Source organism: Setaria italica, chromosome IV (genome assembly GCF_000263155.2).
Source record: "Setaria italica strain Yugu1 chromosome IV, Setaria_italica_v2.0, whole genome shotgun sequence".
Taxonomy (NCBI): domain Eukaryota; kingdom Viridiplantae; phylum Streptophyta; class Magnoliopsida; order Poales; family Poaceae; genus Setaria; species Setaria italica.
In genome coordinates this window covers 24934950-25006271 of record NC_028453.1, presented here as the reverse complement: position 1 = coordinate 25006271, position 71322 = coordinate 24934950, and the positions used below count along the sequence as shown (strand labels likewise).

The 71322-nt window shown below is 49.6% G+C and overlaps 2 protein-coding genes across 2 annotated transcripts; both read left to right on the top strand.

Annotated features, from left to right (window-relative positions):
* The first annotated feature begins 29737 nt into the window (after positions 1–29737).
* LOC101786203 (aluminum-activated malate transporter 10) lies at positions 29738–32151 on the top strand. Its single transcript, XM_022826206.1, has 3 exons — positions 29738–30214; positions 30316–30456; positions 30570–32151. Exons 1-3 carry the CDS (start codon positions 29779–29781, stop codon positions 32033–32035), a joined length of 2043 nt encoding a protein of 680 aa, XP_022681941.1. The 5' UTR covers positions 29738–29778; the 3' UTR covers positions 32036–32151.
* Positions 32152–36516: 4365 nt separating this feature from the next.
* On the top strand, positions 36517–47593 carry LOC101777993 (1-phosphatidylinositol-3-phosphate 5-kinase FAB1B-like). The gene is given in 13 exon segments (XM_022825880.1): positions 36517–36723; positions 37602–38256; positions 38490–38605; positions 38608–39211; positions 40012–40165; positions 40241–40585; positions 40884–41858; positions 41941–42272; positions 42596–42719; positions 42882–43037; positions 43712–45196; positions 45791–46051; positions 46777–47593. Coding segments are annotated over 12 exon segments (5466 nt in total). The 5' UTR covers positions 36517–36723; positions 37602–37669; the 3' UTR covers positions 47104–47593.
* Positions 47594–71322: the final 23729 nt, after the last annotated feature.

The following is a 71322-nucleotide window of genomic DNA, read 5'->3' as shown; positions in this document are numbered from 1 at the left end:
AGAAAGTAATAAAAAGGAGAGATGAAAGAGACAGAAAAGAAGAAAGAAGAGGAAAAAAGGGGAAAGAAAAAAGAAGGAGGAGAAAAAAGGGAGAAAAAAAAAAAAGAAAAAAAAAGAGAAAAGAGGAAAAAGAAAGGAAAAAAAGGAAGAAGAGGAAACAAAGAAAGGAAGGGAAGAAAGGAAGGAAGGGAAAGAAAAGAAAAAAAGAGAAGGAGAAAGAGAAAAGAAAAGGAAAGAAAGAAAGGAAAAGAAAAAGAAAAAAAAAGAAAGAATCACCCATACCCTACCCTCCCCATTTCTAATAGGTATATAATTTCTACCTATGCCCTCCGTATTTAAAGTGAGTGTGGATTTGAGGAGTGGGGATGGATACCCCTCCCCACGTTAAATCTAGAACACACAAAGAATGACTTACAAACATGTTTGTGGCTGGAATCATTTCCTTTAGTTTGATAAGTTACGCTTGTTAGTTGGAAACTTGGAATAGGTACATTGTTTGGTTGATTGGACTCCTTTTAATGAAATTTGTCAATAGTAGCTGGTAAGAGTCCCTGTGTCAACACTGGTGCTCGTATTTATAACGGTTTATTCTCCAACCAATAGATGTGTTCTATCAACAGTGCAATAAATGACTGTTAATTTCAAGAAATACCACCGTAATGGAGGTGCTCGGGTAGCATGCGTGACGTGCATGCATCTATAGTGGGTTTGTAGGCATATGAGTGTCTGAATGTGAATTATTGTGATGTTGGTCGGCGTCAGCAAGACAAAAGAGTTAGCAAATAAGCTTTCGATGACTTTATTATTGAGTCGTTTGGGATGTTTGGATACGAGGTGCTAAACTTTAGGAGAATCACATCGGATGTTCAGACGCTAATTAGGAGGACTAAATATGAGCTAATTATAAAACTAACTGCAGAACCCCTATACTAATTCGCGAGATGAATCTATTAAGCCTAATTAATCCACCATTAGTGTCGTTGTCAAGATCAGCGGATCAAGACTTAGACTAGTAAATTTCTTTTATGCGTGTAAGCCTCAGGTGGTTGCGCGGGAGACACGGATTTAGACTGGTTCGGGCAAAGGAAGCCCTACGTCCAGTATCGGGGATGTTCGTGTTGCCCACGCGGGGTTCTGTAGTAGGGGGTTACAGATTGACGAGAGAGGGACTGGTCCCAAGTCTCTTTGGTGCTTGCGCTCTCAGGGAGAGTTGTTGTGTACTATGGCTTGCGGGAGAAGAAGCCGATCCCCTATCCGGCCTCGGGTTCCTCCTTTTATATCGCAAGGGGGTGGCCGGAGTTACAATTGGGATCGGGTAAAAAAGGACTGTAAAGAGTAAAGCGTAGAATGGTAAAAGGTACGGCAGGAAGGAGGAGCAAGATCCTAGGCGTCCGATGCCTCTGCCGGCCCCTGACGAGCGCCGGCGCGCATGCCGGAGGGGGAGGTTGCCGTGTGCCAAGTGTTGTTGCTCCCTGCATATAGCTACTTCGATGCTCGTAGGTATCAGATCATGATGAGGGCGTTCCGTCGTTACCCCAGCGTCCATTTGGGGAGGACGGTGGATGCTGCTGCTCAGGCGACGGATGCTGAGAGGGAGAGCGTCGCATCCGTGCTGCTGGGCACGCGGGACCCGAGGGTGTGCGGGGCCCGAGGATAGGCCGCTCTCTTCTTTGCTCCGGCCGGCGCAGGCCATGAGTACCCTGCGGCGAATGGGAGCCGGCCGCCGGCACTGTAGCCTGCACAGAGCGGTCGTGCACGGGTACTTGCGTCGGGTTGCGTGAGGGGCGTGGTCGCCCTGCCCTCCGTCAGTCCTGCGGCGCATTTATGGCGAGGCCGACGGGGGGACCCACAGGATTTTGTCTGTCTTGCCCGTCTGGACCGTATCCGAGGGGGGTACCTCCCCCGGGGGCCCCAGTGCGCCCGACCCCTTCGCTTGGGGTCGGACGAGGCGGAACTCCGTGGCGAGGGGTTGGGCGCCCCCGACCCCGGGGTCGCGGTCAGGCGAGGCGGAAACTTTGCGGAGGGGGGTCGGGCGCTCCCGATCCTGGCGCCTTGGTCGGGCGAGGCGGAGCTTTGATTACGCTTAGGTGGGCCCGGGCCTCCGTGTCCGTATCTTTAAGTGGTGTCTTAGGGGAGCGTTAATATTTCCCCCCAACAGTAGCCCCCGAGCCTGTGGTGGAGCAGAAGTGCTCCTCCGGAGGCTTCTTTCACTGTTTCGCCGCGGGCTCTGTGTCTATGGCATGCTTGCTTTATCCCAGCCGGGCTGAGGGAACCTGCAATTTGTGACCACACGCGTGGTAGTTGGTTGCGAGACTAGCCCCCGAGCTCCTGCTCGTTGCAGGAAACCGATCGGGAGGCTAGGTCGTCTTTTTTGATCGTTGCCCCTCAAGCGTCCGTTCGCTGGGACGGAGGGGTTGAGCCGGGCCACGTTATTCGCGTTGGACGAACCGTGGTGCTCGCTTGAGCTGCAAATGGGTAAGTTCGAGTGGAGTCCCGGTCCTCGTTCGGGGGGGTCCGGCTCGGGCCAAGCTGGTGGCGTACTCCAATTTCCCGCCGGCCAGTTCATATAGTTCCCGGACCCGTTCGACCGGATCCGGGGGCTCGTTGCCTTTCCCCGTGGAAAAACCATGAACTTTATACCGGGCGAGACTCAAACGTGAGGTTGGGGCGCCCTTGGCTTTCGCTCGCCTGGGTATTGGCCGCTAGCGGACCCGTCCCTTCTCACCCCTTGCTCGGGGGATGTCCTGAGGCAGCTGTCGAACCCGTGTAGGGCCAGCTTTCGAACCTCTCGACCGTAATGGGCCGTAGGAGCGTTTTCAGCCCCGTATCCCTTTCTTACCTCCCTGTGGGCCTTGGGCCGGAGCGGAGCGGTTGTTACGCCTGGGCCGAACGTGGGGGGCGTCGTGGGCGCGTTACCCGGGAAGTGGAGTTATGGAAGCGCCGTCCCGCGAATCGAAGAAGATAGGATGTTTTCGTGGCCGATCGTGCGCGCGGTTTTCGAAAAGGAAACGGGCGTGGCAGGGGCGTACCTGGCGCCGCATTTATGGCGGCCGGGGCGTCAATTTGGCTTCCCCGGTACCTTTCTTATAAAAGCAGGAGCCCGCCGCGCCGGTTCCTCTCTCCTTTCGCATTCGAGCCTTCTTGCCTTCTACTTAGTTCATCCGCGCTCGCCTCGTTTCCTTCGCTCCAAGCCGCGCGCTCTTCTTCCATCTCCGTCGATCTCCTCCTTCCTCCTGCGATGGCTTCCTGGGGTGTTTCTCACTTCACCTCCTCTCGCGCCGAGGGCCTGGTGCGGAAGGGGCTCCTCTGCGAGAGGACGGAGGCGGGCGAGTGGGAGCTGCCGGGGCCAGAGCAGGTTCCGGCGCCTCCGGCCGGCTACGTCGTCTCCTTCGCTCACTTCCATGAGCGGGGATTCGCTTCTCCCCCAAGCCGCTTCTTCCGCGGGCTCCTCCACCACTACGGGCTCGAGCTCCAGCATCTCAACCCCAACGGGATCCAGCACATCACGGCGTTCATCGCGTTGTGCGAGGGATTCCTGGGCATTGAGCCCCACTTCGCGCTGTGGAAGTACTTCTTCACAGTGAGCCTGTACCAGAAGACGGGGAAGGCCGGGAGCCAGCAGCGGTCACCTCCGGTGCCGATCAGGTGCGTCGGGATCCATCTCCGTCACACTCGCTCCAAGGAGTACATGACGGTGAAGACCTCGGTGTCCCACAAGGGGTGGCACAATCAGTGGTTCTACGTGAAGAACTACCCGGACTCCCCCCTGCCGGTTTTCACCGGCCGCACCATCGATGCGACGCCCGAGGTATGGGCGTACGGGCCGGTGGAGAAGGAGAAGAAGCGGTTCTCCGACCTGCTGCAGGCCATCGAGCAGCTGAAGCGGAGCGGGCTCACCGGCGCCGGGGTCATCGGCGCGTACCACGCCAGGCGGGTGGCGCCGCTGATGCTCCGGGCCCGGCCGCTCGGCGCCATGACCCCCGACGCGCCGCCCGAGGGCACCGCCCTGGCGACGGGTGCGCTCGCCGCCTCCAAGATCCGGCAATGGCTCCGGGAGGCGCTGGAGGACAGGGACGTCGGCTACCCGATCCCCGGGCATCCGCCGATGCGCCCGGAGCCGGGCTTCGTAGATCTGGTAGGGAGTCGGGACATCGTTTCCTTTTTCTTTGTGTCTTGCTATTTGCTGTTCTGATGCGGAGCCGTTTGGCGCTTGCAGGGCTCGCTAACCCGGGTCGCGGACTCCCTCCCGCCGGTGCCGGAAGATGCCGAGCGGAGGGCTCGCAACCATCTCCATGCCGAGGCGCAGAAGCGCCGCAAGGACAAGGAGACGGCGAGGAAGCGGAAGAAGGCCGCCAAGGAGCTCCAGCGGCGGCGGAGGGGGGCTGTCGTGTCAGACGACGACGACGACGACGATGAAGCTGAAGAGGATGAAGATGAGGAAGAGGAAGAGGAGGAAGAGTTGGTTCCCCCCTGATCGGGGGCTCTGGTGATTCGTGATGCGCCCCCGCAGACGGCCGCGGGGGGTGGAGCGGCGGAAGCGTCAGCCCGGGCTTCGGCTCCCCCGGGCCCTGGGGCTGTGCCTCAGGGGCCGACACAGCGCGCGCCCCAGGAGCTGGCGCGGACCGCCCCTCAGGGGTCGGCGCAGGGCGTCCCCCGCGAGCAGGTGCGGGACGCCACCCGGAGGTCGGCGCAGGGCGTCCCCCAGGAACGGGCGCGGGGTGCCCCCCCGGGGTCGGCTCAAGGCATCCCCCAAGAGCGGGCGCGAGCCGCTCCCCCGGGGTCGGCACAGGGCGTCCCCCAGGAGCGGGCGCGGGACGCTCCCCCGGGGTCGGCAAGGGATGCCCCCCCCGGTGTCGACACGGAGCGCCCCTCGGGGGTCTTCAGAGCCTGCCCCCGCCGCCGCCTTGGGTCCGGCGCGGAGCGCTCCCCAAGAGTCCACTCGGGGTGCTCCTCGGGGATCCGTGGAGCCTGCCTCCACGACCGTGCCCGCCGGCGGAGAGCGACGAGGCGGCGACAAGCGGCCGCTGCCAGATGCCCCGGGGTCGACGTCTGGCTCCGAGTCGAAGCGCGCGCGCCGCCCCTGCGCTTTGAGGGCGTAAGTTGGCTTTTCCTATGTGTCATTCTTCTCCTCTTTTTCCGTTTGTTTCTGCTGACGCCTGGCTGTCGATGTGCAGCACTTCTCCCCGTGGCCTCACTCTGCAGCTGGCGCCCAAGAAGGCGCTGCGGACGTCGTCCTCCTCCGGGGGGCAGGCCGGGGCCCCGCCAGCGGCGATCGGCGGGGTTCCTGGTGTGGCCGCAGGTCCCCCCGCGGAGGTGGCCCCTGCGGAGGCGGCTGGCGGAGCAGCGGCGGCTTCAGCCGCGGGAGGGGGAGCGGACTCCACTCCGCCTTTGACCCTACCGATCGCCCCTTCGGCTCCGGGTGTGATCCCCCCGGGCCCTCAGGCCGGGGAGGTGATCGACCTCGACGCCGATGAGGCGGAGGAGGAGGTGGCGACGGGAGGTAGGGCGGATACCCCCGCTGCCGTGGAGGGGTCAGAGGCGGAGGGGGCGCCTGCTCCCGGAGGCGCGGCGGCGGCAGAGGCAGCAGTGACGGTGGCAGGGGCCTCCGCCCCGGTCACCCTCGCAGGAGTGACGCTGGCGGCTGAGGTGGAGGTGCCCACCGGGGTACCGTTGGCGGCCTCGGCGGCAATGAGTGTGCAGGCGCCGGGGCCGTCGGCGGATCCAGTGGCCTCTGGCGTCGTGGTGCCGTCCCCGACGGTGGCGTCAGGGTCGGCCCCTGCTTCAACCTCGGCTTCCTCCGTCCCGAGGGCGTGGAGAGGGTCCGTCCTTCGCTGGTCATCCCGTGATGACCCGCCGAGGCACCTCTTCGCGCTGGCCGCCGCCGCCGAGTGGCATAGGTGGCAGGCGATGCATGGCGGCGTCGCCCAGGTTCAGGCGGCTCTGACTTCGGCGCTGGGAGTTCTGGCCAACACCGTGGTCCCTGGTGGCCAGGTATGTTATCCCTACCGCTTGGTGATGAATACCTCCTCTTTGCTTTTTTGCTTTAACGGCATGTTGCTTTGCAGGCTCTCCAGGAGGGTAGCTGGGGGAAATCTGATTTCCTCCGGCGGCAGCAGGGTCTCTAGGAGCGCTTCAACACCGAAAGGGAGCGCACCAGGGACCTGTCTCTGCAGCTTGGCGCCGCCCAGGGGGCCGTCCGCGACCTGGAGGGGCGTGAGCAGGCGGCGTTAGAGGAGGCGCGGCGTGCGGAGGCTAGGCTCCAGGCCGTCGCCCAGAAGGCCCGCCTCGACCTCGAGGAGTTCCAGGCCGTTGTGGAAAGGGCCCGCCGCGATGCCGAGGGGCTCAAAGCCGCTGCTGCTGAGAGGGCCCGCCGCGACGCCAAGGAGCTGGCGCGGCTGAGGGGGGAGGGTGGAGCCCTCCGCACGGAGAACGATCAACTCCGTTTGCAAGTGCAGGGGCTTCAGTCCGCCTTGTCCCGCAGCGCCGACCGGGAGCGCGAGCTGAAGGCCCAGGGCGACGGTGAGGTTCTTTCCGTTCCTGCGTTCTTGTGTCATTTGAGTTCTGCTCTTTTGACTCGGTGGGATTTTTTGGGTGGCTCCTGCAGGCGAGATCGCCAATTTGCGGGCTCTGCTCGACGAGGAGCGTGGCGAGCACGGTGCGCTGCGAGATGCAGTCCGCGTCGTCTACGAGGACTTCGGTGTGGCTCCGGAGGAGGGATCGAGCTCTCTGCCGGCTCGTGTCCTCGAGGTGCACCGTCATCGTCGCGAGATCGCCGTGGACGCACTTCGCCTTGGCGTGCGGCGAGCCTTCGGGGTCTTCGGCTCTCACTATTCCGGCATTAACTTTGCCGGGATGAGTGAAGGGTACTGCACCGGCTACACCGAAGCCGAGCTGGACGAGATTGACGCCGGGGTGACCGCGCCGGCGAAGGCCCTCGCAAAGCTCCTGGAGGATGAAGCCATCCCTCCTGCCGACCCTGAGGCTGGCCCTTCTGCCGACCCTGAAGCCGCCGCTCCTGCCGACCCTGAAGCCGCCGCTCCTGCCGACCCTGAAGCCGCCGCTCCTGCCGACCCTTCTGCGAATTAGCTGTACCGGGCTCGCGCCCAAAAAGTTTGTACTTATGTCAGTCCTTTTGAACTTGTTTGCATTGGCCATACGGGCCTGTTCTTATGACTCTTTGTTTGCACAAAAGAACCCGATTCCCTTTGTTATTCCTTTTGGGCTCGAAAGCTTAGGATGCATTGTCGGGTACGTCAGTAAGTTTTGATGAGCGAAGGTGCCGTAGCCGCTGGGGCGTAGGTTTTTTCGCGGTCCGATCACAACTTGCCTGAGCACCGTTCACGCATCCTTATCTTTTTTGCATCCAAAGGTTTTCGAAAGGGAGGTTCGGTTTGAAAAAGAAAAAGCGTTTTCTTTTTAGATGGCGCCCAGCGGCTGGGGTCGGGACCCCTGATAGCCCCCGAGGGGTATGCAGTCCTGGAGCAAGGCCAGGGTCGGATACCCCTGAGCTTAGAGGAAAAGGAAGAACAAAACTGGTAGCCCCCGAGGGGTATGCGGCCCTGGGACGAGGCTAGGGTCGGATGCCCCTGAGCTTAAAGGAAAAGGCCTGAGCCCAGGTGGCTCAGGCTCAGGATTTCTTTTTTCGCAGAAGAACAAAACTGATAGCCCCCGAGGGGTATGCGACCCTGGGACGAGGCCAGGGTCGGATGCCCCTGAGCTTAAACGAAAGAACGGAAAAGACGGCAAGATTATGCATAACTTGGAAACGAAAGCTATGGGTAGAAGCGCCTTAGCTGTTCTATGTTCTAGGCGTTGCTGAAGATTTGCCCGTTGGGAGTTGCCAACTTGTGGGTGCCTGGCCGTAGCACTTGTACGACGATGAACGGGCCTTCCCATGGGGGAGTCAACTTGTGCCGACCCCTGTTATCTTGGACGAGGCGGAGCACTAAATCTCCGACATTGAAGGCGCGGCCTTGTATCCTGCGGCTGTGGTAATGCCGTAGGGCCTGCTGGTATTTAGCTGAGTGTAGTAGGGCTACATCTCGCGCCTCGTCGAGCTGATCTTGTGCGTCCTTGAGTGACGCCTGGTTTCCCTGTTCGTCGTATGCTTTGACCCTCGGCAACCCGTACTCTAGGTCGGTGGGCAAGATGGCCTCTCACCCGTAGACCATGAAGAACGAGGTGAATGTTGGAGGTATGCCCTAGAGGCAATCATAGAGATGATGATATTCCATTTGTATCCATGATTTGTATATTGTGTTCATTGAATATCCATTAAAGGCTACTTGAATTGATTTGCAATTATGTGAATTGTATGTGAAACTCTTTACTTGTATGGTTATTCTAAAGTTGTCCCTAGTCGGAGTTCATGTGAGGACACACATGAATATTAGACCAGCACATGTATTAGTTGATGACTATGTTTCACAAGTCATGGACATGAAGATGTTGAACTAATAATGTGGACACATGTGGAGACATGTGTTAGGACTGACCCAACACGAGAAGTAGTTCTCTCTTTAAAAAAACATATACGCTTTGTCCTTAGACCTGAGATTGTCGCATGTATTCTAGATGTGGATCGACCTACTTAGGGGCTATCAAACGCTACGCCGTAACAGGGTAGTTATAAAGGTAGCTTTCGGGTTTGTCAAGAAGCATGCTATGAGACATGGTCAATCAAGATGGGATTTGCCCCTCTCTGATTGAGAGTGATATCTCTGGGCCCCTCGAGTGATCGGATCCGAAAATGCATGGCCATGCTACGTACGGTTAAGAGTTAACCTACAAAGGGATTCCGAATCACAGGATCGAGAAAGAGTGGTCGGCTTGAAGCTAGACCAAATATCGTGAGGCAAAGGGAATAGCATGTATATTATGTTGTGATGGTTCGTCTGATATGATCTTCGTGTGCGTATAGGAGTTGGCACGTCTTGCTAGAGGCCGCTACCGACTATTGGGCCGAGTAGGAGTACTCGGGCCATGTCTATACGTATCCGAACCCATAGGGTCACACACTTAAGGGGTTGGAAGCCCAATTCGGATCTGATCCGAGTTGGATTAGGTTTAGGAGTACTAATGGGCCTCAGATCCAGAGGCCCATCAGGAACCTCTATAAATAGAGGGGTGGGGGCGCCCTAGGGTTGACACCTTTTTGGCGAAACACACTTGCCGCGCCTCTCACGCCCTCGCCTGTTGCAACTCGCGGATCTAGCAATCCGGCTTGCGATGTTTCCTCCCTGCACGTGTGGATACCTTGGAGGTGTTGCGCCTGCAGCACTTGGACGAGCCATCGACGAGCCGCCGACGAGCCAAGACGAGCCGACGACGAGCCGCGGTACCGGAGGCGATCTTGCTGTGCACGTGGACGAGCTGCTGAGGAGCTGCTGGACATGATCGACTACGTACGACTACGTTGATCGACTACGTACGACTACGTGATCGTCTTCACTGCATCGACGCATATCTACATCTTCCGCACCAGTAGTGCGTCGAGTGGTAATCCCGTGATCCTTATACGGCAGTTCTTCCTGGTTATACGCGGTAGAAATTTTGATTTGCGCTAGCGTAGCCTACCTCGTATCCCAACAGTGAACCCTGTCGCCCGGCTGGGGGTCATCCTCAAGCTCCAGAGGACTGCTGGGAGCTCCGCATCCCACCGTCCGCCGAACTTTTTGAGGCGGTCGAAGATCCGTGGCTTGAGACCCTGGAGTATCATGCTGTTGGCTCGCTCGACTTGCCCGTTCGTGCGGGGGTGCGCTACTGCCGCCCAATCCACTCGAATGTGATGGTCGTCGCAGAACTGGAGAAATCTCTTCCCGGTGAACTGCGTGCCGTTGTCGGTGATGATGGAATTTGGGATCCCGAAGCGGTGGATGATGTCGGTGAAGAACTGTACCGCTTGCTCGGACCTGATTTGCGCCACTGGCCTTGCTTCGATCCATTTGGAAAACTTGTCGATAGCGACGAGCAGATGGGTGAAGCCCCCGGGCGCCCTTTTGAAGGGTCCGACGAGATCCAGCCCCCAGACCGCGAACGGCCACGTGATGGGGATGGTTTGCAACGCCTGCGCGGGCAGGTGAGTTTGGCGGGCAAAGAACTAGCATCTTTCACAGGTGCGGACTACCTGGGTAGCATCCGCGACCGCGGTTGGCCAGTAAAAACCTTGTCGGAAGGCGTTGCCAACAAGCGTCCTTGGCGCAGCGTGATGACCACAAGCCCCGGCGTGGATGTCCTGGATCCGCGCCTTTCCCTGCTCGATCAGGATGCAGCGCTGGAGGATCCCAGTGTGACTTCTCTTGTAGAGCTCTTGGTCGATGATGGTGAAGGATTTCGCATGGCGCGCGATCCTGCGGGCTTCTGTTTTGTCTGCCGGGAGCGTGTCACGGACAAGGTAGTCGAGGTACGGGGCTCTCCAGTCGGTCGGGGGGTCGGCCCCCACCGCGGGGCCCGCCGCGATTTCCATAACCACGGGGTCGGATGGCTTGGCTTCCAGGGCCGGGTTGGGCAAGGCAGCGTTGATTTCCTCGGGACCGGTGCTTGAGTCCGAGACAGGTGGCGCGCTGCCGACCTCCCCCGGCTCGGGTCCCGACCCCAGGGCTGGGCATGCCTCGCCGACCCCTACTGGCTCCTGATAACGGATTGAAGGCTTCAGCTGGTCGCTAATGAAAACGCCGTCGGGGGCGGGCATCCGGCCGGACGCCGCCTTCGCCAGCTCGTCAGCGGCCTCGTTGAAGCGCCTTGCGACGTGGTTGAGCTCCAACCCATCGAACTTGTCCTCGAGCTTACGGACCTCGTTGCAGTAAGCCGCCATTTTAGGGTCGTGGCAGCTCCACTCCTTCATGACTTGCTCGACGACCAACTAGGAATCGCCCCGGACGTCTAGCTGACGGATGCCCAGCTCGATGGCGATGCGGAGCCCGTTGAGCAGGGCTTCATACTCAACGACATTATTGGATGCAAGAAAATGGAGGCAGATCATGTACCTGATGCGTACGCCTAACGGAGAGACGAAGACGAGGCCTGCTCCGGCGCGGGCCCTCATCAGTGACCCGTCGAAGTACATCGTCCAGTACTCCTGCTCCTCTGTCACCGACAGTGCTTGTACCTCTGTCCACTCGGCCACGAAATCGGCAAGTACCTGGGACTTGATGGCGGTGCGGGGGACGTAGGTGATACCCTGATCCATAAGCTCAAGCGCCCACTTCGCAATCCTTCCGGGTGGGAGGTGAAGTAGTGACGCAGCTTCCTCTTCGTGATGAGGACGGCGTAGACGAGCTTCTAGATCTGCGGATATCGTGCCTTGGACTCGGACAAGACTTCGCTGATGAAGTACACCGGGCGTTTACCATAAGGGCGTGCCCCTCCTCCTCCCGCTCCACTACTAGGGTCGCGCTGACCACCTGGGTGGTCGCCGCGACGTAGAGCAGAAGGGTCTCGCTGTCGGCGGGCGGAACTAGAATTGGGGCCTTCGTCAGGAGGTCCTTGAGTCGGTCAAGTGCCTCCTGTGCCTCGCTGGTCCACTCGAAGCGGTCGGATTTCTTCAGGAGCCGATAGAGAGGAAGTCCTCGCTCGCCGAGGCGCGAGATGAAGCGGCTTAGGGATGCTAAGCACCCCATGACGCGCTGTACTCCCTTTATGTTCCGGATCGGCCATATGTCGCTGATGGCCGCTATCTTTTCCGGGTTCGCCTCGATGCCGCGCACGGAGACGATGAAGCCTAACAGCATGCCCCTCGGGACACCGAACACACATTTCTCGGGATTGAGCTTGATTCGCTTATCCCTCAGCCTTTCGAAGGCTAGTTCCAGGTCGGGAACGAGCTGGTCGCCCTTCCTGGATTTAACAACGATGTCGTCGACGTAGGCCTCAACGGTCCGCCCGATGAGATCTCCGAAGCACTTCAGCATGCATCGCTGGAAGGTAGCCCCCGCGTTTTTGAGGCCGAACGGCATCTTAACGTAGCAGTAGGGGCCAAAGGGGGTGATGAAGGAGGTAGCGAGCTGGTCGGCCTCTTTCATCGCGATCTGGTGGTAGCCGGAATACGCGTTGAGGAAGCTGAGGGTTTCGCACCCGGCGGTTGAGTCGACTATTTGATCTAAGCGTGGCAAAGGAAACGGATCCTTTGGACACGCTTTGTTGAGACCGGTATAATCGACACACATCCTCTATTTCCCGTTCTTTTTTGGTACAAGGACAAGATTTGCTAGCCACTCGGGGTGGCGCACTTTCTTGATGAACCCAGCCGCCAGGAGCTTCCGAAGCTCTTCACCAATGGCCCTGCGCCTTTCTTCGTCGAAACGGCGCAAGCCCTGCTTCACCGGTTTGGAGCCGGCTCTGATGTTCAAGGAATGCTCAGCGACTTCTCCTGGGATGCCTGGCATGTCCGAGGGCTTCCACGCGAAGACGTCGCTATTCGCGCGGAGGAAGCCGACGAGCGCGCCTTCCTATTTGGGGGATAGGGCCGCGCTGATCCGCACAACCCCACCATTGGAACAGCCGGGATCGAGAGGGACTTCCTTGATACCCTCGGTGGGCTCAAAGGAGGTACCTGACTGCTTGGCGTCGGGCTGGTCCTCGATCGCCTCCGCAAGCTGGACCGCCACGTCGCTCGAGAGGGTGACGGCCGCGGCGTACTCACAGCACTCCACGTCGCACTCGTATGCCTTCTGGAAGGTTGTGCCGACGGTGATGACCCCGTTGGGCCCTGGCAGCTTGAGCTTGAGGTAGGTGTAGTTGGGGATTGCCATGAACTTCGTGTAACACGGCCGTCCCAGGATGGCATGGTAGGTTCCGCGAAACCCTACCACCTCGAAGGTGAGGACCTCCTTCCTATAGTTGGAATGGGTCCCAAACGTGACGGGCAGGTCGATCTGCCCGAGAGGCGTTGCCTGCTTCCCTGGCACGACGCCATGGAAGGGTGCCTTGCTAGGACGGAGGCGGGAGCGATCGATCCCCATGGAGTCTTGGGTCTCGGCGTAGAGGAGGTTGAGGCCGCTGTCCCCATCCATGAGTACCTTAGTGAGACGCGTCGTGCCGACGATGGGGTCGATGACGAGAGGGTAGCGCCCTAGATGCCGGACGCGTCGAGGGTGGTCGGACCTATCGAAGGTGATGGTCGGTCCGGACCAATCGAGGAAGGCCGGAATCGCCGACTCGGCCGCGTAGACCTCCCGGCGCTCCAGCTTTTGCTGGCGCTTGGTGTCGTACGCTGCGGAGCCCCCGAAGATCATGAAGCAGCCGTCAACTTTAGGGAAGCCGTCTTCCTTCTCTTCGTCGCCCTTCTTTTCCTCATCAGGCTTCCGCTTCCGGTCACCTTTCACCGGATTGCCCACAAAGAACCTCTTCATGAGATTGCAGTCTTTGTAGGCGTGCTTGACGGGGAACTCATGGTTCGGGCACGGTCCCTCAAGCAGCTTGTCGAAGAAGCCGGGAGCGCCATCGGGGGGCGGCTGCCCCCGCTTGCGCTCGACTGCGGCCACGAGGGGGGCCTCGCGCCGCTGCTTGCCCTTTTTCTTCTGCTGGCGGTTGGAGGTGCCTTCGTCGGCGTCCTCCTCCCATTTCGCCTTGCCCTTGGAACGATCGAAGATCGCTCCGACAGCCTCTTCGCCAGAGGCGTAGCTAGTGGCGATGTTGAGGAGCTCTTCCGTGGTTCGCGGGCCTCGGCGCTGTGGCGACCGACCCCTAACCTTTTCCAGTTAGGTTTGATCTCAGCCCTTAACCTCAGTCAGTTGCTCTGTTGACCGCACCTAAGTGCTCAGTCTTCCGCCAGCTCCGACCCCTGAGATCTGACCCCTACCGCTTCGTTCCTTTTTCCCGACCCTGGCGAGTTCAGCCCTCCGTCGGATCCTGCTGATCTTCCTCACCCGTCCGATCTTTTTCCTCCGGTGGACCCGTGAGATCCTTTTCCAGATCCCCCGCGTCAGCCGCACTCGAGTTGCATGGCCGCCTCAGAGCTTTCCTGCCGCGTGGCTCGTCTTCTCCGACGCCACCGCTCAGTTTTGTCTCTGGCAAGCGACCAAGTGGGTTCCCGCGCCCTTTTCCCCAATGGCAGCGGAAGCCCTCTGCACCCCTTTCTGCAGACCCTCGTCTCCCGCGCCCATCATCGCGATACCAGATCCCGGCCCCGGAGACCGATGTCGCCCGTCTTTTCCGTCCCTTCCAGCAACAGTTGCGCCGCCCGGTCGTCGCTACACGACGATTCCCCCACCGCCAACCCCGACCGCGGCCGCGACAGTTCCTTTCCCCGCTCTGTCAGAAGCCGCCCGACAATCTATTGTTCCGCGCTCTCCCCCGCGCCGCGTCCGCTTGTTCTCCCACCTGTGCGCCCTCGATCCTAGCGCCGTTTAACCGGTCGCTTCTATCACCTCTCCCGCATGACGACGCCCGCTCTCCGCCAAATCCCAACCACCGGTCTACCCGCGCCTACGCCGCCCTGACGGAGTAGCGCAATGATCGCTGGCGTCACCCCCGGAGTTCTGCAGCACCGCCCGGTTTGCTCAATCGCCGCCACGACAGAGCACTCCATTGCTTCTCCCCGGCCCTCGCGCCGCTCCCCTTCTCTCTCTCCGCGACGTTTCCGTTCCCCTGCGCCAGCAGTTATAAAAGGAATGCCCCCGTCGCCGGAGTTCCCTCCGTCCTTGTTGCCCTTAGCTTCCTCTAGCTCCCTGCTCAAGCTTCTAGCGCCACCCACCCAGTTCTTGAAAAGTTCATCTCCCAGTTCCTTCTCAGTTCATCCAAGTCACCAGCAGCATGCTCCCTTGTGCTGCGTAGAGCTCTCTTGTGATCCGCAAGAAGCAGCGCCGCCGCCGGAGTATCGCCAATCTTAGTCCCTGCTCGAAGCTTTAGTTCCGCGCCCAAGTCTGCCTCTTCCCAACCCCAAGCTTTCCTTTCAGGAAGAAGGTGAGTGCCGACCCTAAGTCCGCCTCACCCGACCCCTCCTATCCGCCCGACCCCAGTTCCGTCTCGTCCGACCCCGCCTGTTCTGCCGATCCTTGTCCGCCTCGCCTGAGGGCTTGGCTGTGATCTTTTTCTTCAACTCGAGGGTGTATGTGTAAAACGTGGGAACCCTTCAGCGCCTACGTCTGAGGATCCCAGTTATCACATCCTCTAGTTCAAGGATCAGACCACTAGTTCCCTTCCTACCCTTACCGATGATCACCATCAGCTCTCTCAACCAGCCTCAACCTCCTGCTCTTTGTCGCGAGTTTCTGGGCTCAGGAGAGCCAGTGTTGCTGTTGAACTAACTGTCTAAGCTAACCCTTGCATTGCATTCGTGTAGAGCTGCATCTCGCTGACGGCTTCTACGAGCTGCACCCGACGCCCGAAGAAGAAGCTGTAGCCGAGATCCTGCCCGCGGAAGTCGAAGCCGCCCCCGAAGTCGAGCAGTTTCCGCCCTCTTTGTTTGCAGGCAAGCCCCGGTTGCATGAAAATCCTACGTGTTCTTGCCAAACTGGTGCATGCCTTCCGAATAGCATGTTTGTGCAGTTACGTCTAGGAGTTGTATGAAACCCTAGATGCATGACTTAGTAACCCTTGATATGAGCACTAGCTGTTGGACCGAGTAGCTGGATTGCTTAAATAGGAGACGGTAAAAGCCGAGTGATCTCCTGTCACTCGCGAGTTGTAGGAGTTGCATGTTTACTCTCTGCTACAACTATAAGGACGGTGGACGGGGCAGGGTTGGTAACACTTTGGTGGTCGAATAGTCGCCCCGTCTGTCTATGAAAACTTGCTAAGGCCCAACAGTGGTGGTGTTCGTGATCAAGTGTTTGAAAGTACTAGCCTCATACTTAGTATGGGATGAGGAAGCCTAGTACCTGATTGAACCTAGACGTGAGCGGTCGCCCCATTGTTCTTGGAACGGAGTTTCCCCTGCTGGTTGTCGCACGTGGTGGCAAAGCGTGGTCACAGAACGGCAGAGACCGGGTCTGTGGAACCTTGCACCAAAGGAAATGGGCCCGACACGGGTTAGGGGATTGATGGGGAAGGCCGACACAGGAAGCGACCTCCAGGTGCGCGGATGTCGTGGGGCTAGGTTCACCATGCATGGTTAAAGAACTCGAATCGATTCGTCTGCCTCTCACAGTTTGAGATTTCTTGATCGCTATGTCACCCTGAGTAAATGAGGAATCTGATAATGGCAATGTTGTTGTTTCTATCTACACACTTGATTGGCTCGATGTTTGCTTAGAATAGGTTGCACAACCTAGACTGGTAAGTAGATCTAGAACCGGAGCTAAAACTTGAAAATAGGTTACTTAGTGCTTTTGGCAAAACAAAACCCCTCAGCCAAGAAGCCTTGCATGTCTAGTTGGAAGAGTAGTTGGCTCCTCCCCGGTTAAGTCTTGTTGAGCTTAGCAGCTCAGCCTTGTTGTGGCTCCTGTTTTTCAGGTGAAGTTGCAGCTCCCGACCCCTCCCTTGTTGGCGCTTGGCCGCCCCAGCTCCCGCCAGGCTGGACGGTTGAGTGGGACCCCTTCTCGGACGGCGAGGAGAGGACTCAGTGATGTTCTGGTTGGCCTCGCCCGGACGTCCGACCCCGACGAAGTCTTCCGCTAGCTTTTCTCTGTTGATCTTTGTTTGTAAACCCTAATGTTGGATTTTATGATGGAACCAAAATGAGTAAAACTTGTTTAAAATCCGTGGACTCGTTGTATTCTCTGTAACCGCTCGCCTTGTGTGGGTTGCTGAACTCGATCCTATTTAAGTGGTTAAATCGGATGAAGTCCGACGGCGCTTCGTGTTAGCTCGAGTTAATCAGGAGTGTCACATGTTAGGCGGCTAAACTCTGATTAATCAAGCTAATCCGAGGTGGTTCCGCCACAGGCGCCCTAGCTCATGGACGAGGGGCCGGCAAGAGGTCCCTGCTAGGAAGGCTCCTATGACGTCGGCGTCAGCGACGTTGGAGAGTGATAGAGTCGGAGTGCCCGATCTTTCGGTGAGTGGAGATAAATTCGACTTGGTGGAAGTAGACCCTCACGATCCGACTACGACGAGCGAACCCGAAGCGCCAATGCAATCGCTGAACCAACTCCCGATGGTTACCAACCTCGCCGGTGCGAGATCAGCCTGATCACGAAGATCGATTCCTGTCCGCAATCGAAGAACGAACAAGAAAGAGAGGCGAGCAATCTAAATATCACTCGAAGGTGGAGTTCTGAATCACAAGGACAGCGCGTATTTGCGCGTGTTCAAGAGTAGCTAAAGCTAGATGTAAAACAAAACTCAAGTCGTAAACAAAAAGGACTCGGACTAAATAAAGGGGGCGCAGCCCCTGGAGTCCGAAGGGGTCACGGCGCCCAACCCTAGGCGCCCCACCTGGGCTGCCCTGTTGGGCCATCTTCTTATTCCGATGGGCCTTCGTTCCTTAACAGCATGATGAAGTTTAATTCTCTCGCACGGGCTCGAGTGATTGGCCCAACTGGATGAGCAACTGTAGGCGCCTGAGGTGGAGGAGCAACTGGAGGCGCCTGAGGTGCTGCTGGTGTAGATGTACTCGTGGTGTCCTCATCATCCTCCCCTTCTTGAACTGAAGTCGTCCTCGACGGCAACTCCTCATCTTCGCCCACATACGGTTTCAAATCTGCAACATTAAAACTCGTGGAAACACCAAACTCCGCAGGCAGGTCAAGGATATAAGCATTATCATTAATCTTGGTTAGCACTTTAAAAGGACCAGCAGCACGTGGCATCAATTTAGAACGACGTAAGGTAGGAAAACGATCCTTCCTCAAATGCAACCAAACCAGATCACCCAGTGCAAAAGTAACATGTTTTCTCCCTTTACTACCCGCAACCTGATATTTAGCATTAGCAGCAGCAATGTTTTGTTGAGTTTGCTCATGCAAGCTAATCATTTGATCAACATGTGCAGCGGCATCTATGTGTGGGGTGTCCTCGGCATCAAGTGCAAACAAATCAATAGGCGCCCGAGGAATATAACCATAAACAACTTGAAAAGGACACATCTTTGTAGAAGAATGCGTTGCATGATTATAAGCAAACTCAACATGAGGCAAGCAATCTTCCCAACGTTTCAAGTGTTTATCTAAAACAGCCCTAAGCATAGTGGACAAGGTTCGATTAACCACCTCAGTTTGTCCATCAGTCTGAGGGTGACAAGTGGTGCTAAACAGCAATTTAGTTCCCATTTTATTCCATAGTGATCTCCAAAAATGACTGAGAAACTTAGCATCACGATCAGAGACTATTGTATTTGGAATACCATGCAAACGAATAATCTCGCGAAAGAACAATTCAGCAACATTGCTAGCATCATCAGTCTTATGACAAGGTATAAAATGAGCCATTTTGGAGAAACGATCAACAACCACAAAAATACTGTCCCTCCCCTTCTTAGTTCTAGGCAATCCCAAAACAAAGTCCATAGAAATATCAAGCCAAGGGGAAGTAGGAACAGGCAAAGGCATGTACAAACCATGGTTGTTTAATCGTGACTTAGCTTTCTGGCAAGTAGTGCAGCGGGCAACAAGGCGCTCAACATCAGCGCGCATCCGGGGCCAAAAGAAGTGGGCAGCCAGCACTTCATGCGTCTTGTAGACGCCAAAGTGCCCCATGAGACCGCCTCCATGCGCTTCCTGTAACAACAAACGACGAACCGAGCTAGCTGGAACACACAGCTTGTGAGCGCGAAACAGGAACCCGTCCTGTATGTGAAATTTGCCCCATGGTTTGCCATGAATACAGTGGGCGAAAGCATCTTTAAAATCAGCATCATCCACATATTGATCCTTCACAGTTTGCAAGCCAAAGATTTTAAAATCTAACTGTGACAGCATGGTATAGCGACGAGACAAAGCATCAGCAATGACATTTTCCTTCCCGCTCTTGTGTTTAATAATGTAAGGGAAAGACTCAATGAATTCTACCCATTTAGCATGACGACGGTTCAGGTTTGTTTGGGTACGAATATGTTTTAAAGCCTCATGATCAGAATGAATTATAAACTCGCGATGCCAAAGGTAGTGCTGCCAAGTATGCAAAGTGCGCACTAAAGCATAAAGTTCCTTATCATAAGTAGAATAATTCAAGCTAGCACCACTTAATTTCTCACTAAAGTAAGCAACCGGTTTTCCTTCTTGTAACAAAACAGCACCTAGCCCAATACCGCTAGCATCGCATTCAAGCTCAAACACTTTAGTAAAATCAGGCAACTGCAAGAGAGGAGCATTGGTTAACTTATCTTTCAAGGTGCTGAACGCAACCTCTTGCGAATCACTCCAAGCAAAGGGAACATCCTTCTTTGTAAGCTCATGTAGAGGCGCTGCAATGGAGCTAAAATCACGAACAAACCGGCGGTAGAAACCTGCAAGGCCAAGAAAGCTTCGAATTTGTGTGACCGTCGTCGGTGTAGGCCACTCCCGAATGGCATCAATCTTGCTGCTATCCACCTCAATGCCCTATGGAGTAACAACATAGCCAAGAAACGAAACACGTTGTGTGCAAAACATGCATTTTTCGAGGTTAGCAAATAAATGGGCCGCACGCAATGCATCAAAAACAGCACGCAAATGTTCTAAATGCTCTTCCATAGACTTGCTGTAAATGAGGATATCATCAAAATAGACAACTACAAACAATCCTATGAAGGGCCTCAGAACTTCATTCATCAAACGCATAAATGTGCTGGGAGCATTTGTCAAACCAAACGGCATAACCAACCATTCATATAACCCAAATTTCGTTTTAAAAGCCGTTTTCCATTCATCACCTAATTTCATGCGAATCTGATGGTAGCCACTACGCAAATCAATCTTAGTGAAAATAATGGCACCACTAAGCTCATCTAGCATATCATCAAGGCGTGGTATAGGGTATCGGTAGCGAATGGTAATGTTATTAATAGCACGACAGTCTACACACATACGCCATGAGCCATCTTTCTTTGGAACAAGTAACACAGGAACGGAGCAAGGGCTAAGAGACTCACGAATATAACCCTTGTCAAGCAACGCCTGTACCTGGCGCTGGATTTCCTTCGTCTCATCCGGATTTGTACGGTACGGTGCGCGGTTCGGAAGCTGTGCGCCGGGAATGAGGTCGATCTGGTGCTCAATGCCACGAAGTGGTGGAAGTCCCGGTGGCAAATCTTTTGGAAAGACATCAGCGTACTCCTGCAAAATGTTAGCAACCGCAGGGGGAATATCCAAAGATGGTGCATCATCAAGTGAAACGAGCACACTAGAGCATATAAGGACATAGCATGGCAAAGGAGCATCGCGTAACTCATCAAAATCAGCACGTGTGGCAAGCAAAACAGGAGCATTCAACTTGATTTCAGAATTAAGAGATGTCGATGGTTCAAGTTGTTTAGCAGTTTTCGCAGCTCTAGCAAGATCATCTTTAAGAATTTGTTCAGGTGTCATTGGATGTATAATTATTTTCTGACCCTTAAACATGAAAGAATAGTGATTTGAACGACCATGATGCAAGCTATCAGTATCATATTGCCAAGGTCGCCCAAGTAACAGAGAGCATGCTTCCATGGGAATAACATCACAATCGACAAAATCAGAATAAGCACCCATGGAGAAAGGAACACGGACTGATCGAGTAATTCTAATTTTCCCACCATCATTAAGCCATTGAATGTGATATGGATGTGGATGCTTACGAGTGGGTAAAGACAACTTTTCAACCAGCGTGGTACTCGCCAAATTGTTGCAGCTGCCGCTGTCGATGATGATGCGAATCGACCGCTCCTGCACAACGCCCTTGGTATGGAAAAGAGTGTGTCGCTGATTCTTCTCGGACGGTGCGACCTGTGTACTAAGAACACGCTGCACAACAAGACTTTCATACCTATCGGCGTCACCCGGGTTGACATGTACCTCCATAGCTGCATGGTCAGTGGCAAGCATCGCATGTCGAGTATCTTCAGAATCACTAGCGGAAGAGTACTCACCATCATCACGAAGAAGCAAAGTGCGCTTGTTCGGACAGTCCCGAATCACATGGCCAAATCCTTTGCAACGATGACACTGAATATCCCGTGTACGGCCTGTGGGAGGGGCGGCGCCTGTGGAAGGGGCAGCGCTTGCAGGTTTGGCCGTTCGCTCGCGCGGTGTAGTGGTGGGCGTGGGTGGCGCAGGGAGAGCGGGTGCGGAGTTGGATGTCGAGCTTCTTCCTGCAAAAGAGTTAGAATATGTCTTCGAGCGGCGTCCCTGCACTTCACGTTCAGCTTTGCAAGCATATTCAAATAATGTTGTCATATCTGTGTAGTCCTTATAATCAAGTATATCCTGAATTTCGCGGTTCAAACCACCACGAAAACGTGCCATAGCAGCATCGGTTTCCTCCAATAACCCACAACGAATCATGCCTATTTGTAATTCCTGGAAATATTCCTCAACAGATTTGGAACCTTGCTGAAAACGTTGCATTTTATTAAGCAAATCGCGAGCATAATAAGAAGGCACAAATCTGTGGCGCATAGCAGTTTTTAATTGCTCCCAAGTGGTTGGAATGGTATTGGGATGTTTGTGTTTATATTCACGCCACCAAATTAAAGCAAAATCAGTAAATTCACTAATAGCAGCTTTAACTTGAGAATTAGCAAGAATATCATGGCATGAAAATTTCTGTTCAACTTCTAATTCCCAATCAAGATATGCAGCAGGATCATATTTGCCATTAAAAGGTGGGATTTTAAATTTAATCTTGGAAAAGGAATCATTACCACCGGAACGGCGTGGCACGCGGCGGGCACGGCCTCGGCGGTCGCCATCGTCCTGGTCCGAGTCACCACCATAACCCTGCTGCAACTCTGCGACTGTAGTGTGCAATGCATCGAGTCTTGCCACAACTGAGTCGAGTGTGGCCTTAGCGGCCGTCTGTGCAAGGTCGAGCTGATCACACCGCTCGGTCGTCGAGGAGATCGTCGAGTCCAGCCGTTCACTCTCTCTCTCTCTCTCTCTCTCTCTAGAGTAAGGCGGACCTCAGAATAATAAAGGACCAAGAAAGAGAGATACGGATGTGGAAGGCTGCCACGGAATGCGTGGGGGAGGGGGGAATTAACACCAGAGAGTCGTGACCCAAGAGGAGTCACGGCACGCGCAAAGGGAGGTTCCACCGAAACAAATCCGAATCACCTTCCTTCTCCCTGTTGGATTCTTCTTCGTCTTTTTTTTTTTTGCTTCTTTCCTTTTTTTTTTTGCACTTTCCTTTTTTTTTCTGATTGCTTTCGATCTTTTTTTTTTGACAGGGGGGCGATCGGAGTAGTGGGATGGCGCGGCGCGGTTGTCGCGGGGGGAGGTGCGGTGGGCGCGGCTGGTAGGGTTGGCGAGCAGCGGAACGGCGGCGGCGGCGAAAACTAGGGTTAGATGAAAAATGAGAAACAAAAGATTAAACACAAGTAACCAGCAACAATTGAACGAGTAGGCACACAAATTCAACAAAGACACTTATTGAAAGAATGTGCGAGGCTAAACGGTTGCTGGGACAAAGGATCTAACCTGAAAAAATTTGTTTTGGTTTTTGTGGACTGTAGGAAGGGAAAAACACTCGGTAAAACTCACCGATCAACCTGGAAAGCTGATACCACTTGATAGAGTCGGAGTGCCCGATCTTTCGGTGAGTGGAGATAAATTCGACTTGGTGGAAGTAGACCCTCACGATCCGACTACGACGAGCAAACCCGAAGCGCCAATGCAATCGCTGAACCAACTCCCGATGGTTACCAACCTCGCCGGTGCGAGATCAGCCTGATCACGAAGATCGATTCCTGTCCGCAATCGAAGAACGAACAAGAAAGAGAGGCGAGCAATCTAAATATCACTCGAAGGTGGAGTTCTGAATCACAAGGACAGCGCGTATTTGCGCGTGTTCAAGAGTAGCTAAAGCTAGATGTAAAACAAAACTCAAGTCGTAAACAAAAAGGACTCGGACTAAATAAAGGGGGCGCAGCCCCTGGAGTCCGAAGGGGTCACGGCGCCCAACCCTAGGCGCCCCACCTGGGCTGCCCTGTTGGGCCATCTTCTTATTCCGATGGGCCTTCGTTCCTTAACAGCATGATGAAGTTTAATTCTCTCGCACGGGCTCGAGTGATTGGCCCAACTGGATGAGCAACTGTAGGCGCCTGAGGTGGAGGAGCAACTGGAGGCGCCTGAGGTGCTGCTGGTGTAGATGTACTCGTGGTGTCCTCATCAGAGAGCTCGGTGCGCTTTCTGGAGAAGCGCCGGATGTAATCCCAGAGGGGTTCATCCGCCCCCTGACGGCAACTCCGGAGATCCCAGGAGTTGCCGGGGCGTGTGTACGTCCCTTGGAAGTTTCCTATGAAAACCTCTTTCAGGTCGTTCCAGCTGCGAATGCGTCCCGAAGGGATATGTTCTAGCCAGGCTCGCGTGGAGTCTGCCAGAAAAAGAGGTAGGTTGCGGATGATAAACAGGTCATCGTCCGCCCCGCCGGCTTGACATGCAAGCCGGTAATCGCTGAGCCACACTCCAGGATTCGTCTCCCCCGAGTACTTGGCTACACTCGTGGGCTGCCTGAAGCGCGGCGGAAAGGGCGCACTTAGGATGCGCACGGAGAAGGCCCGAGGCCCAGCCGCTCCGGGGCTCAGGCTGCGGTCTTTCCCGCTGTCGTAGCGCCCGCCATGGTGAACGTGGTAGCCTCGATCTGCCCCGTCCCCCCTGTCCGCGCGGGAGCGTCTCCGCGCGTTCAGGGTGTCGCGGGCGTCGCGGACGAGACCGACACGCTGGTGGACGGACCGAGCCTCGCCTACCGCGGGCGGCGGGGCTCATCGGGCGGATGCGGCCTGATTTGCCCTCGGAGGGGGTTGATGGACCGATTCCCCCCGCCGTTCCGGGGGCGCGCCCTGGGTCGCCCGGCTGGCGTTCTGCCCGCGTCGCCGAGACGCTGAACTTTCCGCCTGCTGGACGGCAGCGCACTCAAGCAGGTTGCGCATCTCTTGGCGTGCTCGTCGCTCCTCGGGCGTCGCTGGCTCGGGGAGCTGTCGGAGCAACACCGCCGCGGCGGCGACGTTTTGGCTAGCGCGGGCAAAAAGCGGCGGACGCTCTCCGTCCGCACAGATGCGTTCCTGGACGTCGCGCGCCCGTTGTCGCGCTCCCCCCTCGTGGTGGGGGTGCTCTACCTCTTGGCGAGCGTCCGCGTGCGCTTCGGGTTGCCGAGAGCACTCTGGGGCCCTGGGTAGGGCTCCAGTTGTTGCTGCGGCGTGCGAGGGGGGAACCCATTGTCTCCCCTCGGCACCATCGCCGTTGGACCCCTCGGAGTGTGCGTCGACCACAAGGCACTCGCGTGAGGGGTGGGGGCTCCCGCTGCTGGAACCAGCGTCAGAGATCGTCCTTGCCGCGCCTACGAGCTCGTTGCTCGCAGGCGACGTGGTCAAGGTCCGCGCTAGGAGGCGTCCGTAAGCCCCCGTGGCGTTGCGTAGCCCGAAGGGTTGTTCCTCTGGCGACGTCCTTCTGGTAGGCGACCGGCCGCTCGCCGCCGTCCTGGCGACGGGGCCGAGGGTTGTAGGACGAGCGGGCAAGACGAGGACAGGGATCAGCTCGATCCCTTCCCCGGTGGCCAGGAAGTCCAGGCTCCCGAAACGGATCAGGGAGCCCGGAGCAAAGCTGCTATCGCGACTGGCCATCTGAGGCTGGAGATGTACGCGCAAAGGTCCCCTACCTGGCGCGCCAACTGTCGTTGTCAAGATCAGCGGATCAAGACTTAGACTAGTAAATTTCTTTTATGCGCGTAAGCCTCAGGTGGTTGCGCGGGAGACACGGATTTAGACTGGTTCAGGCAAAGGAAGCCCTACGTCCAGTATCGGGGATGTTCGTGTTGCCCACGCGGGGTTCTGTAGTAGGGGGTTACAGATTGACGAGAGAGGGACTGGTCCCAAGTCTCTTTGGTGCTTGCGCTCTCAGGGAGAGTTGTTGTGTACTATGGCTTGCGGGAGAAGAAGCCGATCCCCTCTCCGGCCTCGGGTTCCTCCTTTTATATCGCAAGGGGGTGGCCGGAGTTACAATTGGGATCGGGTAAAAAAGGACTGTAAAGAGTAAAGCGTAGAATGGTAAAAGGTACGGCAGGAAGGAGGAGCAAGATCCTAGGCGTCCGATGCCTCTGCTGGCCCCTGACGAGCGCCGACGCGCATGCCGGAGGGGGAGGTTGCCGTGTGCCAAGTGTTGTTGCTCCCTGCATATAGCTACTTCGATGCTCGTAGGTATCAGATCATGATGAGGGCGTTCCGTCGTTACCCCAGCGTCCGTTTGGGGAGGACGGTGGATGCTGCTGCTCAGGTGACGGATGCTGAGAGGGAGAGTGTCGCGTCCGTGCTGCTGGGCGCGCGGGACCCGAGGGTGTGCGGGGCCCGAGGATAGGCCGCTCTCTTCTTTGCTCCGACCGGCGCAGGCCATGAGTACCCTGCGGCGAATGGGAGCCGGCCGCCGGCACTGTAGCCTGCACAGAGCGATCGTGCACGGGTACTTGCGCCGGGTTGCGTGAGGGGCGTGGTCGCCCTGCCCTCCATCAGTCCTGCGGCGCATTTATGGCGAGGCCGACGGGGGGACCCACAGGATTTTGTCTGTCTTGCCCGTCTGGACCGTATCCGAGGGGGGTACCTCCCCCGGGGGGCCCAGTGCGCCCGACCCCTTCACTTGGGGTCGGACGAGGCGGAACTCCGTGGTGAGGGGTCGGGCGCCCCCGACCCCGGGGTCGCGGTCGGGCGAGGCGGAAACTTTGCGGAGGGGGGTCAGGCGCTCCCGATCCTGGTGCCTTGGTCGGGCGAGGCGGAGCTTTGATTACGCTTAGGTGGGCCTGGGCCTCCGTGTCCGTATCTTTAAGTGGTGTCTTAGGGGAGCGTTAATATTTCCCCCCAACAATTAGCAAATGATTACTGTAGCACCATATTGTCAAATCATGGACTAATTATGGACTAATTAGGCTTACTAGATTCGTCTCGCGAATTAGACTCCATCTGTGCAATTAGTTTTGTAATTAGACTATATTTAATACTCCTAATTAGTATCCATATCGGATCAAACATCCGATATGACAGGTACTTCTAAATGCGTATCCAAACACCCCCTTGGTGTTGGACCACAGCCTCAATTTTTAAGATGTTGACGTTTTTTGTAAAGAATTACTATCTAGCACAGGGGACTTCAGCTAAGCACTCCCATGTCCGTGGAATCTGTTGAAGAAAATTGGCAAGTTAATGTAACAAACTTCGCAGGTAAACTCTAAACAATTACCGTACTAACCTTAGTTGTTGTTAATTCGCAATTATACTTATGTTTCCATAGTCTTCTTGCCTCACAATATGTAAATCATTTGACCCTGCTTCTCTTGCAGCACGTATATAGTCCTGCTTTTAACACAGGGTGTACAGCTTTCACAGAAAAATAAGGGCAGATATTTTGTTGCTCGGTTTTTTCACAGCGCGTGAGAAAGTGTTTTTCAAAAAAAAAATGACCCAGCCTAGGAGGCAGTATAAGATTTTTCATTTTCAATATCATTAGGAAGGAGGAATAGGCATCAGAATTCTGATGACAGCATAACACTGGAAACCGCTCGGCCCCACGTGTGACTCGGGCGGCGCCGCCTCCCCCACCTCTAGCGCTGCCCCCTCCTCCTCTCCACCTCACCGTCGCTGGAGCTCACCGGCTGAAACCGTCCAGCCGCGACGAGGGCGGCGGCGGGTGCATCTCCTCTCCCATGGAACCCCCTCTTCCCCCTCCACATCCTCCCCCACCCTCTCATCTCTTGTTGCTGCTATGGTGGCTGCCGGCACCCCTAGGTTGGGATGCCCAGATTCGGAGTCGGCAAGCCCAGATTCGGCGCCGCCCTTGCTGCTGGGGCCTCCCCTGCGCTAGTGGGGGCCGGTGATGGCCAGGTCCGCGGCGGCGGCGGCAGGGCGGCGGTGGCGGCCCTCAGTAGGGCGGCGGCACGTGCGGAGCCGACCTCTCCTGGGCTGAGCTCCGGGTGGAGGTCAAGATGGCAACGGGTACAAAATATCCGCGTGCCCGCGGATATGAAACCCGATGGGCACGGATATGGGTCTAAGTATGTGCCCGCGGGCACGGGCGTGGGTGTGACCCTAGACCCAACGGATATTTGCTCGCGGGCGTGAAAAAATGATATCCGCACCCGCAAACCCATCATACCCACTCCAATGTCTGACATGTGGCCCCAACACCATACCAATGTATATAAACTTAGATTCTTAGGGTTTCATTTCTCCCAGTCCCTCTGCCCGCAGCCGCACTCCCTTATGACCCCATGCCCCAACTCCCCTGTCCCGACCCAAGTCCCAACTGCCCGACTCGACCCAGGCTGCCAGCGCCGCCGACCGCCCCTTTCCGCTGCGGCGCTGCTCCTTCCCGCCGCCGGTCGGCCTCGGAGGCCCGGATCTGCCCCCATCTCCCCCCGTCCCGACTCCCGCCGCCAGTTGCCACCATGAGTCCCTGACTTCCCGCCACCGTGACTGCCCACCGCCCAGGCCCCTAGTGCCGCCCCTTGCCGCCGTGACTTCCCACGCCCCGTCCCGCCGCCGGCCGCCCCCGGAGGACCAGATCTGGAGTCTGCCAACGCCGCCCCTTGCCGCCGCTGGCCGCCCCCAGATCTGCCCCTATGCGGGGTACACGGGCATGCCCGCGGGCATGCGCTATCCGCGGATAGCGGGCGCGGGCACGGTTTTCTACCCGTTGTGGATAGCGAGCGCGGGCGCGGGCATGGTTTTTTGCTCGCGGTTATGGATAACTGGACCTTGTATCCGCGCGGATTTTACCCGTTGCCATCTTGAGATGGAGGGCGTCTTCTTCGCCTCTTGTGACCGCCGCGGTGGGGAGCTCGCCTCCGATTGCTGCCCTCCCTTCTGGGCCCTGCTGGGCATCCTATGGGCAATCTGATGGAGTGGCCATAGGTTACCGATCGTCATGCAATGCATTTCTTGGGTGTGCGGGTTCTTGGGCGAAAGCCTAGTTTGGTCCTCGACTGTTTGCCGGTGATGATGGTGCCATGCGCATCGTTTTCATTCTTGAAGGCGTTACCGTGAGAACCTCAACATATCCAGGTGAAAACCAAAGAACTGACTTGCTGGTTTGGGTGGCAGCAGCATCTGGATGTTGCTCTCCTCTTGAGGCGTCATCTTGGAGTCCTTAATGGCGACACCATTTTCAGCTTGGAGCAATGGCGATGCCCGATCTGTTTGTGTGGTAGATGATAAGGGTTACCAGGCAGCACATGACCATCGGCGATCCTTACATCAAAAGTTTCTAAGAAGACAGCTGATGTGAGAAGTTTGTTACTGCATAAGGACCAAAGCAAGGTTTAAGGAAGGACGTAGAAGAAGTTTGAAGCGTAGGCTTTCAAGTTTTCTTTCTTAATTTTTTTCTTTCTTATCTTTTGTGTTCCTCGGTTGGAGTTTGAAGTCTAAGTACTCGTGTCGCTTCTGGCTATATGGCCGTATTTGTTTTTTTTCAATAGACATTCACGTCTGAATATTCAAGACAGGATGTTTTTCCTTAATCTAAAAATCAGAATTCGAGTTGAAGTGGTTGGGATCAATAAATGCACGTACACACCTTCCACTTACCAGCTCTGTACTTGCTTATCCCTAAAACATTTTCACGTATTATTGCTTGATTGAGGGACCGTTCTCTTTACTTCTTTTTTTTTCATGATTCCAGGGATATGAACACTTAGTACAAGCTGCTGTGATCTTGCTTTGATTTCGATTTCTTTCAAAGATTTGAAGGAAAAATAAAGAAATACAAGATACAAGGAGGAACGTTTCAAAAGCTATATATATATTCCGCACAGAATTAGAAGACACTTATGCTACACGCCTGTCTATATTTTTTAGCTACGTACTCTCGGTCTCTCACACGTGAAGGGTTTTCACATAACTCGCTGGTTTTTGTTTTTTTTTCTTCAAAAATGTGGCATGAGCTTATCAGTTTTCATGTTTGTTCTGAAGAAGAGATACTCACACGCCTCCTTATAATTTTAGCAATAACGTACTCTCAGTTTCTCACACGTGTTTTTTTTCAAGGGTTTCAATTATTGGCTGTTTTTGGTCACTTGTTTTTCAGACTAATGTGTCCGTGTTCGGAAGAAGAAATAAGATTTACAATTTTTCTAAGGATCTCAAGTTCTTAACCTGTGTGTCCTACCTACGCCATGGGCCAACTCAATAATTGCTCAAACCCATCCCTATTCAGGCTAACTCAATAATTGCTCAAACCCATCCCTATTCACACTGCACTCCCTCCATCCCAAATTATAGATCGTTTTGGTTTTCTAGGTGTATAGTTTTGCTGTGCATCTAAATATAACGTATGTCTAGATGCATACAAATATTTATGAACCTAGAAAAGTTAAAATGATTTACAGTTTGAAATGGAGGGAGCAGTAAACACGACAAGCACACGTAACTGTCTCCATATTTTCTTTTTTATAAAAAAATATACAACGCGTTTTTACAAGTTTATTTCACGTTTATTACCTTTGACCGGTGCTTCAACACACTTTCCTTAAAAGGTAGAAAATTCGTGTGCGTCAGTACACGCAGTCCGCATGTTTTTGCGCCCACGTGACGTCAAAAAATTAATTTTTTTTTCTCCGGCAGAGCGCCCAGCCTGAAGCTGAAGTGTGGTGGTGGCAGAAACCAGCGTGCGGCCACGTCAAGCACTGTGCCCTACAACCCCTGCTCTTCGGTTATATAAACCTCACATGGCCACACCATCGTGGCAGCAGATCAAGATCCAACAGGAGCATCACACACACATTTGCAGCTAAACACACCACACGAGCATGGCAGGGGCAGCAGCTCACCAGCAAACCGCCGCCGACGGCGGCGCCGAGTGGAGGGTGGCCGTTCCGGCCGCCCTCCACGCCGAGCACGAGAACACCAAGGGCAGCCGGCGGGCGTGCTGCGCGCCGGCATTGTCGTCGTTATTATTCTCGTGGGCGGCGGCGCCGATGCACAGGACGGTCGGCTTCGCCGCGGCGGCGTGGCGGTGGCTGCTGTCGCTGGCGGCCGCGGCGCGGGACAGGATCTTCGGCGTCGCCCGGACGGCGTGGAAGATCGGCGCCGACGACCCTAGGAAGGTGGCGCACGGGTTCAAAATGGCGCTCGCGCTCACCCTCTGCTCCGTGTTCTACTACGTCCAGCCGCTCTACGTCTTCACCGGCCACAACGCCATGTGGGCCGTCTTAACGGTCGTCGTCGTCTTCGAGTACACTGTTGGTAATAAGCGCATCAAACTACTCTTATGCATCAATCGTTTCTGCCACACTCAGCATTGACTTAAAAAAAATGGATTGTTTTGGTGTCGTCCACATATACAGGCGGTTGTTTGTACAAGGGGCTGAACAGGGCCATGGCGACGGTGACCGGCGGCGCGCTGGCCCTCGGCGTGCAGTGGATCGCCAGCAAGTCTGGCAAGGAGTTCGAGCCATTCATCCTCAGTGGATCTCTGTTTGTTTTTGGTGCGTTCACTCAATCAACAACAGACACATGTCGCTGTGTCCATCTTGTGGCAACTACTCTCCTTTACTTGCCCGGCCTAAGCCTAACCATACGACGTCGTGCATGCATGCAGCCTCGTCGGCCACCTACTCCCGGTTCATCCCGACGATGAAGGCCCGATTCGACTACGGCGTCACCATCTTCATCCTCACCTACACCCTCGTGGCCGTCGGGGGCTACCGCGTTGACGAGGTGGCCTTCATGGCGCAGCACCGGCTGACGACCATCGCCATCGGCGCCGCCATCTGCTTCGCCGTCTGCGCGCTCATCTTCCCGGTCTGGGCGGGGCAGGAGCTGCACGACCAGGTCGCCCGCAACATGGACAAGCTCGCCGCCGCCGTCGAGGGCTGCGTCGAGGACTACTTCTCGGAGGCCGACGCCAGCAACGGGGAGATCCCGGTGAGGCGGGCGCCCTCGGAGAGGTCGCAGGGGTACCGCGCCGTGCTGAACGCCAAGGCGTCGGAGGACTCGCTGGCCAACCTGGCGAGGTGGGAGCCCGCGCACGGCGACTTCCGCTTCCGCCACCCGTACCCGCTGTACCAGAAGATCGGCGCCGCCATGCGCTGCTGCGCCTACTGCATCGACGCGCTCGCCGCCGCCGCCGCCGGCTCGGAGGCCCAGGAACCGGCGCACGTCAAGAAGCACCTCGCCGGCGCCTGCGTTGCCCTGGGCCGGCATTGTGCCGCCGTGCTCCGCGAGGCCTCCGGCTCCATCGCCTCCATGACGCGGTCCGGCCGTCTCGCCCTCGTCGTGGGCGACATGAACAGGGCGGCGGAGGAGCTGAGAGACGAGCTGAGATGCCTCGCCGCGCTACTGGAAGAAGACGACTCCTCGAACGCAGATGCAGAGCACGAGCAGAGCACCGATGCGCCGGAACCGGCGCCACCGCTCATCGAGGTGCTGCCCCTGTTCACCACCGCCTCCCTCCTGCTAGAGATCTGCACGAGAGCGGAGGGTGTCGTCAGCGCCGTCGACAACCTGGCCACGACGGCGAGGTTCAAGAAAGCCGGCCACGACGAGGGGAACACGCTGGACGTCGAGGCGGCCGTGCCCGCCGCCATGAGCACCACCCTCACAGCGGAAGTGCCACAAGAGACGCACGCTAAGGTCGCCGTCGACAACGAGAAGGCGGAGACGGCGATCGACCTGAGCTCCGACCAAACACCCCGGGACAAGGTTGGCGAGCTCATCAAGGCGCTGACGCGGCGGCGCAGCACCAAGAAGTGGGCGCGCGGCGACACCAAGGTGTCGCCGAAGCCGCCGCTGGATTTTGCGGTCCACGCACCAAGCCCGAGGAGCAGCAGGTCCATGGAGCTCACGGGCCACGCGCAGGTGGTGCCAAGCCCGAGGCACCACCACCACCGCTCCGCCGAGCTCGCCGGCCACCCGCTGGTAGCACCCAGTCCGAGGAACCGGTCCGTGGACTTCGTCAACAATGGGCCTGTCCTGCCAAGCCCAAGGAACCGGTCCATGGACTTCGCCAACCATGGGCCTGTCTTGCCTAGCCCCAGGCATCGCTCCATCCTTGGGATGGCCTGATTGATTCGAAAATGAAAGAGTTCTATGCTTCTTACACGCGGCAGCGTCATGTACTCATGTTAGATAAATGGTTTTTCTAATACCATCCGGCTAAAAATGGCCTTCGGTCAGATTCTGAACGGTGGTGATGTGCTTTTCCGATTTGTGCTTAGCGATCTCGATAGTCAGCGGGGCGGAAGTTCTTGTTTAATTTTAATGTCTTATTGCTAATGTACGTGCCTCTGCCTTTTTCCTACGGGTGGCGGTTTTCCACCCGCGCTGTCGGGATGTTTCCCCGTCACTCCTCGCTCCCGTTGACGGTAGCCGCTCCACCACCGCACAGACAGCTGTGCCTCGCCGTCTTCGCCACACCAAGTTGGATCCACGCGGGCGTCGCACAACGAGGGGCTAGAGCTCACACGGATCTATCTGGGGACGAGGTCAACCACCTCAATGCCGCCAAGCACGAGCTGCCCCTCTGCCAGCCACCACGTAGGGCACTTTGCCTTGACTGCTCTGATTCCCATGGGGAGGTCGTCCGCCTTCCTCGTCGAGCTTTGACCTCGGCCATCCCCGCCTTGCCCTATGGCTAACGTGAAGTTCCGATTCGGTGGCGAGGAGGAGGAGGGGCGGTGGAGGAAGCAGCGTACCATGGAGGGCTGCGACGGGTGGAGAGGGAGGCGGCACTGTTGGCCACCAATGCCCCTCCACGGATTCGATCGATTCTAGCCGCCTCTAGTTGAATCGACGAATCCTCGAGCTCCGATTCGATGACAAGGAGGAGGGCGGTGGAGGAAGCGGCACACCGTGGAGGGTTGCAATGGGCAGAGAGGGAGGTGGCGCAACATGAAGGGATGCAACACACAGACGAAGAGGCAGACGGTACCAGCAGATAGAAAAAAAGTAATAAAAGAAAATAAGAAAAATAAGAGACATTGACAGATGGATCCGTGTGTCGTATAAAAAGTAGGGGACTAGGAATAGGGCTATTACTGGAGTTGTGTGCATATTTTTGAGCCTCAGAAAGTTGGGACAACCCCTACTCAGTAAAGTAGGAGCTGTTACTGGAGTTACTCTAAAAGATCACTGAGAATCCTTAAACTTGTTGCATAGTACCACTTAGGTCCACAAAAGTCATAAAATCGAAATTCGGCACCCTAAACTTGATAAGGCATTCACCAGATGTCCAAACCATTTCATCAACGTGTCCTCGCTGATGCGGCACGCCAGCGTGGCAAGCACTTTTTCACTATTCCCCCTTGCATTCTTTTCCTCGTCTCTTGAAAATTCAATTTTCAGTCTCAGTCCAAATCTTTGAACCGTTTTGTAATGACTTCATGCAAGGCCAAACCGTTTTGTAATGACTTCATGCAAGGCCAAATATGCTCTTGTAGGGTTCAACTTTAGACTAAAGTCCACAAGTCCAAAATCTTCAAACCGTTTTGTTGAAAGTAGTGTCATTTTGAGATATATCTAACAAATTTTAGTCAAATCTTCTAAAATTATAAGGTATAAACGTGAGGTTTAAGTTCAGATTTGACTTTGGACGTGGGGTCTACAGTAGATCTAGTTGCGCAAATCTGAGTATCATTTCGAGGAAACGTTCAAAATTTAAGATGTGAAGGTTAGATTTTAGTATTATAATCCAACTTTCGATGTAGGGCTCATATGTAGTCATATCAACGTGCATGAAGTAGCTAATCGTCACTTTGGGAGCAATCAAACTCACTAAAATTTTTAGGTGTGGTGATATGTTTAAATTTTAGGGTACGAATTACGTTCTTGTTCATTTATGCAGCGTACAACACTCGATATCTACTAGTGTGCCGCCGCTACACATAGCAAGTGCGCTCACTCTACTGGTCCGTAAAGATTTTCACTTCCGGTTTTCTATCTAGTTTGTAAGTGGATTAGGTTGGTCGAGATTCCATCACCCTAGGTAAGAATAAAGACTAGGAAGTGGAGGATTAGAAATTCTAGCACGTTGATTTTTGAGCCGTATTGAAATGAGTTAAAAGGTTGGCCCAGGGCTTACATGGCAAATTCATGGGAAACACAAAACCAGAAATTTTTGAGGTAAGAAATGTATTTGTCGTGGAATACACCATAATGCATCAGGAAGGTCGGTCATATAAATTGCAAGTAGAATTAGATTCTTGTTCTTCTACAAATAATCCGTGCTTTAGAATATTTGTAATTCTGAAATTTACAGGGAGTGCTGAATTTTAAGCAAATACACAATTAGAGATTTTCACAGTTTTTCGGTGTAGAAAAGATGTGTGTATGCATTTTTGGACCTATTTTTGGTACTCTTCGACTCTTCGTGGTCCGTCGCTCACTCGCTCCCTTCCGCCCGTCCGCCCAGTGGCCCGCGCTCCGCGCTCCGGAAAAAAAAACACCCAAAGGAAAAAAACCGTCACCCCTCCCGTTTCCTGCTTCCTCTGCTCCTGCGACCGCCGCCGACGGCCGATCCCCTCCCAGCCACCCACAAGCCGCGATCCTCCTCCATCCCGAGCTATTTAATCCTGCCGCCGGCGTCTTCGCACTCGCCGGCCGCAAAAAACGGCCGCGTCGGTATCACCGTCGCTGTCCTCGGCCCCTAACCGTGCCTCCTCGAGACCGCATCCACCACGGCGGCGGGCCGCGGTTGCTGGCCCCGTCGCGTCTGATCGATCCAGCATTGGGTTCATCTCACCTTTCCCTAGGTAAGGACGCCCTTGTTTGCTCGGACAGATCGATTGGTGTTTCAGTGTGGCCTGAGTGGAAACCGTACATGCTCTTCCCATCCTTCCATCTCGATCTCGTTTCAAGGATTTGGCCATTTGGGGTAGGAGAAAACCGATTCGTGCCTTCCTTTATGTGGTATGGCTTGATCGTGATTCGGAGGAGAGCACACATTGTTACCATTTGAGGATTCGAATTGTGATTGGCCGTTGTCTCGTGATCTGGAAATATGAGGTCGTGTACGGGTTATAGCTTTCTAGGAATTGCTTTACAATGTGGATAATGGAATAGCCTTCGTCCGCAGTATTTCTTTGGGTGAGAATGGATTGTTTGGGATTTTGTGAATTGGACGAGGCGTTTGTTGAAATCTGGATGATTTTTGTGGATTATGCATGATCAAACCTTTTTATTCAAAACTGGAACTGAAGAAGGAGCCTATCAGGTCTACTCCTTGACTATTCAATACTTTCTTTGTCTTATCTCGTATACTTAACCCTCATACCAGAAGTATCAATGTATATCACCGTCAAGTCGCATTAGGTTAGACTACGTGGACACTGTTGTTTGTTTGTATGATGACTCGGTTGGAGTTTGTCTCAACATTATATTTATTTGTAGCAAAAATCATCCTCATAGGAACAGGCATGAACCATAATGATTTTTCCATGTGTTTTCATTTGTGATATCTAAACATTGAACTTCTCTGAATTATGCAGGCATGACTCTGGCAGCACATTTCTTTGAACTTCTCTGAATTATATAGGTGTGACTCTCGGGGCATAGTTCATAGTTGGTACTTGGTAGTTTGACAGGCACTCAAACAGAGTTCTGAGCGGTGGCTTTAAGCCAACACAATCGTTTGACATGTGATGAAGATTTTCTGGCTAACTTTTTTTATGGAGGACCACAATTTAAATTCAAGCATTCCACAAGGTTTGTAACTGTTTGCTGGTTTGTCCTTTGAAGTACTCCAGCCAGAATACATTACCTATTCTCCAGACATTACAATGTGGTGATATTGTCGTCCTTTGAAGTACCCCATGCATAATGTAGCAGTCTTAGCAAACATGCCAATTTAAGTTTTTAAATTGTCCCTCCAGTTCAGTTGTGCTACCTGTGAAATTGTTGTTTACTTCCAGTAAATATATGCCTAAGTCAGCCACGTATAAATTTCAATTCAGAACACTCTCCTACATTCACTGCATTGGCAATACTTGATCACCCTGAAATATTATTTGCACACATCAGGGTTCTAAGAATTTTATAGAATCAAACAATATTTCAAACCTTCCTCTCCAGTGTGTTCAAAGAAGTGGTCAAATTGGCACATGTCATCATAATTCCTTTTGTACTCAGGTCTTTCTCGCTGGTACAATTGACATACAGCACAGAGGAGATGAAGCCAGCAGCTGAATAAACAGGTGGAAGTCAACCATCAAGGAACCATTAGCCCTCAGAAAGGTAAAGAAATTCATCAACCAAATTGACAGCTGGAGTCAACCAGAACCATTATATTATTTCTCAGAAAGCTCAAGAATCTATTTTTTTCATGGAAGAATTTACACTGGTGTGGAAGGAGATATTTGTGTCAGTTCAGGTTTATAATATAACAGTAGTGCTTGTTCTTTTGTTTAACAACTGTTTGCTGATTATTTTATCTGTTATCTTTCTCTCTTGTAGATGGTGTCTTCAAAATGCTCTGGGGATCACACTCCATTCAAAGACCTAAGCAACTCCAACACAGGTAAATGCAGGTGCAGTTGAACTACTTCAATGTCGTCTCAATTGATTTATAGTTGAGGAGTTGCAGAAATCAGGAGGCTACTACTTCTTTTGTCCAAACAATTTTGGTAGTCATCAAGGGTAAATCACAATCCATTGAGCACACAACATATATAGGACCGATTGGTTACAATTATTTAGTTTAGGAAACCTTCAACAACACTGGTGCTAGCCGTGGTAATGGCATATGGAAGTCTATTTAGGTAAGTTGGAGTTTTTATCATTTGGTCAAAATACTAATATGGTGATTTCCACATTTAAATCTATGTTTTTTATAGATAAAACTACGTTTCATTAATAGTAGGGAAGCCATAATGTATACCATCGATCCAAAAGAGGGTTTATGTTTATTCACTAAGTAGTGCATCCTGCTTAGTCTGATTGAGAATCTCATTTTCATGGTCTACTGCAGTCCATGCCTCATAAAGAAAAATACGCAACATCTAATCGTTATGCGCCTCATTTATATAACCACAAAACCGTGAAGCATTTATACACTGCTCCATCTAACATGACAATGATCTACATTCTACCAAAATCAGATCGAGTGATCAATATGGCATATCTTTTACTAAATTCAAAAGCACAAAAGGAATCAACGATATGGTTACTAAACAGCAAAAGGAAGACTTCAAGTTGATTGTGAGAAGATGTGTGCAGAGTGGCTTGCCATTTGTAACTTGGTAATTATTTCTTTTACCGTGTCAGATGATTGGGTTATGAAAATTGTGAGTTTTGATAGGGGCTCGCTAGGTTATTTCTTTGTTGTTTAGGAATCATATCCATTTTGAATTTAGTGAGAGATATGCCATATTGACCACTTGATCCGATTTTGTTAGAATGTAGGGTACTGTCATGTTAGATGGGCCAGTGTATAAATGTGCCACGGTTTCGTGTTTGTATGTCAGTATACTGTCAAGCTATTGCATTGTTCATTGAGGAGCATCATGCTACAAACAGAGCACAGTTATTCTTTTTTGGTTGTGGGGGTTCAGTGCATGGAAATTGTATATTTGTGCATTGAATTTTGCAGAATCTTTTTAGTTTCTTTGTTGTAACGATTGCCTTCTTGTCTTGCTAGATTTCTGTTGCAGCAGATGAGGATGCAAGTATGGGGGTTTCTTTGAGGTGGTACCATTTTAGCTACCAATGGAGGACCCAAATAAAACATTTTCTGATGTAGTTAAACTTTTGACATCATGGCTGCCGCGTCGCTCCAACCCAGACAATTTCTCCAGGGACTTCTGGATGCCTGACCACAGCTGCCGAGTCTGCTATGAATGTGACACGCAATTCACCATATTCAACCGCAGGCATCATTGTCGTCTCTGTGGGCGAATTTTCTGTGGTAAGTGTACTGTGAACTCAATCCCAGTTTCAAGTGGCCCTGACAGACATGTCGATGAGGGGGACAGGATACGTGTCTGCACCTTCTGCTTCAAGCAATGGGAGCAAGAAAGAGTCACTTCCCTCAAACAGGTGCTGCCGGTGCTCAGCCCTTCCCTGTCTGAGGCGAGTTTGTTCAGTACCAAGTCAACTATTACCATCAATAGTGTTACCACAACGGCTGGATCTTACTCTACTGGAAATTATCAGCATGTGGGCTGTGTTGCCAGCAGTAGTCATGACAAGGCCTCCCATAATATGCAAGACACTCATATGCCTGAGAAAATCATGTCCACTGTTTCAAACAAAGATGACTCTTCTTCAGTTCAGTTTGGCTTTTACACAAACAGGTATTCAGTTTGAAACGTAGCATGGTATAATGTTATCCAGTTAAAGTACAATATATCATGCTCTGTTTTTGACTTTTTTCATTCAGTAAATAAACAGCATCATTATTATCCAGTGTAGTGTTGACTGAGATGCATTGATTTTACCTTCATTTCATTATGTGCTGCATTTGACTAACTGACAATTTTAAAATGCTCCGCTAATGCTTACCTTGTCACATGATATTCTAAATAAGGAGCGATGATGAAGATGAAGAATACCCTGCTTACTGCTCTGATCAACAGCAGAATGGACAATATTATGGCCCAGATGAGTTCGATGAGCTTGATACATCCTACAATACAACAATGTCGCAACGGTTGAAGAATCTATTATCTCTAAAGAAGTATCCCCTGATGTGGTTGATCAAGGGTTTCCCAGCACACTGCCCGTTGCCAAATTGGAGAATGAACAAGAACCTGATAATAATTCTGAATGTGGAGCTGCTTCGTCCATTTACGCTCTGGAAAGTAATGATACAAATCCAGTGGATTTCGAAAAGGATGAACTTTTCTGGCTTCCTCCTGAACCAGAAGATGAAGATGATGAGATGGGAGGTGACTTGTTTGATGACGATGACGATGATGAGTGCATAGCTGATGGGGAGCAGTGTCGAATTCGATCATCAAGTAGTTTTGGCAGTGGAGAATTTCGAAGTAGAGATCGGTCTGGTGAAGAACATAAGAAAGTAATGAAGAATGTCATTGATGGACATTTCAGGGCTCTGATTTCTCAGCTGTTGGAGGTGGAGAATATTTCGTTGCATGAAGATGATGACATGGGCTGGTTGGAGATTGTTACTTCTGTATCATGGGAAGCTGCCAACTTCCTCAAGCCAGACACGAGCCAAGGTGGGGGCATGGATCCTGGTGGATATGTCAAGGTTAAGTGTTTAGCATGCGGGCACCGCAGTGAAAGGTGAACTGCTTTTTTACTGTTCATACGATGTTCAGCTAACAACAAGCCTACAATTGTGATGCTCACTGATACATAAAAAAAAAGACAGTAGCAGACCCAGAAATGGAGCTTGTCCAGCTCTAATTTAACAGATCAAAATCATTGCTAAATTGCAACTGAATCAAATTGTAGCAAATAACAATAACTTCAATAAAGAGATGATGCTTATGAAAACAGTGTATTCAACTAGACAAATAACATATGAAGGAAGATATGGTCCATCGAATGTTGTTATGATGTGATGCCCCTATGGCATGTACATACTCTATCACTTGCAAATGTCCACTTATTAAAAGTACACAACATTTTATGCATTGTAATCGCAGTCTGTTTTATTGCACATTTTTTAGCACTTGTTAAATGGATAATTGTGTAGTATTGTTTATTACAGAATGTATACCTGGTTGCTTATGAATGCCTCAGACATATCTATGACAAGTTGAACAAAACCCATGAGACCACTGGACACCATCGTAATTGTTTTCTCAAGCTTGCTGTGAGAAAAGTTATATAGTCCAGTGTGGGTAAAGTTCTGTGGCCACGTGACGAATGTGCTGGGCTCGGCTGCTGCCTACTGCTCATATACCCTGAAGATTATTGGCCTGGTGCCTTATTCTTCACCTAGAATCTAATCACCTAACCTGTATCTGGCCCTCTGCATGAAGCCCTGTCTTGCAAATGCTTTCTCCACTTATGGATTTTACTTCTAGCTAATTGAACTCTTTTATGTATTATTATCTGACATTATGCCCTACTTTCAGTATTGTTGTAAAAGGAGTGGCCTGTAAGAAGAATGTCGCACATAGGCGCATGACAACTAGAATAGAAAAGCCTCGTCTCCTACTACTTGCAGGAGCTCTTGAGTACCACCGAGTAACAAATCAGCTGTCAAGTATTGATACATTGCTTCAGCAGGTTCGTGGACTTCTATGTTTGTAGTATGCAATCTTAAATTTCTGTTCTGATATATATTTTTTCACTGGTATACAGGAAACGGATCACCTTAAAATGGCAGTCGCGAAGATTGTTGCTCAAAAACCTAACTTGCTTTTGGTTGAGAATTCAGTTTCTCGCTATGCTCAAGATTTGCTTCTAGAAAAAAACATATCATTGGTTTTAAATATCAAGCAGCCCCTCTTGCAGCGTATTGCTCGTTGCACAGGTGCTCAGATAGTTCCTTCTATTGATCTCCTACCATCTCAGAAGCTTGGTTACTGTGAATTATTTCATGTAGATAAATATGATGAACATTCTGTTAACTCGGGTAATGTGGCTAAGAAAATGGTGAAGACCATGATGTTCTTTGAAGGATGCCCAAAACCATTGGGTTGCACTGTAAGTGATGCACATTTTGCTCCTTTTCTTTTTCTTTTGGGATTGACGGACACCAAATAATGCCACATTGGTTGCGTTTAACAACACCCTTCTCCCTTGATTGTGCTCATAGTCTTTAAAACCAAAAGAATTGTCAAAGTGAATGAAGTTTTCCTGTTGAAAGCTCCAGTACCCCTTTTTTTAGCGAGCTGAAGGAACTTTACATTTCCTGTTGTCCTCCAGTTTATCTGCACCATACAATCAGATGTTTGTGTTCTACACTAATCCACAACTTTATTGTGGCCTATATCATCCTCAGGTTCTGCTGAAGGGTGGTAGCATGGATGAGCTAAAAAAAATTAAGCATGTGGTCCAGTATGGAATTTTCGCAGCATATCACTTGGCGTTGGAAACATCTTTCCTTGCAGATGAAGGTGCCACCCTACCAGAACTTCCGTTGAAATCCCCATTGACTGTAGCCTTGCCAGACAAACGATCTACTGCAGACAATTCCATTTCAGCAGTGCCAGGCTTCACAATTAATGTTTGTAAAAACGAGCAAACTGATAGTTTTGATCACCTTGGCACCAACTACAATATGCCAACTGACCCAGGTGAAACAGCTGAGGTTGAAGCACCAGTATCCAGTGAGTGCCTTACCTCTCAAAATACCTACTCCTGTTCTTATGGACCGTTGTGTGCTAACAGTGGCAATTTCAACCATGGGAATGGTGATGGAAATGGACTAGTTAAGGTCACTGCAACTTCAGCTTCTGTTTCCATATCTTCTACAGCTACATCCAGTGCGCCCACTGACCATACTCCTAGAAATTCTACTGTGGAAAAAAAAGGTATGCATTTTGGTGATTATCATGATGGTTCAACAAGATCACGTGGTAAAACGATAGTGATGGATTCAGCCAGCACATTGAGTTGTTATCGCCACAGCACAGTTGAAGCTTGCACTAATATCGCTAGCTCTTATATCAAGGAGTCATTAGAAGGTTCATATGCTTTGCCTAATGTCAAAACCATCAGCAAGAACAATGCTGTGATAGTCCAACCAGTGTCTAGTGCTGCTCCACAAAATCAAGAGACCAACCAAGGAGATGGTAGCACATCAAATAACGATGAAGTTGTGGCTTCTGACCATCAGAGCATCTTAGTCTCATTGTCCACACGATGTGTATGGAAAGGGACTATTTGTGAGCGTTCCCAGCTGTTACGCATCAAGTATTATGGTAATTTTGACAAGCCTCTTGGAAGGTTTTTGCGGGACTACTTGTTCGATCAGGTCCCCTTTCCCTTTTCATTCCAGTTCCAAAAAGCTTTTTACATTCTTTCCCATCCTCAACGTGGTTACAATACCTTTGCAGGGATACCAGTGCCGTTCCTGTGACAAGCCACCTGAAGCCCATGTCCATTGTTATACTCATCGCCAGGGAAGTCTAACGATATCAGTTAGAAAACTTACAGAAATTGTTTTGTCGGGTGAAAGGGATGGGAAGATTTGGATGTGGCACAGATGTCTGAAGTGTCCTTGGAGTAATGGATTTCCTCCAGCAACTCAAAGGATTGTCATGTCTGATGCTGCCTGGGGTTTATCACTTGGTAAATTTTTGGAACTTAGCTTTTCCAACCATGCAGCTGCAAGTAGGGTGGCCAGTTGCGGTCATTCTCTCCACAGGGACTGCCTCCGGTTCTATGGGTGAGCAGCATTCTTATTTTTTGTACTTTTAGACTTGAGAAAGCAAAAGTACACTTTTGTGCCCATGCACCCCATATCCTCAACATCAATTTTGTGTAGATGTGTGCTTGAGTTTTCAAAAAGGAAATGGGTTAATAAACATCACATGTACACAATCAATGACATATATGAATGGTGCATTTGTGCCCATGTGCTCTAAATTTCATTTCCATGTTGATTTTATTAGTCACATTCAAAGAATGATCACATACCTTACTTTTACTTGAAATTAAAGTAATCACTATCTTGGTTTCTGATTTATTTTTTATTTTTTTTGCAAACAGGTTTGGCAAAATGGTTGCTTGCTTCCGCTATGCTCCTATTAGTGTTCATTCTGTTTATTTGCCACCTCATAAACTTGATTTTGGTCACCAGCCCTTGGATTGGATACAAAAAGAAGCAAACGAGGTATGTCGCATAAGCAGTCAGTAGGTTATGTTTGCATAAAATTTGCAGCTGTGTCCATCTTTGCCCAACTTTCAAAATTCATAACACAAGTGTTCAAGGTTTCCATTGCAAAGCTGATTAGCCTTTTGGCTAAATGGTTAACATTTTATCCAATTTTGTTAGGTTATTGAGCGAGCAAAATATCTCTTTGATAAAGTATTACATGCTTTACGCTTGATATCTGGCAAAAAGGTTCAAGGCGGTTCTCTTAACATAGAATTTAGCTCATATATTGCTGAGCTTGAAAGCATGCTTCGGAAGGAAAAGTCAGAATTCGAGGTGCAGTGCCTTTCCATACTGTTTCTTTTCTTTGCATGATTATTTTTTTCTCGAACAACGCAGGAGACTTTGCATGATTATTGATAATTATTAAATAGATAACCTTGTAACATCAAGCCATGGAAATACACACCTCTAGACAGTCAACTTGTTCTCGAACTTCATCTGCAAATAGTGTCACTGATAGGTGAACACTCAACTTTGTAATGTTGTCTGATTGGTGGTGTTTTGGTATCGAAGCACATGTAAATATTTCATGTCAAGGTAATGGGACATTTGGAGCAATTAATATGATTGATTAATTTTAATGATATAGTATCTTCATATAAGCCATGACATATCGAGGTGCTAGACAACCACTTGTTTGGGAATCAATGTAACTAGAAAAATCGTCATAGTACATTTTGAATCTTAGGCACCCTTAGGGGCAAGTGTGGCTATTTTGGCCTTTCTCCTATCTTAATGCAATGATATGCAGTTCTCCTGCATATTTGAGAAAACATTTTGAGTGTAGTGCTATGCAGTTTGCATGGTTGTTTACATTTGAAGATGTACCCTAATTAATTGTACCCACAGCAGATGCAGAAACGTTGCCATTCCATGCCTCTACTCCTGAATGTGTGCATTGTTCATGTTACATACTTACATGATTTATTTCCATTTGTACTAATTAGGGATGCCTGAATAAAGTTTTGAGAAAGGATATGCAGAAAGGCCAACCAGACATCCTTGAGATCAATCGGCTGCGAAGACAGTTACTCTTCCATTCATACTTGTGGGATAAAAGGTTGGTGTTTGCTGCAAGATCAGATAGATGTTCTCACGAGTTATTTAATTTCAAGCAAGGAGACAAGGAGAAGATCCATTCTGCAGATAGTGTTGCTGAGCTAAATGCGCTAACAAAGCCTCAAAGTGAAGTTAGTGGGAATAAGTATACCAGCAAAGATTCTAAATATGTTGAGTGTCTTCAGGAAAGCATTTTTGGAGGGAATCGCACTGGACTTGATGCAAGTACTAGTACAAATTCCAGTCATGACCAGCAAATGAGTACAAGTGACCTGGATTCACTCCAAAGAGACATTAAAACTCCTCTGTACAGTAGTGTCAGTGTAAGTGGTGACTGGCTACCCTTGGAGCCAGATCTTGTTGCTCGGCGCACCCTTTCAGAAGGCCAGTTTCCTAGTGTATTGGATGTGACTAATGCACTTGAAGCAAAATGGACCGGTAAAGATGATCCTGTTCCTAGCAAGTTAACCATGCTGGAATCTACAGCATCCTCAGAGGATTCAGAAGAACATATGGGTGATACCACACCTTCATGCGCCTCTCTATTGCTGAACAAGCTAGGGGACAGTGCAGCAGATCATTCTAATTGGATAAGAATGCCTTTCTTACTATTTTACCGTTCCCTCAATAAGCAATGGAATCGTTCAAACAGATTTGATGCACTCAATGAATATACTCCTGAATATGTTCCCTTCTTAAGGGAAGTTGAGCGTCAAATTGGACCAAAATTTATCTTTCCTATAGGAATCAGTGACATTGTTGTTGGAGTTTATGATGATGAACCTACTAGCATTATCTCTTATGCACTGGCCTCCCACGAATATCATCTTCAGATGTCAGATGAGCTGGAACGAGATAAAATAGACAGTTCACTCCCACTTTGTGATTCGAGAAGTGCCTCATTAACTGAATTGGATGACTGTACTTCTGAACTTCTGAGAAGTGTTATCTCGACAGAGGACAACATCCTCTCTGTGTCAGGAAGCAAGAACCCACTTGCTTCAGATCCACTTGTACCTAGAAAAGTAAGTCACATCAAGGTGAATTTTGGGGATGAAGGTCCTTTGGGACAGGTGAAGTACACTGTGATTTGTTACTATGCGAAACAATTTGATGCTCTGAGGAGAATGTGCTGTCCATCAGAGCGTGATTTTATCAAGTCCCTTAGTCGTTGCAAGAAATGGGGTGCTCAAGGAGGCAAGAGCAATGTATTCTTTGCAAAATCAATGGATGACCGGTTTATAATTAAGCAGGTTACCAAAACTGAATTAGAGTCTTTCATGAAATTTGCTCCAGACTACTTCCAATATGTATCAGAGTCGATTTACACTGGTAGTCCTACTTGCATTGCAAAAATTCTAGGCATTTACCAGGTAACTTTCTTTTCTTTCCATTTGTCACCAAAGTGATTTGTTGGTTGTGATCTATTTTGGTTAGAAAAGCTAGTTGTCAAAGCCACATCTTAAGTCCTTGCAAAATAAAAATGGCATGTATTTCATAGAAGATGGGGTAACTAGATACCTATGCTTTCCTTGTTATGATACCATCAGATTGCACCCAAACACTCGCATCAGACTGCAGCAGGAAAAGCAAGGAAAATATCATTATTAGCTCCTCTAAGAGTGGATTGTTTTTATGTGAGCCAAGCCCTCAACATTGTACATATCTTATTAAATCCTTATTTCACAGTATTAGCTAGGCATTAATTTTGATCCAACTGTCCATCGAGTGATCAGCAGCCTAGAAGTGACACTGACAGTTGGATCCAAACTGTTCCACAAGTACCCAACATTCACGGCCTTCCAATAACAATAAAGATTGGAACACCATGTCAATTTTGCATCCATATATATCTTGGTAGCAATGCCATGTTGATTCTGATCTTTGTGAATGCAGATTTTGTATTTTTCATGTTCAGCATTATTTTTTATTTAGTCACTTATGCGAAACTATATTCCTCTGACTAGGTTAAGAGCCTGAAAGGTGGTAAGGAGATGAGGATGGATGTCCTAGTGATGGAAAATCTTTTGTTTGAGCGTAATGTGACAACATTGTATGATTTAAAGGGTTCTGCAAGATCAAGATATAACCCGGACTCAAATGGTAGCGATAAAGTGCTTCTTGATCAGAACTTAATTGAAGCGATGCCTACATCCCCTATTTTTGTTGGAAACAAAGCAAAGCGGCTGCTAGAGAGAGCTGTTTGGAATGACACTTCATTTCTTGCTGTGAGTAGAAATCATATGCTTAAAACTCAGGCTTGTTTTATTCCTTTCCATTTGTTGATAGTAATCCATCCATATGTGAAATGGAGCGTACTATCCTCTAAAAGAGCATAACTGTGCACTTGGAACACAAGTAACATTTTTGTCTTATGTGAAAAGAAACAAACTGTACTTTTCTGATGTACAAATATCATAAACCCTTGAACTTCTAGGTGTTAATTGTACCCAAGCAAACTTATGTAAATTATATTATATATATAATCAGTGGCACCCTAGGATTCTTGCCTACCAGTTCTTTTTGTTGTAACTCTCATAGCATGCCCATATAGCATTGTTTTTCTGTGTCCATAATGTATTCCTTGTAACCGGTACATAATGTGTGAAATATGAGGTTCACTCCTAACATGCATGGTTGCCAGTGTCTCGTCGGTGCCACGTAATATGATTGGAAAAGGAAGCTATGTTTATGGAATAAGAGAACCAAACATGCATGATATTATCTAGACCCATAAAGTTTATGTGATAAATCTATAGCTGTGATATGAAAAGATGAACATCATCATAAATCCAAAGGATTCAACTATTTGATGCTCTGCTTAAAACTCTTCATTTAGAAAACTATTAATTTCAAATTCTACACATGCTGTTATCTGATAGAATTCCTGTCTAATATGTACCCTTTTGATCCGGTGCAACTTTTTGACATAACTATTGGCATTTTGCTGCAGTCCATTGATGTAATGGATTATTCTTTACTTGTTGGTGTTGATGAGAAAAGGCATGAACTTGTAATGGGAATTATAGATTTCATGAGGCAATATACGTGGGACAAACACCTAGAGACATGGGTTAAAGCTTCAGGCATATTGGGTGGACCGAAAAATGTGTCACCAACAGTAATTTCACCAAAGCAGTACAAGAAGCGGTTCAGGAAAGCCATGTCGGCTTACTTCCTTGTCGTCCCAGATCAATGGTCACCTCCAGCAATCATCCCCAACCCGCAAGTGGCTGAGAGTGGTCAGGACAGCGACCAGGTTCTCTTGACGGAATTGTGAGACGTGCATGCAGAACCTCTAATGGCAGGGAAGTATTCAGGGAATAACTCTTTTTTTGCAATGTTTATAGATTTTGACTTGTTACAATTTTGTTCATTCTTTTTTGGGTAGTCGGGTTTATCTGGCCATTCTTTTCTAGGTGTCTTTTTCCTTGGGAAGATCTATGTAAAAATTGTTAGCTCAAGTCTTTGATAGTTGTAGATATAAATCAGCAAGCGTCGTATAGGAATGTACAAATTGACAATCATTTCCATGAACCCTTGTGCATTGAATTATTATAGCATGTAGAAAAATTAGAAGCAGTTCCATGCTTAAGTGCACCTTATGTAAATTTTTGCTTCCTCTTTTTTTCCCCTACATTTTATGTGAAGGTAGGCTCTCACATTCATTTCTAGGAGAGATCTGCCAAGGAAAGAAATCATGTATGTAGTGCTTTTGCCAAATGTAAACTGCTACTCTGAAAATAGAAAACAAGAGAAAATTTATGATCTGGCATGTCTGGCTGTATGCATGAATTTCTCCCCATCATAATTTGGACCTTGCTGCAGTTATTTCAAAGTGATGTGATTGCAACAGATATTGCCTAGCTAGCTTGTCCACTTGATGTATTAATTGGTGAAAAGGGGGCCAGTTTAGAACATACTTCCTCCTCTAAAAAAAGTTATTATGTGATTTAAAATTTGTCTAAGGATTCATGGGCCCATTTGGAGCGGAGCTCTACTCCTCTGGTGAATTGACTTGTTAGAAAAATATTTGGTAAAATGACTTCTAATTTTTTAGAATGGAAAAGAGTTCAAATATCCAAAATAACTGTGTCCTTTTTTCTGCCAACTTTTTATCTCTTTTCTTCCAGTTTTGTCTTTCCTGTTAGTTCCTTTTTCTTTCAATTCCTCCCCTCTTCTCTTTCTTCTCCACTTTCTTCTTCTCCAGTTTGCAATCCACCCCAAGCCTCCATGGCTCCTCCCGTCTACCTCCACCCCTCTCCCCCAACACCGTGCCTTTACCCAGTTGCCCTCCTGGTCCACTTGACGCCCTTCTCCGTCACTACTTGTGCTTCCCCGGTGAGTGTTAATCAGGCTTCTACAAATTTTTGCGAAAATTAAAATTTAGAAACAAGCCTAATCACCACATATGCCTACAACCTTAATTAGTGAGTCTATCCTACTCGCATAAAGGTTTGCAACCTAGTTTTAGCCCTATTATAGGATGTCAATTCTAGGAATTGAAACATGAAATGTAAGAACACTGATTTTTCCCAAGGCATCGAAGAGTTGGCACTCTCCCCTATTCCTCAATGGAGCGGTATAGCTCCCCCTTGGTTTGCTCAAGGATCAAGTGCTCTCTAGTGGTAATCCATTATCCACTCTAGATCGGTGGATTCCAATACCTAGCGCAACCTTCCTGGGGCTTCTCACAAGACTCCGCCTTGAGAGCTCACCGAGAACACCACCACCAAGCCGTCTAGGTGATGCCGATCACCAAGAGTGCAAGCAAAGAACCTCACTTGACATACACAAGCTAAAGAGATGGATGGTTGCACACTTACTACTGTCCATGCACTAATGATGTCTCCAAATCAACCTATCAGCTTCACTAAAGTGCCAAGAAAGCTAACATGAACAAGCCATGGTGTATTTATTGGCCACGGTAAGAAACTAGCCGTTGCCCTCACGTGCACTAAAACTGGCATCACCAACTAATCTGGTGCACCATTACTGTGCACACCGGATCAATCGGTGCACATGGAAGTACACATCCTCAGCGATTACTGACAAATCACTGTCTTATACTGTGCTCACTTCACTGTTGGCGTCGGACCAAACTGCTCGTGCACAATAAAGTCGATCACGAGTTGATGTCACCATGTCATCCAGTGACACCTACTGTGATGACCGCACAAATTGGTGTGCACAACAACTCAAGATAGAGAGTGCCCAAAATCGGTTGTAGGATGATCCTGTGCAAACTATTTGTACACACTGGACCATACTTCCAACACAGCACAATCAAGATAACACTATTGTCACTAGACCATATGGTGACCATATCCATTGCATTCTGAGTAGGCAAAACTCATCCAATTCAATCTCTTTGAGTTTTGACTTAACTTCACATCCCTAGGCTTGAACTGAGCTACCTACTGCTTGTTTTCTACCAAGTGCTTGTTTTCACACATCCAACTCAAGGACTTACCTAGGTAAAGCTACTACTGTTCGCCCCCTTATGTATGGTCAATGGAAAATAAAAGACCAACACTACTCCAAAGTGTCTCTCAACTCCAAACGACACTTGGAACTAGCTTGGCCTTCACCTTCGTGCATATCCTTTGAGCCAATATAATTTCAAAGACACAACAGGGTCATAATGCCATGAAAGCCCATCATTGCACTAACTTATTTAATGCCACTGCAAAACACTTGTTAGTCATAATGATCATGTTATCATTAATGCCCAAATTGAATTAGGGGCATATATGCTCTTTCACCCGACTTGGTCCGGCTCAACCGTTGATGTCCCTTTCGTCGAGCCATATGCCCTCACTAAAGTGAGTGCAGCCGAGCCATGCGCCCATGTTGGAGCTAGGCGGCCGAGCCATACTCCACGCCAATGCAGGAGCCAAGGAAGTAGGCAACATGCTCATGCCCTCACGCGACTACGCTGGCGGCACGAGTGTCGGGCATACATCCCCGGGCCCACGAGTAGGCCTTGTACGGCCCACTTAGGGACGTACTCGGATGAGATCAGGATATGGAAGGCTACACCACAGGGTGACGTAGCCTCCACAGACCCCTGAAGACTAGTCGGAATAGACAAGGAAACTACTCTACCGACTAGGAGTAGGAATCTGTAACCATGTCCGACTAGGACTCCACCCTGGGTTGCTCCCCCGACTATATAAGGGTGGGCAAGGACCCCCTCAAAACAGAGGCTAAGAAGTTCAATACAATCAACACACAGGACGTAGGGTATTACGCGATCTAGCGGCCCAAACCTGTCTAAATTGTGTTCCTTGCGTCACCATCAGCTCCTTGATTCTCGACAACACCCACCGTACAAAAGACCACCTAGGGTACCCCCTAGGCGGGTTGCCGGTCTAAAACACCGACAGCTGGCGTGCCAGGTAGGGGAAGTCACCGAGTTTCTCCGCGCGAGATCGATGGCATCCATCATTATCAAGCCTATTTTCACCTTTGAGGCAGGCGCAACCTTTGTTTTCGAATCCTGGCTTTGCATTGCCGACAGCGCTGGATCGTTTCAGCGCCACATCATTAGCATCCAGGAGAAGGAACCTCTTGACGAAAGCTTTCTTCAGCAGGAAACGGAAGGTTTCGCTGAGAAAAACCAAGTTTTCAACGTCAACAACAACGAGTTCGACTACAGCTCGGACTCGACCTCAACTCGGACTAGTTGGCACAAGCTGAAGCCCCAGTTACCTCGCAAGTCGACTTCAACTTGAAGATGATTCCCGTACGGACTCCTCAACTCAGCCGAGGTCCACCAAGGTCTCCTTGCTCGAACCCAACCCGAACACGGGAAAGTTAAGGATTACGACTACGACTCGGACTATGTCCAAGAAATTCCATTATCAGGCCCAACTCAAGGTCTGGTAGTTACTTCAACCCCACAAGGCAGAATCGTTTATTGGCCGGGGTTGAAGCCATCTTTCCTCACCCATGACTACGAGTCACGCCTTGTCGCTCACATAGACAACCTCCTGTATCAAGAAGGCATCCCGCTCACTTCAAACCGTGAGGAAAGCACTACAAAAATTCCAACATCAAGCTTTGGAAGCTACTACCTAGACAGAGAAATTTTCGTCATCACACAAAATAATGACGTGGGTACTAGCCAACAGAGAACCCCTCGACGGATAGCACAACTCGATAACGTTTAAGAGGATCAGTCATTAGCTAACGCCCCGCAAGACGAAACTTCTGAACAAAGAAACCAAAGAAGGGCACGCAATGTTACTCGAGCTGAACATCGATGACTACTAGCTACAAACATCCCCATCATGAACCTCAAAAGAGCATTTGATGCAGTACAAGCCCAAGAACACAACACTCCACTCGCAGCAATTGCCTCAATCAATCTTATATCAACTGTCATACCTAATGACAGAGATAACAAATTAACAGCTCAACTCGCGCAGTGAGGCAATGGACTAATCGCGCAACTCGCAGAACAAACTTACAAACTACTCGATAAAGAGTCGCCAATCCCATCTATTCCTCACAACTCGACCCATCGAGACGGCAGCAGGGACGTCGCGGCCCCCGATGGCCATCATGAGGCTCAAAGAAACAACAACGAGGTAGTCAACCAACCAAGGCAACATAGCCAGGGACGAAGTAAATGCGAGGCCCCAAGACGAAATAAGGATGCTGGAGATGCCAGCTGCACCAACTCTACAAAAAGCCCTCGCCATGGCAGAAAAAATCGTAAAACGTCAATTTTCAGTGATCTAAGGGAAGTAATCAATAGTCGTCGCGAACGCGAATGCGAACACGAATGAAGACGAGGTTACCTGAAAGCAAAACCCAGTTCAATGGCTCCGGTGTTACTCGCTGGCAGTTCAGGCAGCCGGAGGCAACGACGACACAAAGGTCATCCATTTTCCCATATGCATGGAACCTGCGCCTCTAACATGGCTTGAGTCACTCAAACCTAAAACAATTGACTCTTGGGAAGATTTGACAAAAGCTTTTACCAATAACTACGCGGGCTCCATGTCCCGACCAAGCAATAAGATCGACCTAAGTCAAGTCAAACAAAAAGAAGGTGAGACACTGCGCGACTACCTGCGTCGATTCTTCGAAAAGAAGGCTACTATAGTCAACATTTTAGAAACAGACATCATCAAGTGCTTTCAAAATGGCCTTTACGATCATCGAACATACCAAGACTTTGGCAAACAACAACCAGTCACCGTCAAAGATCTCAAAGTTATGGTACAACAATGGGCAGACAAAGAAGATAAAAAGCGTGAGCGATTCGGCTCCCATCGCAACCGCGGTCGTGACAACAATAACAACAGTCATGAACAAGACAGGAACCGAAATACTGATACTCGAAACAACTACTTAGGTAATCTGAACCGCAACCGCAAACCTAACAACACTGTTGCTACTATTACCAACTCAGGGAAGAAAGGATCTCGCAAACGCGATGAGGGACACACCTTCACTGAGTTACTCAAGAAGCAATGCCCATGGCACCCAAACAACAAGCATTCAATAATAGATTGCTACAACATGCGTCGAGTAATGCAAGATCTACCCGCACCACCGCCTCGTGAAGAATATAGTCAGAAAAGGGATAAGGGTAAAGGCAAAACCGATAAAGATGAAGAAGGCGAAGGAGATTTCTGGACCGCCTCCAAGACAGTCAACGTCATTTTTGGCGGAATCCTGGGTACCGCATCCAAATGGTCCAACAAGCTGGTACTCAGAGAAATTATGGCCATCGAGCTAGCAGCTCCGACAGCACTAAAATGGTTTGAGGTACCCATAACCTTCAGCAGAAAGGATCAATGGACAAGCTTATCAGAACTAGGCTGATTCCCGCTGGTACTCGACCCTGTTGTTGCAGGCTCAAGATTGACCAAAGTACTCGTTGACGGCGGAAGCGGGCTCAACGTCCTCTTCGCCAAGACATTAAGAAAAATGTGCCTCGACATCACAGACATGCTAACTCCAACGGACTTACCATTTTACAGGATTGTCCCAGAAAATGCAGCCATACCACTAGGCCAAGTTCTCCTACCAGTAACTTTTGGCACTAAGGAACATTACCAAACTGAGTACATCAGATTCGAAGTCGCCGACTTCGAAACCTCTTACCATGCCATACTCGGGAGACTAACCTTGGCTAAGTTTATGGCTATACCATATTACGTCTACTTGGTACTCAAGATGCCAGGACCTAAGAGAGAATTAATGCTACGCGGAGACCTAAGGCGATCATATGAATGTGACACCGAACCTGTGGAAATCGCAGCAACCTCTCAAGCACCTAGCCCCATGCATCAAGTTTTCTCGGCTTCAAAGAAACTTAATCCCACAGAACTCGAAATCCCAGAAAACAAATCAGACCCAACAAAAGTCAAGCCAGCAAGTGAGACAAATTTCAAAACTGTTGATATCCAGACTGGTGACCCATCCAAGACAGCTCTAATTGGAATAGGGCTAGACCCCAAATAGGAAACCGCGCTCATCAGTTTCCTTCGGTCTAACCACGGTATCTTCGCTTGGAAACCAGCTGACATGCCCGGCATTCCCAAGGAACTGATTGAGCATTCACTAAATGTTGATCCCAAAGCTACCCCGAAAAGACAACGCCTACGAAGGTTTGCTCAAGACAGAAGAGAAGCAATCAAAAAAGAGCTAGTCAAACTACTCGCAGCAGGCTTCATCAAAGAAGTTTTTCACCCAGATTGGTTAGCCAACCCTGTACTAGTTCGTAAGAAAAACAACGAATGGAGAATGTGTGTCGACTACACAGATCTCAACTAACATTGCCCAAAGGACCCTTTCGGATTACTCATGATCGACTAGGTAGTCGATTCCACAGCTAGGTGTGCTTTGCTCTGTTTTCTTGACTGCTACTCAGGCTATCATCAAATAAGCCTCAAAGAAGAAGACCAAGCCAAAACAGCCTTTACCACCCTATTTGGGGCATTTTGCTATAAGACAATGTCATTTGGGTTGAAAAACGCGGGCACGACTTATCAGCGCGCTATACAGATGTGCTTCGAAAAATAATGACACTGCAACATAGAAGCTTATGTGGACGATGTGGTCGTCAAAATAAGAGACTAGGATGATCTAATCACCGATTTGAAGGAAACTTTCTCGAGTCTACGAGCATTCTGGTGGAAACTTAACCCTACCAAATGTGTTTTTGGGGTATCTTCCGGCAAACTACTCGGGTTCATCATTAGCCACCGTGGCATTGAGGCTAACCCAGAGAAAATATCTGCCATCACAAATATTCCAAGCACCAGCTGGCATCAAGGATGTGCAAAAGCTCATAGGCTGCACGGCAACCCTCATTCGATTCATCTCGAGACTTGGAGAACGCGGACTACCCTTCTTCAAGCTTCTCAAGCGTTAGGACAAGTTTCAATGGACAGAGGAGGCAGGCAAAGCTTTGACACAACTCAAGGGCTTCCTATCAAAACCACCACCTCACCGCTCCATCCTGAAATGAAGACCTGCTCCTATACATAGCTGCTACCACTCACGTTGTCAGCACCGCAGTAGTAGTCGAACGGTCTGAACCAGGTCACGTTTACAAAGTTCAAAGACCTGTATACTTCATCAGTGAAGTACTCTCGGACTCCAAAACTTGGTACCCACCAATACAAAAGCTGCTCTACGCAATTCTGCTCACTTCATGGAAGCTGTGACACTACTTTTAAGAACACAACATATCATTCATCACCGACCTCCCGCTCGGTGAAATCCTTCATAATAGGGATGCAACGGGTAGAATTTCCAAATGGGCAGTAGAGCTCGGAGCTCTATCCCTAGACTTCAAACCAAGAACAGCTATCAAATCTCAAGCTTTGGTCAACATCATGGTTGAATGGAGGGAAAATCAAGTATCAATGCCAGTCGAAAGGCCAGAGCACTGGGTCATGTACTTCGACGGTTCCCTCAAGCTTGAAGGAGTCGGCGCAGGAGTACTCTTGATTTCCCCAAAAGGTGAACAGCTCAAGTACGTCCTTCAAATCTTTTGGGAAGTCTCGAACAATGAAGCTGAGTACGAAGCGCTACTACATTGTCTTCATCTCGTGATCTCTCTCGGAATCAAATGATTACTTGTATACGGCGACTCGCTGGTCGTTAATGATGAGTGGGATCAAAACAAGGAAAAATGGACGCTTACTGCAAAGAAGTCCGCAAACTAGAAACCAAGTTCTCAGGCTTGGAATTTCATGATGTTGTTCGCGACAACAATGTAGCTACTGACGTATTATCAAAAATGGGCTCAACTCGTGCAGAAGTTCCAGCAGGAATTTTTGTACATGAGCTCCACAAGCCATCCATACCAGAACAAGTCGCAACAACAAACATCAAACCTACCGAAACCAATCGGGAGATCATGATGATAGAAGTCGACTAGAGATCACCGTTCATTGACTACATCAAAGATCACAAGTTGCCATCCGACAAAAACCATGCTGAGCAAATTTCGCGACGAGGAAAAAACTACGTTCTAGTCGGGGACAAGCTCTACAGAAAAAGCGCATCATCAGGGGTATTCATGAAATGTGTTACTCGAGAAGAAGGCCAAGAAATCTTAGAAGAAATATACAAAGAAATCTGTGGTAATCACGCCTCTTCGCAAACAATCGTGGGCAAAGTTTTCAGAGCGGGTTTTTACTGGCCCATGGCATTGGCCGATGCAAAACAATTAGTCCGCAAATGCCAAGGCTGCCAGTTCTTCATTAAGCAACAACATGTCCCCGCCTACAAGCTCATCACGATCCCTCCAACATGGCCTTTCACTTGCTTGGGGCTTGATATGATAGGACCACTACCAACTGCGCTAGGAGGTTTCAATTGAGTACTCGTAGCCATCGACAAATTCACCAAATGGATCGAAGTCAAACCTGTTACTTGCCCCAAGGTAGACCGAGTCCTCGACTTCCTGGACGAAATCGTACATCGCTATGGTTTCCCCAACAGGATCATCACCGACCTAGGTTCTAATTTCAACAACCACGACTTCTAGGAATACTGTGAGAATAGTGGAATTGACGTACGATACGTCTCCATTGCTCACCCAAGGGCTAACGGCCAAGTTGAGCGCGCCAACGGCATGATACTCGAAGCTCTCAAAAAAAGGTTACATGGCATCGGTAACACAAAAGGAGGCAAATGGCTCAAAGAACTACCTAATGTCCTGTGGGGAGGGGACTACGAACTCAATCATGCAAGTCTACAGGGTTCTCTCCCTATTTCTTTGTATATGGGTCAGAGGCCATCCTCCCTGCAGACGTCATGCGGCAGTCTCCTACAGTCGAACAATATGACGAAGAAATAGCAGAAGAAACAAGATGCCTGGACCTCGATAGTCTAGAAGAAACGAGATGTGTAGCTCTAATTCAGTCAGCTAGATACCTCGATGGGCTAAGACGCTGCCACGACCGCAATATTAAAGAGCGCTCCTTCAACTTGGGCGACATGGTCCTTAAACGCATCCAGGACACATCGGGCCTGCACAAGCTCAACTCGCCATGGGAAGGTCCCTACGTCGTATCCAAGGTCACAGTACCCGGATCATACAGACTACAAGAACTCTCAGGCGAACAAATACCAAATTCTTGGAATATAGAGCACCTCTGTCGCTACTATCCATAGTAGGCCACAGAACATGCACTCGGGACTTGGCCCCCTAGTCTTTCAAACAAATCTTTCGGCTATTCACATCCACTTTGGGCTCTCCAGCCCTGCAAGCCCCAGTGCTCCGCTCTCCGACTTGATTTCATCAAAGTCTCTACGAGTTACCATAACTCGTCGGCTATTCACAGCTACTCGAGCTCTCCAACTCTGCGAGCCCCCGTGCTCCACTCTCCACCCTCGACTTGATTTCATCAAGTCTTCGAGTCATCACAACCTGCAGAAGTACCCACAATTACTGAAGCTCCAGTTCGAGTTCTCAACTCGCCTTCAGAAGACTAAAGCAGGCTTCACAAAGCCACGACTACGTCACTAGTCATTCTTTACTCAAAGCAAGACCAACGCAATCATCGGATAACAACTCAAGATTGCATTCTTTGCATCAAATAATTTCCAAAGTTACATACGACTACTCAAATAGAATCAGGGTACTCAAAATACAATACAACGACTATAAGCAACTGCCTACTGGCAGTCTGCACATGAGCCCTAGGCTTTTACTATATCACAAGGATACACAGGCCTAGCGACTACTAGAACACCAAGGTGTAAGCAGTATCAAAGGGAAGGACCCACACGCAAGGAAGCTGCGCAGTACGCAGCCATATCCTGGTCCTCCTCCCCAACAACACCAAGAACTCCTTCACCGCCGCTCCCTCGACAGCGGCAACAATGAATCCCTGACACAGCATAAGGGAGAAAAGAATCAAGACTGCTCCCTTGCTAGCTTTAGTGTGCCATTCCACACTGCATGCCACACCTCCACCTCTGATTAGAGAGCCGAATAAAGACCGCAACACTTATCACCCATCACTTGCGAGTTCCAACACGGACTTAGCTAGATCACGAACTGCAAGATGAGGCACGCGGCAAACCCTCCTACAAGGATTCTTCTAGCATCGCGGCTATCCCTACGAGTGCAAGAGTATATGGAGGGAAGGTGGCTCTAATCTACGAGGAATCTTCTAGCACCGGGGCACTCTTTGAAAGCTTTCTACAATCAAACAACAACAACCTAAATCAATCCATTGCTACATCGAAGAAGCATGACCTTGGTAGAGCCTCCAGGGGCCTATTTATAGCCAAGCGCCACAACCACCACCTACTCAGAAATTACTGATCGCTCGTGATGATCAGCCTGAAACACTGACAAGGGTCAGCAAGGCGCTCTCTGACTCCACTCCACGTGAAGGCATTCGACCACAGCAGACAAAAGTGAACAGTTCGCCCATGAACCCCTTTCAAAACACAAAGAAAGGTCAAGAGTACTTTCAACAGCAACACCAATAACTGACGACCGCAACAGATACTACGACTACTTGATTAACTCGGACTTGTTCCTCCTGACTACAAAGATTAACCAAGACAAAAGATCATTGATCACAGTTCAGACTTCAAATAAAATTCATAAAAATTGTCTTGAGTACTCCCACAAAGTACTCGGCAAGTTACAACTCGAAAATACAACAAAGACTAAGGCTCTTCTAAAGATACAAACTCAGACATCTTCGAAGCGATTGGCTGAGCCTCCTCAAGATATTGCACATTAGCATCCTCTGTGCAGTTCCAAGCAACTCCGTCACCAGCCGCCGTCAAATCTGCCCTCGGGTAATACAACTTGACCACTGCAAGGACTTGTTTGCAAACAGCCTTACAAAGGCCAGCAACTTTACCCGAAGCAATCTTCAGCTGCTCGACTAGTGAGCGAGGCCCAGCATCATCTTCAAGCGGAGCGATGGCATTGACAACCTCCTGCGCAGCATTGGTCAATTCTTGGAGCTCGCCTTGCAGCCTCTCTATGGTTCTACCGTGGTCCCTACAAGCCACCATTGCCATAGCAAGCATAACTCCGTTTTGATTCTTTCTATTCCTCTCATGCTCACACATAGCTTGAGCCTTAGCCAACGATGCCTGGAGACGGTCAGCCTCATCAGCTACCCGGTCATGAGCATTTCTCCAATCAAGAAGTTGACTACTTGTAGAAGCCTCTTTTCTTTTGAGCTCTGCGCCAAAGTATGATAGATCAGAACCTACGACTATAGCCAAACATACTAAAAAATATCGAGTACTTACCTTGATATTTCTTGTTTAAAGATTTATAGCGATTCTCCAATCGCTCTTGAAGAACTTCATGGTCACTCCGCTCTACTGCAAAAGACTTTGCAGCCTCCTCATGAACTCTCAAGGACTCTGTAAGTCGGCTACATTCCTGCTCTAGTTGCACCACTCATTGCACAGTGTCATTTCGCTCCTGGAGGGCCCAAGTATTTCTTTGGGCTCTGTCATACAGGTTCTGCAAGCAACTCAAAAGCAAGTTGTCAAGATTTGTCAAAACACAATCAATCAAAAGATAATAAAGTTCACACACCTCAAAGCTCTAGATAGCTGTTTGAAACTCTAACTCCGACGGTAGCTCGAGTACCGGACCCTCGGTATTCTTAGCAATTTGAGGCTCCAAATTTTCACACAAAACAGCCCCTGACAACAAAACTCATGGGTCATTACAAGATACAAAAGACATCCACCTCAAAGCATCTATACTCCAGCAACATACCCGGAGCACTGACTTCACCCACTCTAGTCGCTTCAACTAAAGCCAAGGTGCCACCAACAGTCGTTGAAGATGGCACACCCCCAGAACTCGGGGGAACTGTTGGGCTCTCCACTGAGCGGATAACTTCTTGAAGCATGGAGATAGTGGCACCAAGACGACTTGGGTCTTCAACCTCAGGTGCATCATCCATCGATAAATCAACTAAGGGACCAGAGAGTGTAGTCGGAAGACTAGCGTCCACTCTTGTGTCCACGGGAATGGTATCCTCAACATCCCTGGGCCAAAGCACAAGGTCATCACCCGCTTTTCGGAAAAGTTCAAATATACAATCAAAAGAAAGATCACATAAAAACTCACTGAGATATCGTGGTGGCAATCGCACACGTTTCTTCTCAGCAATTGCCGGCTGAGTACTCGGCACCACAGGAGCCGTCGGAGGTACGACCTCTAGTCTTTCGCCGAGTCCTGAAAAATAAGAGATGAGACTACGTACGTACAGACTACCAAAATAATCAGAGTACTCACCACTGGTAATAACATCGGACAACAAGGCACCAGCAGCAACCACCGGTGTCTTCACGACATCTGCCACTTCAGAAGACGTAACCCCGGTAACCTGCTCGGGGGCTACAAACTCAGGGGCTACCGATGTCGAGGCTGCCCGCTCGAAGGCTGCTTTTTTCGAGTCCAAAAGTGGCACCCCCACAGGCAACTCTTCAACAGTTGCGACACTGACAACGGCGTCCTTGGCAATCACGACCACCTCACCAAAAGTAGCCTCATCACCGCCCGTGGTCAAGTGGTCGGCCTTCACAACCGACTAAAATCATCAACATCCCGCAAAGAAACAATTTTTCAAAAGATAATGACTACGTACCTTGGTACTTTGCGACCTCTCAGGGGTCAAACTTGACGAAGAAATAGGCTGCACAACAGCTTTCTTTCGAACTACTCGCCTTTTCTTAGCAGGAGGAGAAGGCTCATCATCAGTGTCAACCACGGGAATCTCCCCGCCCTCAGGTTGCGGCAAGAAGCCGAAAAGCACTCGTGGCTACAAACAAACAATTGTTACTCGAAGGTATTACTATACCTCGAGATACACAAGTCAAGCATAGGAATATACCTCTGTTGGTCCATACCAACTATCAAACTGATGAAGAACTCCTGGAAGCACTAGTACCCCTTGATAGTTCTTAAAAAACTTCCCCAACAACGCCTCCACATCAACATCAGATATGTCGTCAGGGGACATCCGTGATGGGTCATCAAAACTCAAGTACTCCAAGCCTGAGCGAGCTCATTGCTGCAAAGGCTGAACCCTCCGCTTAAGAAAACTGGCGTTCACATTGATGCTAGTCAAGCCCAACGACTTCAACTCGGCAATTTGAGTCAGTAGATCAACAATTTTAGGAGTGTCCTCGGGCTCGCTCACCCAATTATCCGCATGCTTCGGAGCGTGACCGGTGACCACTGGCAAGACAGGATCATGATTCTCATCATAAAACCATCTTTTGTTCCAGTCGCCATGAGAGTCAGGCAAGTCATACTCAAGATAAGCACTTGAGTTCCTCAGCTGAAACCCAACCCCTCCAAAAACTTCCGTCCTAGTTGCACTGGGCTGCAGCTTATAGCGAAACAACTTCCTAAAAAGATTAAGACTAGGAGGGACACCCAGGTACACTTCACACAAGTGTACAAAGATAGCCATATGGAGCACGCCATTAGGATTCAAGTGAACTAACTTAAGATTGTAGTACCCGAGAATACCTCTGAAGAAGTCGGAGGTGGGCACTGTTAGTCCTCTCTCAACGAAATGTGCAAGCATGACTGTCTCTTTCGGGTTCTCCTCAAATTGCCACGCATTGCCAAAAGCAGGCCTCCACTCGAGTTTAAGCTTTGATTGAAGAAGCTTAGCATCAACCAAAGCCTGGACCGTTGGTTCCTTCATCGTAGAGTGCTGCCAGGTGATCCCAGGTGGCGACGGCGCAGTCTGGTTTGTCGGGCCACACTTCGGCACCGGTAGCACGAGCGCTTTGCCTTTCTTGGATTTAGATCTCACCTTACTGGCGGCCGTGGCTTGTCCTTGGACTTTCTCCGGTTTCTTCCCCATCTTCTTGACGCGCATCAGTCAGTCTCGAGAAAGGTGGAGGAAAGGATCGGTAGTAGATCTCACTCAAGGGTAAGGAAAAGCAACAATGGCGGCGATGGCACAGGGCAGAGCAGCGGCTCAAGATGAACAGGCAAGAGGCGTAGAAAACAGATCTGCTAAAAAAGCAATGTACCCCTAATTACCATTAGGCCCGCCCTGTTATATCTCCATCACCTTCGGATTCCAAGCGTCAATCAAGCAACGGCCAGATATAAATCAGATTTACCACCATAATTTCCAACGGATACTCTGACTAAAGGTTTGACCACTTCATCGACTACAAATAATCGCCTAAATGCTCGGGGGCTCTGGATACCGTACCCGCTGGATAAAGTTTTCTTTTTTCTAGAGACTACTAAAGATAGAGTAAAGTAGCAGGATTGACCCTCATGCTAATTCTTCGATTCAACCTAAGACTCGGGGGCTACTCCATATGGAGTGCGATTGTCATCGCACTACTATATAAAAAAGTCTCAAGGAAAAGGTTACTCGAGCGAGGATGCTGAGAGTACCTTCCAGTCGAACGACAACACCAGTACTCGAAGGATCAGCCACATCTACAAAAGCACCAAGGAGAACTCAGGCGACGCCCTCAAGTACCGGAGCTTTCCTCTCGACTACAAAGTACTCGGGGGCTTGTCGGGCATACATCCCCGGGTCCACGAGTAGGCCTTGTACGGCCCACTCAGGGACGTACTCGGATGAAATCAAGATATGGAAGGCTACACCACAGGGTAACGTAGCCTCCACAGACCCCTGAAGACTAGTTGGAATAGACAAGGAAAACTACTCTACCGACTAGGAGTAGGAATTTGTAACCATATCCGACTAGGACTCCACCCTGTAACCCTGCTCCCCTGACTATATAAGGGCGGGCAGGGACCCCCTCAAAACAGAGGCTAAGAAGTTCAATACAATCAACACATAAAAGGATGTAAGGTATTACGCGATCTAGCGGCCCGAACCTGTCTAAATCGTGTTCCTTGCGTCACCATCGGCTCCTTAATTCTTGACAACACCCACCGTACAAAAGACCACCTAGGGTACCCCCCAGGCGGGTTGCCGGTCTAAAACATCGACAACGAGGGCTGAGGCAAGTGGCGCCACGTGGAGGAAATGTCCCTTGATGTCACATAGAGGGGGAGTGAGTAGGCATTACCAAATATTTAAGCAAAAGTAGCCCGATTACAACACAGAATAGGCTCACTTAGATTAGTGCGAATTTCAGTTGACTCGGTTCTGCTATGACTAAACTTAATTAAATGCAAAATGTAGCCAATGAAATTGAGATCTACTCCCTCTGTCCCAAATTACTATTCATTTTGGCTTTTCTAGGTACATAGCTTTTGATATGCACCTAGATATATACTATGTCTAAATACATAGCAAGGTGCATGTATGTAGAAAAGCCAAAACGAACAATATTGGGACGGAGGGAGTATGAGTTACCACAGCCTTGGGGAGTTATATATTTGTAGATTCATGGAACACCTCTACTCAAATCAGTCTCAACAAAAACATCTGGGTTTTTTTTTGTGTTAGAGTGGGCTGCCAAAAGAAGGGTGAGAGGGTATAATACCCAACCCGAAAACCTACCTGTTATGGAGCTGTGTGATGAAATCAGATTTAATATCTGTATAGGAACAAGGTTCCCTACCATGCAGTGGGCCCAGGGAATCAACGTGGCGTCAGCTAACGCTTGGTTTGCACATGTGGCGTACATGTTTGAAGGGCAAGCGTGGACCTCGCGGACAACTTACATTTAGGGGCTCTGCCCTAGGTCGACCAATCTTCAGGGAGTCCTATTCATCGAGCCGCAACACCGTGGGATCCATGCATAGGCCCTGTGGAGCATGCAATAGCCGCTCCATCACCCCAAGCCCTCCTCTAGCTTGGCGACAGGAATGGGCTTGGGCGCATAGGGTGCTTTTGGTTGGAGAGAGAGGTAGGATGGGATGGTTCCATCCCAAATTTTAAGGACGGAACGATTCCATTCCTATGCATGGCTCAAGGGATGGAATGGCTCCATTTCTGTATTTGGTTGAAGGAATGGAGATGGGAGAGTTCCACAATCAAATAAATATCTCATCTTCCTCCTCCGCTTGCCATCGCCGATGACCTGCAGCCCAGCTCCTCTTCTTGTCGACTTCGACTGCCCCACAATAAAAGAATCATCTATGCATATGGATCAAATCTCACCTAGCAAGTAATTGATCAAAGAAACAAACAATTGATAAAACATTGATCAAAAAACAAGATGATGGGTCAAACCACAACTAGCCATCGATCAAAGAAGAAGGTGATGGTGCCTAGTTCTTATTGTTTCCTCATCTTATCTCTTTAGTCTTATCTCCATCTCACCTGCCAATAGGGGCCTAATGCGTCACTGGTACTCGCCCTTGACCCATGGGATCCTGGCATGCGACCCTCTGCTAGGAGTTGTAGGGAGCATAGGGTGACGTGAGGAGCAGAGATCCACGCCCTTCACATCCAGGTGCAACGAGATTCATCTTGGTGTGGGGAGGACGGGGAGGAACTGCTATCATCTAAGCCTGCGATCTACTGTGGCTTCATGTTCGGCAGAAGCTATGGTAGCGCTGGTGGAGCAAAGGATTACTGTAGCAAAGGGGAGGTACTAGGCGTAGGGATTAGAGGGTGGCTGCGGCAGGGATTAAAGGGTGGCTTTGGCAGAGACGAGTAGATGGCAGCATGTCATAGAGTGCGAGGAGTGGTAGCTTTGGGTCTAACTGGAGCTACGATGGTGTTGGGTGAGCAGAGGGCGGATGCACCACTTGCCGAGCAAGACGACTACGGAGGAGATAGGTGATGGGGTGGAGCAAACCAGAAGAGAGACTGTGCGTGTGGGATGAGTGCGTTCAGATGATTTTGGGGGACGCGGTCGTCCTGAATCTTAGGGAATATTCCCCATTGAGGCATGAGTCCATCCCAGTTGTTCTCTAACCCAAAGTGGATTGGCTCAAGACAAAGGTATAAAATGAAGGGCATTTCCTTTTGCCAGTCTCAGTGATTAGTGGAGAAAAGAACGGATTAATAAGATAGAATGACATACTATTAAGAGGGTTCTAGATCATAGAACTAAAAATGGGACCGAAGATAACCTAATTTGGACTCTAAAACATATGGCCCTTTTACCGAGCCCTGCTTGTGCTAAAAATGGAGCCACAAACAATCCAGCTTGGAGAGGCAGATAGTCCATCAATACTAATTTTGGGGTTGGATAGAAATGTGTTAGTTTTGTGTCAACAATAGAAAATGATCTGCGGACGGTCTGGGCTCTGTAGTGCGAACATTATGTCGTTGACTTAGCGTTTGATGTTAAGACGCATTTATTAAGAATATAGCCATTAGTTTTGAATGGTAGACTATACGGGCTTGTAAGTGTGTGACAGATAGTCAAAAATAGAGAATCCTGAGCTATTTGAATCTAATGGCCAGTTATGGAGGTATGGCCTATACATACTCGGTTCCCGAGTGACTTGGAGAGATGTTGGCTTCCCAGTTGAGTATTCTTGAGATAGAGCGATCCCCATGCTTTTTTGCATGTGTTGCCCAAAGAAAGGGGGGGAGAGGCAAGACTCGAGTGCATTCGCGTAAGAGATTGAGCTTTAGGCACTTGGTGCAAGGTCAATGATGTCTTGACTTGTTACTCTTGGTATTTTCCGACACTAAGATGACATGGTGCTGCTGTGATCCAGTGATCTTCTCATGAAAAGGTCGTGAGAAGTTCTGGTGTGCTTGTAGGAGGCTTTGTGGTCACCTCATCGAAGTGGTGAAGAGTAACCCTAGTGTAATCGATGTGTGCAGCATTTTTTTGATCCAAGCCAGCTCAAGATCAAGCGATACCTTATTGGAACATTGATTCCACCTTAACATGGATTAGGGTGATCGGCAAGTCACCCAAACCATGGTCTAAAAATTTGGTATGTCCATTATGGTTTGTCTACTTTAATTTTTGCATTTACTTTTAAGAAATTTATTTTCCTAGAACTTAATTGCTTGATTTTCACCCTTGGATGGCAAACCTTGATCTAGGCTTAGGGTGTTGGTATACATGATTGAGATATTGAGTCTTGGGGGTGTAGTCATATTTTAGCTGATCGTTTTAATTTCACATCTTTATCAGTTAAGTTTGCTAAACCCCTTTTATTGACCTCCTCAATCCTACACTAGTTAGAAACTCATAACCCATAGCGTGTGCTAAACGCTGGTGAAAGGTTGTTGGTGAAAGGTCTCTCCAACGAAGACCTGTGAACCCTCTTGCTTTCCGAGGCAAAAGGCAAGAATATCTAGAAATGACATAGGGTATTACACCTTTGAGTGGTCTGATCCTATCTAATCGCTTGTCTTCCATGTTCGTCTATCTCTGTGGATTCACTCAAAGGATTTCCCTGATTGAATCTCAAAGTGTGGAGATAGGCCTTGGGTGTGGGAGGCGTGAGCATCTCTGAGTTGATTTAAGACCTTTTCTTCAAAAAGGATCTCATACGTACTCCAATAGTTATTAAAATTTACGTTTCATGCTCGAGGATGAGCATCATTCAATCATGGTGTAGCGAACATGGCCCCCTTAGGTCATAGTTTGTGATTCAGGTGATTGGGTGACAACATAATCATTGGAACTAATGGTTTGTCAAGCATGTGCCTTGTAGGTTTTCTAGGTCCCAATTATGCAAACCAAACCATGACAAGGTCCAAATCATGGTATTCAAGTATTCAAACTATGGTATTCTTGATATCCAAATCATGATATTCAAGTATCCAAGCTATCGTATTCAAGTGACCAAGCCATAGTATCTAGGATTATTCTATGGTATTCAAGCATCCAAATGATAGAGAAAATCCAGAGATCTAGGATTATTCGGTGTGCAAATGGCGGTATTCAACTCAGAAAATTAAGTACCATCGGATGTTCCGATGGTCCATCAAAGCAAGCGTTGGACTAACCATCGGAGCAATTGGTACAACGGGAAAATCAAGGAAAAAGTTCAAGTGCATTGGATGATCCGACGGCCTGTATTTACATGCGTCGGAGCAATTCACAGAGAAGACGAAGACAACCCTAGGGCACCGGATGATCCGATGGTCAGAAGTTGGAGGCGTCGAACGAAGCATATTTACTTTGCAAAGTTCCAGAGAGGTTTTGGCTAGAAGTCCTTCAGCACCAGATGTTCCGACGGTACCATCAGATGAAGCGTCAGATGAATTTCTGATGTGTAAGTGAAGAACTTGGGCGCGGGGAGGCCAACGGCTAGTTGCACTAGATGTTCCGATGGAACATCCGATGGTACACTTTAACGAGCCATTGGAGCAATGGCTCTTTGATGCCTTGGGCTATTTATACCCCCCTCCACTCGCCCATTTGATGTTGATGGAGTGTGCAGGATTCCATTGGAGATCAAGATGTTGGAGGTATGCCCTAGAGGCAATCATAGAGATGATTATATTCCATTTGTATCCATGATTTATATATTATGTTCATTGAATATCCATTAAAGGCTACTTGAATTGATTTGCAATTATGTGAATTGTATGTGAGACTCTTTACTTGTATGGTTATTCTAAAGTTGTCCCTAGTCGGAGTTCATGTGAGGACACACATGAATATTAGACTAGCACATGTATTAGTTGATGACTATGTTTCACAAGTCATGGACATGGAGATGTTGAACTAATAATGTGGACACATGTGGAGACATGTCCTAGGACTGACCCAACACGAGAAGTAGTTCTCTCTTTGAACAACATATACGCTTTGTCCTTAGACCTGAGATTGTCGCATGTATTCTAGATGTGGATCGACCTACTTAGGGGCTATCAAACGCTACGCCGTAACAGGGTAGTTATAAAGGTAGCTTTCGGGTTTGTCAAGAAGCATGCTATGAGACATGGTCAATCAAGATGGGATTTGCCCCTCTCTGATTGAGAGTGATATCTCTGGGCCCCTCGAGTGATCGGATCCGAAAATGCATGGCCATGCTACGTACGGTTAAGAGTTAACCTACAAAGGGATTCCGAATCACAGGATCGAGAAAGAGCGGTCGGCTTGAAGCTAGACCAAATATCGTGAGGCAAAGGGAATAGCATGTATATTATGTTGTGATGGTTCGTCTGATATGATCTTCGTGTGCGTATAGGAGTTGACACGTCTTGCTAGAGGCCGCTACCGACTATTGGGCCGAGTAGGAGTACTCGGGCCATGTCTATACGTATCCGAACCCATAGGGTCACACACTTAAGGGGCTGGAAGCCCAATTCGGATCTGATCCGAGTTGGATTAGGTTTAGAAGTACTAATGGGCCTCGGATCCAGAGGCCCGTCAGGAACCTCTATAAATAGAGGGGTGGGGGCGCCCTAGGGTTTACACCTTTTTGGCAAAACACACCTGCCGTGCCTCCCACGCCCTCGCCTGTTGCAACTCGTGGATCTAGCAGTCCGGCTTGCGACGCTTCCTCCCTACACGTGTGGATACCTTGGAGGTGTTGCGCCTGCAGCACTTGACGAGCCGCCGACGAGCCGCGGTACCGGAGGCGATCTTGCTGCACGTGGACGAGCTGCTGAGGAGCTGCTGGATGTGATCGACTACGTACGACTACGTTGATCGACTACGTATGACTACGTGATCGTCTTCACTGCATCGACGCATATTGATAGAGTCGCAGTGCCCGATCTTTCGGTGAGTGGAGATAAATTCGACTTGGTGGAAGTAGACCCTCACGATCCGACTACGACGAGCGAACCCGAAGCGCCAATGCAATCGCTGAACCAACTCCCGATGGTTACCAACCTCGCCGGTGCGAGATCAGCCTGATCACGAAGATCGATTCCTGTCCGCAATCGAAGAACGAACAAGAAAGAGAGGCGAGCAATCTAAATATCACTCGAAGGTGGAGTTCTGAATCACAAGGACAGCGCGTATTTGCGCGTGTTCAAGAGTAGCTAAAGCTAGATGTAAAACAAAACTCAAGTCGTAAACAAAAAGGACTCGGACTAAATAAAGGGGGCGCAGCCCCTGGAGTCCGAAGGGGTCACGGCGCCCAACCCTAGGCGCCCCACCTGGGCTGCCCTGTTGGGCCATCTTCTTATTCCGATGGGCCTTCGTTCCTTAACAGCATGATGAAGTTTAATTCTCTCGCACGGGCTCGAGTGATTGGCCCAACTGGATGAGCAACTGTAGGCGCCTGAGGTGGAGGAGCAACTGGAGGTGCCTGAGGTGCTGCTGGTGTAGATGTACTCGTGGTGTCCTCATCATCCTCCCCTTCTTGAACTGAAGTCGTCCTCGACGGCAACCCCTCATCTTCGCCCACATACGGTTTCAAATCTGCAACATTAAAACTCGTGGAAACACCAAACTCCGCAGGCAGGTCAAGGATATAAGCATTATCATTAATCTTGGTTAGCACTTTAAAAGGACCAGCAGCACGTGGCATCAATTTAGAACGACGTAAGGTAGGAAAACGATCCTTCCTCAAATGCAACCAAACCAGATCACCCGGTGCAAAAGTAACATGTTTTCTCCCTTTACTACCCGCAACCTGATATTTAGCATTAGCAGCAGCAATGTTTTGTTGAGTTTGCTCATGCAAGCTAATCATTTGATCAACATGTGCAGCGGCATCTATGTGTGGGGTGTCCTCGGCATCAAGTGCAAACAAATCAATAGGCGCCCGAGGAATATAACCATAAACAACTTGAAAAGGACACATCTTTGTAGAAGAATGCGTTGCATGATTATAAGCAAACTCAACATGAGGCAAGCAATCTTCCCAACGTTTCAAGTGTTTATCTAAAACAGCCCTAAGCATAGTGGACAAGGTTCGATTAACCACCTCAGTTTGTCCATCAGTCTGAGGGTGACAAGTGGTGCTAAATAGCAATTTAGTTCCCATTTTATTCCATAGTGATCTCCAAAAATGACTGAGAAACTTAGCATCACGATCAGAGACTATTGTATTTGGAATACCATGCAAACGAATAATCTCGCGAAAGAACAATTCAGCAACATTGCTAGCATCATCAGTCTTATGACAAGGTATAAAATGAGCCATTTTGGAGAAACGATCAACAACCACAAAAATACTGTCCCTCCCCTTCTTAGTTCTAGGCAATCCCAAAACAAAGTCCATAGAAATATCAAGCCAAGGGGAAGTAGGAACAGGCAAAGGCATGTACAAACCATGGTTGTTTAATCGTGACTTAGCTTTCTGGCAAGTAGTGCAGCGGGCAACAAGGCGCTCAACATCAGCGCGCATCCGGGGCCAAAAGAAGTGGGCAGCCAGCACTTCATGCGTCTTGTAGACGCCAAAGTGCCCCATGAGACCGCCTCCATGCGCTTCCTGTAACAACAAACGACGAACCGAGCTAGCTGGAACACACAGCTTGTGAGCGCGAAACAGGAACCCGTCCTGTATGTGAAATTTGCCCCATGGTTTGCCATGAATACAGTGGGCGAAAGCATCTTTAAAATCAGCATCATCCACATATTGATCCTTCACAGTTTGCAAGCCAAAGATTTTAAAATCTAACTGTGACAGCATGGTATAGCGACGAGACAAAGCATCAGCAATGACATTTTCCTTCCCGCTCTTGTGTTTAATAATGTAAGGGAAAGACTCAATGAATTCTACCCATTTAGCATGACGACGGTTCAGGTTTGTTTGGGTACGAATATGTTTTAAAGCCTCATGATCAGAATGAATTATAAACTCGCGATGCCAAAGGTAGTGCTGCCAAGTATGCAAAGTGCGCACTAAAGCATAAAGTTCCTTATCATAAGTAGAATAATTCAAGCTAGCACCACTTAATTTCTCACTAAAGTAAGCAACCGGTTTTCCTTCTTGTAACAAAACAGCACCTAGCCCAATACCGCTAGCATCGCATTGAAGCTCAAACACTTTAGTAAAATCAGGCAACTGCAAGAGAGGAGCATTGGTTAACTTATCTTTCAAGGTGCTGAACGCAACCTCTTGCGAATCACTCCAAGCAAAGGGAACATCCTTCTTTGTAAGCTCATGTAGAGGCGCTGCAATGGAGCTAAAATCACGAACAAACCGGCGGTAGAAACCTGCAAGGCCAAGAAAGCTTCGAATTTGTGTGACCGTCGTCGGTGTAGGCCACTCCCGAATGGCATCAATCTTGCTGCTATCCACCTCAATGCCCTGTGGAGTAACAACATAGCCAAGAAACGAAACACGTTGTGTGCAAAACATGCATTTTTCGAGGTTAGCAAATAAATGGGCCGCACGCAATGCATCAAAAACAGCACGCAAATGTTCTAAATGCTCTTCCATAGACTTGCTGTAAATGAGGATATCATCAAAATAGACAACTACAAACAATCCTATGAAGGGCCTCAGAACTTCATTCATCAAACGCATAAATGTGCTGGGAGCATTTGTCAAACCAAACGGCATAACCAACCATTCATATAACCCAAATTTCGTTTTAAAAGCCGTTTTCCATTCATCACCTAATTTCATGCGAATCTGATGGTAGCCACTACGCAAATCAATCTTAGTGAAAATAATGGCACCACTAAGCTCATCTAGCATATCATCAAGGCGTGGTATAGGGTATCGGTAGCGAATGGTAATGTTATTAATAGCACGACAGTCTACACACATACGCCATGAGCCATCTTTCTTTGGAACAAGTAACACAGGAACGGAGCAAGGGCTAAGAGACTCACGAATATAACCCTTGTCAAGCAACGCCTGTACCTGGCGCTGGATTTCCTTCGTCTCATCCGGATTTGTACGGTACGGTGCGCGGTTCGGAAGCTGTGCGCCGGGAATGAGGTCGATCTGGTGCTCAATGCCACGAAGTGGTGGAAGTCCCGGTGGCAAATCTTTTGGAAAGACATCAGCGTACTCCTGCAAAATGTTAGCAACCGCAGGGGGAATATCCAAAGATGGTGCATCATCAAGTGAAACGAGCACACTAGAGCATATAAGGACATAGCATGGCAAAGGAGCATCGCGTAACTCATCAAAATCAGCACGTGTGGCAAGCAAAACAGGAGCATTCAACTTAATTTCAGAATTAAGAGATGTCGATGGTTCAAGTTGTTTAGCAGTTTTCGCAGCTCT

Coding starts and splice junctions, on each gene's coding strand:
- LOC101786203 (XM_022826206.1), top strand. CDS start 29,779: ATGGCAGGGGCAGCAGCTCACCAGCAAACCGCCGCCGACGGCGGCGCC. Junction 30,215..30,315: donor CGTCTTCGAGTACACTGTTG/GTAATAAGCGCA, acceptor CCACATATACAG/GCGGTTGTTTGTACAAGGGG. Junction 30,457..30,569: donor TGGATCTCTGTTTGTTTTTG/GTGCGTTCACTC, acceptor GCATGCATGCAG/CCTCGTCGGCCACCTACTCC.